General features: G+C 41.5%; 2 protein-coding genes across 6 annotated transcripts; both read right to left on the minus strand.

The window, feature by feature from the left end:
- Positions 1 to 3,167: 3,167 nt before the first annotated feature.
- On the minus strand, positions 3,168 to 11,527 carry ING2 (inhibitor of growth family member 2). Its single transcript, XM_039250697.1, has 2 exons — positions 10,943 to 11,527; positions 3,168 to 5,914 (listed from the first exon to the last, which is right to left on the minus strand). The coding sequence occupies exons 1-2, from the start codon at positions 11,112 to 11,114 to the stop codon at positions 5,244 to 5,246; spliced, it is 843 nt and encodes a 280-aa protein (XP_039106628.1). The 5' UTR covers positions 11,115 to 11,527; the 3' UTR covers positions 3,168 to 5,243.
- A 10,600-nt stretch (positions 11,528 to 22,127) lies between these two features.
- On the minus strand, positions 22,128 to 58,439 carry LOC120244288 (CDKN2A interacting protein). Of its 5 annotated transcripts, XM_039250699.1 has the most exons (5): positions 57,885 to 58,439; positions 57,298 to 57,428; positions 56,742 to 56,870; positions 50,689 to 50,833; positions 22,128 to 22,330 (listed from the first exon to the last, which is right to left on the minus strand). In XM_039250699.1, the coding sequence occupies exons 1-4, from the start codon at positions 58,157 to 58,159 to the stop codon at positions 50,733 to 50,735; spliced, it is 636 nt and encodes a 211-aa protein (XP_039106630.1). In that variant the 5' UTR covers positions 58,160 to 58,439; the 3' UTR covers positions 22,128 to 22,330; positions 50,689 to 50,732. The 5 variants fall into 5 exon arrangements, with proteins under 5 accessions (XP_039106630.1, XP_039106631.1, XP_039106629.1 ...); XM_039250700.1 differs by lacking the exons at positions 22,128 to 22,330; positions 50,689 to 50,833 and adding an exon at positions 53,980 to 54,375 and having other exon boundaries at positions 57,885 to 58,433; XM_039250701.1 differs by lacking the exons at positions 22,128 to 22,330; positions 50,689 to 50,833 and adding an exon at positions 56,445 to 56,515 and having other exon boundaries at positions 57,885 to 58,433.
- Between the last annotated feature and the right edge of the window lie 13,193 nt (positions 58,440 to 71,632).

A 71,632-nucleotide genomic window follows, 5' to 3' on the forward strand; every position in this document is an offset into this window, starting at 1 on the left:
AGGGTGCTGCCCTCGCATGTAGGACATGATGTGAAGCTTTGGTCTCTACGTGATGCATATATAGAGTTCAGGCAACACAGTGAGGTAATTCCAAGGTAACTCACACTTTACTTAAAATAGACTTTCAGGGACACCTGGGTGGCTCAGTGGGTTGAGCATCTGACTCCTGGTTTCGGCTCAAGTCATGACCCCAAGGTCGTGGCATGGAGCCCTGCATCGGGTGGGCTCTCTCTCCCTCTTTCTCTCTCTAAAAAAATAATAAATACAAGTATACGTCAAACTATAGGCACTCGCTTCAGGACGGGCTAGAGAGCTGTCTGGCTTGTTCCTACCCTCACTGCTCCTTGAAGACAGACTCCTCTCCAGGCCGGGTGGGGGGAATGAGGAAGGGACCTTCCGAGGAAGCCACCTACTGGGCACATAAAAAGGACAGGAAAGCTGCAATTTCTCCAGCTCGCTGAAGGGGTATTTTGAAATTTCGCTATTTTGTCCATCTCTGTTGTCACGCTTGCATCCAGGCAAGCAGGAGGAGTTATCAGCTCATCTGAAGCTGTGACCCCAGGCTCCAGCTGACCCACGGTTCGGACTGGCCTTGGCGGTCCGATCTCCCACTGTCCGCAGCGATAGCTCACACACCCCTGCAGACTCCTGCACATTTCCGCATCCCTTCCCCGTCTCAGCCCTTCACAGGAAAGTGGAAGCTGTTAGAACAGTCTTATTTTCTCAATACCAAAACCTAGCGAGCTATCTGCATTCACACCTGTTCACTTCCAGAACCTCAGTACCACCAGGTTACACAGATTTCTGTCACCTCAATCGCTGCCGTCTCCGGGACCTAATACAGTGCCTTGTATGTAATAAATGAACAATACAGATTTTAACAAAGGGCTTAGAAAACCTTCTTCCTTTTTGGCACATTAACTGGAGATGTCCCTGTGCCTGTTTGAGATGAACTCGTCATGAGTCCTCGTTCTCACTCACTACTTGCCTGCCTGTTCAGATGTGTTGTTGCAATAACCCACTTGTGACAGCAGGCGTCCACGCCCTTCTAATGGAATATTCCAATCTGCATATGGTCATGCCATAGCATCTCCTTAAGAGTTAAAATCCTCCCGGGGCGCCTGGGTGGCTCAGTCGGTTAAGCTTCCCACTCTTGATTGCGGTTCGGGTCATGATCTGGCACTTAAGGAGATCCAGCCCTGCATGGGGCTCTGTGCTGACAGCGTGGAGCCTGCTTGGGATTCTCTCGCTCCCTCTCTGGCTCTCATGGTCTCTCTCAAAATACATAAACATTAAAACAAAAAACACAAAAGATAAATTAAAACAAAACCACCTGAGTTGTCCTTAATTGCTGATTCTATCTCTGTCCCCTTCTGCTCACAACCCCCTCCAAATGGTTCCTCATCCCCAAACTCGCAGCCTGTTCACGCTGCCATCCCCCCAACCTGGTGGTGAGCTCAGAGTCCTCACCTTATTTGAACAGCACCTCAAGGAGGGACCATTCTCTTCTTCAAACACTTCACTTTTGTCCTGATGTGCCACATTTTTCTGGCTGATCTCACAGAGAGATCTGGAAGTCTCCTTCAGTGGCTCCCCCTTTCAAAGGCTGGAGTGCTACAGGGTCCACCCCTCCCTCTTCTGGATCTACAGTTGCTCCTCAAAATGTGGGTGCCCTGTCCCCCGCTCTGCCAGTAGCATCAGCCTCACTGAGGAAGGAGTTTGTTAGAAATGTTGCATCTCAGGCCCCCATACCAGACCTACTGAATCCAAATCTGCATTCTGAGAAACAGGTGACTCTTACGCACATTAAAATTTGAGAAGCACTTGGGGTGCCTGGGTGGCTCAGTCAGTTAAGCATCCGGACTCTTGATTTCAGGTCAGGTCGTGATCTCAAGGTCACGAGATGGAGCCCCACATTGGGCTTCCAGCTTGAAGGTAGAGCCTGCTTGGGATTCTCTCTTGCCCTCTCAAAATAAAGAAAACATTTAAAAAATTTCTGAGAGGCAATCATGAGTTTACAAGTGATTTTAGTCACATGGCTTCAAATTCTACTCACAGGCTAATTTCCAAATGTTTAGCTCCTGGCCCCTCCCTCAACTCTGTACTGGATCCCACGAGAAGTCTATCAGGAATTTCAAACCCAAATGCAAACATAAATCTTGATCTTTCCCCTCCGCAAGCCAAAAATCTGAGCCACCCTTGTCATCTCTTTGTTTTCCAATCATTGGGCCCAAATCCTTCTGTTGGGAGGATCCTGAAGACCTAAGCAGCATCCTACGACCCTTGTTTAAACCATCAATATTTCTCGTGCAAAGGCTTCTGAGTCTTCTGACTAAGGCTCCCGAGGATATATTCCGAGTGCAGTGTGATCAGAGTGATCTTCAAAGAACTCTTCAATATAAACCTTGCCCCAATTTTCTACCAGGGCTTTCAAGAGTCAGCTGTTTCTAGTCCTTTCTCTGCTGTGTCAAGGGCTCTAGTCAAACTGATGAGCTTGTTTTTACCCCTCTCTCTGCCTCACTTCTTTATTTCCCTCTGGTCTCAGCTCCAACATCACTTCCTTCGGGACCTTCTTTAATCACCATAATTAAGACTCACCTCCCCTTCCATCCGTTTCCTGTTACTCTGCTTTACTTCCCTCTAACAGTTCTCTAACATTACATACATCTGACTCTCCATCAGAACGCTTGGTGTGTGAGCAAGGATTTCTTTTTAAACCACCACTGCTTAGAACAGCACACTAGAAGCACTCGAGTGTGGCGTCTTCAAGGGTTGGTAGACTGTTGGGCGCAAGGGACAACCTCTTGTGCAAGTGTCAGAACTCAGACGTGCTTCAGAGTCCCAGAAATCTGGATGTAGAGAAGACACCCAGTTTCGAATCGGTTCCAATTTTCCTAATATGGCAGCGGTTCTAAAACTTTTCTGTGTATTAGGATCACCTTGGGATTAAAAAAAAAATCTAATGTTTCAGCCACATTCCAAATGAATGAGATCACAATTGTTGGGTGGGGGACAGAGATATCTGTATTTCTTGAAGCTCTTGAAGTAATTCTAATGAGACAAGTTTAGGGGACCCTGGTTCATAGCATGAGTTAATAACCATGATATGAGATAGTATATGCGATCTAGAAATCTAGAAACTTAAAAAAGAAATCCCAGTCAAAATATTATGCAAACTTAAGACTTCTATTTCCTGTGTGGTACAGAAAACAAAAAATTCCTAAAAATAAGACTGCTTCAAACACTGGGTCTTCAAGTGAGCACATTTTACCGGATTCTCCATGTCTGTTTTCCTATCAAGCCTAATCCAAATTTGGGGCTTCTATTATTAAGTTTATTTTGTTTTCCCCAAAAGTTAAGGGAAATTTAACGTATGAAAAAGGGCTGACTTCCATACAGTCACATCTGAAAGCTTTTGGAAACTTTGCACATACCAGTATTTTTAATGGTGTCAGGTACACAGCTCTATCCTGGTAATAAGGATGTCATCACTAAGACAAAATGCTGTTATTTTCAAGAGAGAAAAGAATTTCTTTACAACTCAACTGTGTTACAATAAAATATTCTTCATCATGCTGTCTAATATTTCTCGCTCAGAAGTAATATAACCAACTAGTTCCAGTCATCAAGCAAAATATCCTTAGGACAGAAGTTAATCAAGTATTGTGCATTTACCTGTCTCAAAGATCACCTTTAAATTGTCTTCATATTTCAGGATGAAGGACAAAAGTAACAAAAGAGAAAAACAAGTCATTTGATTATTAAAATCCTTACTAGAGTGCAAAAACTATATGTTTCAAGAGAACCGTGAAAGTAGTGAAGCCAACCTTGTACTAGATGAGTCACTGGACACCCAGATGAGGGGAAATAACATGCCTGAAAGTCACACAGGAGAATCAGAAGAGGAAAAAACAAAAATTTTTTTTTTCCAAACAAGCAGACAGAATTTTTCACACTAATCAAAAAGAATCAAGGTCATCAGATTAGGGAGAAATGAGGAATAAAAAGTTACGTTACACACAGATTTAAAGGACTGGTCAGTCTTCTGCCTCCTCCCCCAAACCAAACAATTCTCCGAAGATATGTTCATATATCCATCAATACGCTTACCCTTAAAGTAGCAGGATCTTGGAAAATTCAATTTACAAATACATTATTCATTGCATTGTTATAAGGAAATTAGTTCATTAAACATGAAAACATCAAACAGCACCAATACCAGAAAGTTAAAGTGAATACACTATTACTTAAAATAATATATAATCACTGATTGGGACAGAAATCATGTATAGCCACTAGCAAAACTATTGAAACTTCTGCTTGACATAAAGGCAATATTTAAAGACTAGTCTATGCCCTTGTCCCCACTGACAGGCCTGTGGCTAGGTGACTCGGCAGTGGGTCATGTGGAAAATGTTCTTAAAGATGATGCTTTTTTTTTTTTACATTGCTCAGCCTTGAACCATGATACTACAGAACCCCAAATTTTCCAATACAAGCCAATGGCACCGTTTTTGGTATCCTAACTACGCTCGCCTGTCCCAATTAAAACCAAACAAAACACAACTCCCTTATTAAGCACTAGATTAAACGTATGTATGATGCAGCAGGAAGGCATTTACAAATGGGCTACTGACAGTGTATCAAAATGCTACTAAGGAAAATACAGCAGCAAATACTCTAATAAGAGCACATTATTCCACATGGAATCCCAAATTATCCTTATCTCTAGCTCCGTAAATTCGTGGAGGACTAGAGATGAACAAGTGTGTGTATAAATGGGGCCAGGGAGAAAGAAGCTCTAAATGTAGTGTTTGTATCTTCAATTACCCAAGATGATCTGAATGCTTACTGTGAACTCCCACTTTATCTAAGTTGTGTAAAGCACAGAGAACTAAAATGCTAGCAAAACTTTGGTGTTTACCCCCCAAAACAGCATTGTAGTTTTCAGTGAAAATGAAATAGGCATGGTTTGTGAAGTTCTAATGCTCACACCACCCTCTCCCTAGTCCCTGCTCCTTTCATCAGGTGATCTGACGACTACCTGGTTTAAAATATTTGGTAATTCAGTGCAGAAAATTAAGGTCACAGACAAAGTACAACAACGTTTAATACACTGTTAATACTAATGATTAAAAATTATTGCATAGTCTTATGCACTTACCCTAAAACATTTTCTGAAAGCAAATTCTGAAAGAATTATATAAAAGACAAATAACCTTTTAAAATGTGGATGGCATTTACTACCTCGATCTTCTATCCTTTTTTGCCTTTTCAGTACTTTTGTCCATTGTTTTCTCATTATCTCCCCTGCACTTCGGGCAATACCATTTCCCCTTTGGTTTATAGGTAAGTGAAACACACGAAAAGTGGAACCATTCAATTGGACACTGTTCATTGTCACATCCGATCATTTCCCCGTAAGACACCTGGTTACATAGACAGTATGTAGGTTCGTTGGGATCTATTGCGAACTCAACAGGTGACGCTTCCCTTTCCTGCTTGGCCTTGGAGCGCTTCTTTTTCTTGGCCGACTTGGATTTCTTCTCCTTGGGAGGCTGATCATCACAGTCTTCAATCCCGTTCGTCATGTGGCATAAATCACGGCTTTCACTGGTTCGCTGTCTGCGGGGTCTTCTTGAAGATCTTTCTGGTTGGCTGGAATCCATCTTTGCCTTATCTGAGGCCCGCTCGCCTTCAGCAGGATCTTGAAAGCACTGTGAATGCAACTCCATTTGCCTTGCCCGATTTTCCACCAGTTCGAGCATCTGCGTGACAATCTGAATTTTTTCATCTCCCAATTCTTGACTATTGATTAGTGCTCTCTGGAGATGCTGCTGTAGGCGTTTTTTCTGGTTTGAATCATCCTCTTTCTTATATTTTTCATAGACATCATCAATTTCCTTTAATGTTTCTAAAAACAGAAGAGAAAAATCAGAACATCATTGTGCATTAGCACACACAATATATTTCAAGTTAGTTAACTTTCACAGAATTGATAAAGTTGAATGAACTCAAATCATAAAACCACTACCATACGTCCTCTATGGTACGTATACTTTAAAAAGATTATTTACCGAAGAAAGAACATACGTTATCCCATACGAAAGTATATTTAAAAATAAACTAATAAGAGGTGCCTGGGTGGCTCAGTCTGTTAAGCGTCCAACTTCGGTCCAGGTCGTGATCTCGTGGGTTCGAGTCCTGCGTCGGGCTCTGTGCTGTTGGCTCAGAGCCTGGAACCTGTTTCAGATTCTGTGTCTAGCCCTCTCTCTGCCCCTCTCCAGCTCATGCTCTTTCTCCCTCTCAAAAATAAAAACATGAGAAACATTTTTTTAAGAAATAAACTAATAAGAAGAATATAAAGCTTTATTTGTTTGTTTATTTACTTATTTATTTTACAAAGCTTTCAGTAATTTATATTAACAAGGATAAGAGGGGTGCCTGGCCGGCGCAGTTGGTAAAGCATGGGACTCTTGATCTTGGGGTCATGAGTTCAAGCCCCACATTGGGCACGGAGCTTACTTAAAAAAAATAAAAAGGATAAGAGATATATACACTAATACATGGGCAAGAACACTGTATGTCACTTTATAGTCTACCTAGTGAAGTCACCTATATTTCATGTGAACCTCAAAACAATAGTGCAGTGAAATTTCCATGCCAGACTTCAACTGTAAACCTTAGGTTCTAAAACTGGCTACAGACTACTGTCCGGTCGTGTTTAAGAGATCTACAATTCAATCAATGACTTGCTACACGATTCCAGAGAGACATCACACCTTTCCTTACATATCATACCACTGGACACTCTTAAACAAAGCAGACACAAGTAACTCTTCCCACCATAGTCGTTTTAAAGGCTCTTTTATTTTGCCATAGGGCAGACTCTGAAAACCAAGCTATTTACAGAGTGGGGTTAGGTTCCCGTTCTGGCATCAACTGACGAAGCTACTAACACAATTACAGTCAAGTCAGCACCGGATCACTCTGCTTTTGTAGATAACTCAGCAGTTGGTTCTAAGCTTTTTTAACTGCTGATTTTGGTATTGTATAGCATGTGGGACACATTTAAATCAATTAAAAATGTCTGAGTCACTAGAAGGCACACAAAAATCTGAAAATAGAGTTCCAGATGTCACCAAAAATTTATGTAAGATTAAATTTCTTTTCTATTCTATTGTTGATTTCTTGTCCCTCTGAGGTAGAATGCCATCTGAGTTCTGTCTTACTAAAGGGAGAGACACAAATTAACTCTAATTGATCACACCACATGGCATATCACTGTTTTATATCCTAATATTGTTACAAGCACATGTACCATCATTTTATCTTCCAGTATTTATTACTTTAACAAGAATAACAGAAATGTTAGATGAGTAAAATGCATACACCAGGGCTGTCTCCAAGTTAACACAAAGCAGGTACTAAACACAACTCTTATCAATTAACTCCTCCCTAGAAATCATAAGTACTCACACGTGCCAGACAACTGCTTAACCCAGGATGCACGACAAAGTGCCACTGTACAGCTGAGGGGACTCATACCTGCACAGCATATTTTATTTAATTAATTAATTTAATTTTTTTCTTATTTATTTTTGAGAGACAGACAGAGTGCAGGCGGGAGAGGGGCAGAGAGAGAGGGAGACACAGAATCCAAAGCGGCTCCAGGCTCTAAGCTGTCAGCACAGAGCCCGATGTGGGGCACAAACACACAAACCATGAGATCATGACCTGAGCTGAAGTCGCACGTTAAACCAGATGAGCCACCCAGGCGCCCCTGCCCAGCATATTTTAAACCAAAGTTCATATCTAGCCCATTTGCCCAGCTAGGTGGCTTTCTTAAGAATGTAATTTTTCTCTAGAAAAAACAAGGAAATTATATATTTTTTCCCTTGGACAAAATGTGAGGATTAAAAAATAAAGGTAAACTTTATTTTAAATATTCTGTACCTAATTATCAGGATTTGAAGCTAACTGTACTGTATCATACAGGCATACTGATATGATACTACACATGAGAAAAATCCACATTTCTAAGACATCTTAATTATGTAGTGAAAGAAGAAAGGAAACTAACACTTACTGAGGCCCTTTAATGTGATAAAGATTTTCTCATTTAATCCTCAGAGCAACTCCATGAGAATGCTATCATTTCTGTATGTGAAGAACACGAAGTTCAAGAAGTAAGAACCCCAGACTTTGAACTCTGCCACATACGTATGTCTGACTCTGCCATTTAAGCATTTTCTACTAAGCTGCATAGACAACTCTTGAAATTAAGTATTCATGTTTAGTTCAATGATTATTTACCCAAGAAATTATGAACAAGAATACTGGAACAAAAATTGAGGTTCTCTAATAACCACATCCTGTAATAAATACTTCATTCAGTTGTGAAATTGTTTTCTTCATTTCTCTATTTTTAAAGTCTTTAAGGTTACTTTTAAGATTCTTCAGTATCTTCAAACACCTATATAGGTAGAAGAAATTTTTTTAACTTCCTGTATAATTCATATCACTAAATACTGCAGTAAGTTTTAAATCCAAAAACAGAAAATGCTTAAGAACTAGCAAAAAAATAAAAAGGCATGTGAAATCTGAACCAAGAACATAGAAGTATATAAAGCTAATTAACATAAAACTGTGGACGCAGAGCTTAGTAAGCACGGGCACAGACTGAAACCTAGATCCTTGTTTCCTATTAATCTTGAAGCTAACCACAATCTTTCTTTTAAAGTTTTTTTTTTTAAGTTTATTTATTTTGTTTTTTTATCTTAAAACATTTTTATTTTTATTTTTTAAAATAGTTTATGGTCAAGTTGGTGTCCATATAACACCCGAAGCTAACCACAATCTTAACAGAGCTGAAAATTTTTATAATCGCTCCATCTTTTAAAGCCTAATCCTGTTTCTCATGTTACCAGAGCTACTTAGGACACTTCTAGATGGTCAAGATGGGAGATTTCCCTGTAACCAATTTTCCTTCCCAAATTAAAATGAAAATAGCATAACTCTTGTGAAAGCAAATATGTGTCTTTGAAGAAATGTAAAAACATGCAAGCTTTATAAATTTCAGTTACTATTTGAAAAACTAAAAAATGTTCAATTCTTAAGCACGTAAGTATCATCCTTAGGCTACAATTCATGTATGTGCTCCATGTATGTAGGAAATACCTTCAGAGAGCCTTATAAAAGTTTGTATAAGATGTTAATAGTTTATAAGCAAGGATGAAGGAGCCAGGCTACTTCCCTACCTAATTCAGTGAACAAGTTAAACTCCTTGTAAATTTTAAGTTATTTGTAAAATAAATTTTTATTTCAGAGAATTATTATGAAATAATGTTCTGGACCTGACACAGCAATGACACACAGTAAGTAATCACTATTTAATTCTCTTGCCCCCTAACAGAGATCGGTCCTCTCATCAGCACCACCATATGGCTTCAGAAGGCAGAAAATAAATTATAGATTCGAAAACACAGAGCCACTTAAATATTCTGATATGCTACAAGTCAGAAAATGTCACCCCATTAGTGGGTTCCTTTGAGACTAAATCGTAAGATTAGTGGCAGGTCTAGAAAAATAGAGGCTGGGGTCCAAAAAGTGATCTTTTTAAAGTCCGTACGGCTGTTTCCACAACATGTCCCAGGTCTGTTCCTTGATCAGGGTTATCAAACGCAAAAACGATCCCCATTTAAACGTCTCCCCTCCTGGCAGCAGACCAAAGTCCACCAATAGTGGATGACAAATGATACTCTATAGGAAAAGTTGATTTCCTGTCTTAGTTTTCTGACCACAAAGGGTGGTTTCTGCCTCATCACTCAAACTTGGCGAGGGAGGGACCCACGGGTTAAGGGACGCCAGGCGGTTGCCTTGTCAACCACCCACTTCCACCTGGGGCCCGGAAGTGACGCAAGGCCCGGAACCTACGGCGTGCTAGGGCCAGCGATGGTCCTAGTTAGCTGAGCGTTTCCTCGTCCTGATTGGAGTGGTTGAGGAAGAGTCGAAAAACCACACAAATATGTCCCAAACCCCAACATCGGCTGTGCTAGGGGCGACTTAACGTCCCGCAAGGTTCCGACTCCTCCCCACCAGCGAGCTCCGCCCAAGCCTTCCGGGCACCAGCCATTTCCGAAGCGGGCGGGAGCGCGCCCGTCTGCGCCCCTCCCACGTCCTACGTCACGCCCTCAGGCCCCGCCCCCAGGGACGGAGGCCCTCCCCGCCACACACACACCCCTCTTCCTTTCCCGGCGGGGACCCCTCCCCTTTTAACCATTTGGCCGACGGCTCAGAGAAAAGGCTGCGGCCCGGAACTTTCCCCGGGGCGGGAGAAGGGAACCGACACAGTTCCCGAGTCGGGACCCGGAGAGCGGAGGGAGGGACCTCTCCGAGTCCGCCTTCGCGGCCCTCTCCCGCCCCCACCCCCCCCGCACGTTCCAATGCATCTGCTCTCGGGGTGGGGGTCGGAGAAGGGGGGGAAGCCAGGCCCGGGAGACCAGCGGGAGCCCGGCTTCGGCCGGCCGCTCACTCCCTACAGTCCCCCCGCCCGGCTGCACGCTCCGTCGCCGGGGCAGGAGGGTCTGCGGCACCGGGCAGGCAGGCGCCGGAACAAATGCAGCTTAAAATGGCTGATTCCTTTCCACACCAGCTGCAGCCGCTGGGTCTGCGGCGGGGGCTGACGAGCGGCCCCCACCCCCACCCGCGATACCCCACAGAGGTCCTCGCCGACCGCAGCGGGGGAAGGGAGGGCCGCGAACGCGATCTCCAGTCCTCTCCCCCGTCCCACACACCAGACGCCCTCTGTGCACTCGGGGAGACTGTCACAGGAGAAATGGAAAGTGGCACTTCCCTGGGCAGGCTCCGAGCGACACTGCCCGGAGGCCAGCGAATCCGGCTGAGGGGGAGGACCCGCGCGGGCAGCCCCGCGGCCCCCTACCTTGATATTTGTTGTCCAGCTCTCGGAGCACAGACACGTTCCTCTGCATGTCGTGGGGCAGCGACTCCACACACTCGAGGTAGTCCTGCACGTAGCAGGTGAGGAGCCGGCTCCGCTCGCCGGTCAGGAGCGCGGCCGACGAGTATAGTTGCTGCTGCTGCTGCCCTAACATCCTGCCGCCGCTGCTGCTCCTCGCCGCCGCCGCCGCCGCCGCCTCCGCATCCAGCGGCCACACATGCAACAGCCACGGCCGCCGCGGCTCCTCTGCTCGGCAGCCCGGCGCCGCGGGGACACCGGCAGCCGCTCGGGAGGGCACAGCCGAGTCCCCCGATCTCCACTCCCCCCAAAAGAAGCCCTCACTCCCCGCCCCCGCGGTAACAAGCCCAGGGGCGGGGCGAGATCAGGGCTCCCTCCTTTTTCTCCTCCCTCCCCAAGACTAGAGCAGCGGGGATCCCCCCGGCGAGGCTGGCGCCGGGGTCCCTGGCGTTGACACTTCCCGTCCCCCTGGGAGTCCCCAGAGGCTACCAATGCCGTCTCGTAGCACGGATCCCCATGACAAGCCCCTCGCTGCCCCCTCCTCTCCCAATCACCCTCCGTGCCCGTAGGAGAGCCTCTCACTGGCTGCCCCCGCCCCTCCGCCTGTGGCCGCCTCTGCGCCTGCGCAGGACCTACTCCTAATAAGGCCGCGGGCCCGCCCCTACCGCCCTACCGAAGGGTTCGCATTCTCCCGCCTTCCCTCCGCCACTCGGGCGATTGGTCTGTCAACTCTCGGCCCGGGGAGGAGGGTGCGGAGGACGGCCAAACGGCAGGCTGCGCCCCGCCCCCTATTAAAGGGGAAGCGCTGTCAAGCCCGCCTCTCTGCTCAGTGTCTGAATGGGACTTGAGCGGGAAGGCGGCTGAGTCCTTTCGTCTTTCCCACAGGGAGTGGGAGCCTTGGTCCCGCTCCCTCAGCCCGGTGTCACCGACATTTCCCCCATCAGGTGGATCTGGCGCGGCAACTCGCGAGGCCTTCAAAGAGCAGCAGGCGGCCGGCCCCTTTTCGCTACAACCTGGAGTAAGGCCTGCGGGAACTACGCGACCCGGCGTGCAGCGGGCGCGGTTCCCGGCATGCTCGGCGGCCGAGTTCCCGCCGAGCCGCCGCGGCTCGCCCAGCCGCCGCCTCAGCGCTGCCCGCGGGCCCCGGCCCACCTCCCGCCGCGGCTGTCGGGCTCACGGAGCGCCGGGGAGGGCCGGTCGCCGAGGTAGACGGAGCTTCCGCGTGCCCCCTGCGTTCTCCTTCTCTTTGCGTCCGCTCGCCTTTAAATCTCCCTCCCGGCCTTAGCGTGCTTCCGCCCTTGCTCCGACGCGGGGGGTGTGCCGCCGCCGAAGTTCCTTGCAGGTTTCCTCCACCTTCAGGAATCTTCTGTTTTGTTGAGGCTGCCTCTCCACCCCAGAAACGTGTTTGTCCAAGCCTCCCCTCCCCCCTCCCGGTGTCAGAACGTTTAGACCTGAAACGTCAGCGAGAAGGCGGGGGGGGGGGGGCGGGCGCACCACCCCCGTTTCATCTCTTTTTATACAGAGACTGAAACCCACGGGGTCGGGAAGAAGCGAAGGGAGAATAAAAGCCTAATATGTCATCAGGCCCACGTCCTTATGTATGCGACCGACTTTCAGGGCTTAATTTTTGTGTAGTGCTAAATGAAACGCCCTGCCGAGGAGCTAATTTTAATTCCAGATGGACTCTCGGAGTGTATTGTAACAGGTGTTTTTTGGGGGGAAAAAAGGCTGTAAATAGAACGGATACGCGGAGGGTTTTAGTGGAACGTCTGTGAAAACAAGTCCTATTCTGAGTAGTACCTTTGAATTAAAAAGGAAACGTAAGTGGGTGTTAAATTTGGATTTCTCTTTCTAAACAGTTGGTTGGCAGGAGGTACACCTGTAAGGTGACCTACTTAGAAAATATCTGTTAGGAGAAGTAACCACTTGACATGCAAAGAGAAATCTAGACTCTTATCTTACTGGAAATACTACCTTTCAAACAAAAATTTCCTCCAGTAAATTCGGAGCCTTGGGACTAACAGATCTTGCTCGGGACTCGGAGATTGTCTCGTGTTACTATACTGTGACAGTTTGTGGCTCTGACTACGCGGATATTAAACCACCCCAGGCAGTGCAGTGTGGTGTGTTTCTGGGAACTCTCTAGGGATTTCATCGTTGTCATTCTTTAAACCTTTTGATTAAGCAGACCGGTCTTGTCAAAAGCCAGTCACTTAAAAATGGAATCTTCTTGCTTCTTCCCTGAACCCTGCTGTTTTTGCTCATTCCTGGATTTGAATCAGAGTCTTTATTGAAGGCCCCAAGTAATGCAAGGTGCCTTGTTTCCCGGTTCAGGTTAGACACCGAATGCACCTATGGGTTTATTCAGCCTGAGAAGTAATCTGCAGGCACATAGGAAACGGAGTTAGAAACCAGAAGTAAGAAAGGCAGTGATTCAGTCCAAGAACCTAGAGCAAGGAGAGAGGAAGGGAGGCTGAGTATGGTCATAGAAATCATTTATATACATTCTTTCATCTTTCCTAACTCGTGTTGAACAGGCTAGGCTGAAAGGAAGCAAAAAACCCAAATGGTGATTTTTTTTTCAGCTTGTGTTGGCCTAAGTGTGTAAAAAACACTCTGAGGGGTGTGTGTGTGTGTGAATTACTTCAGATGTGCTTTTTTGTCTCAATTAATACAAGCTAATCAAAGGCTTATTCCTGCCATACCTGTGAGAGCACACCATGTGGAGAGAGTACTAAGTTGAAAAATAAAAGAAAGAAATCGCTGTATTCCCTACACTCAATTCTTGACCTTTGGTTATTTATGATGTAATCTCAGTAATCACTTACCTGGACATTTGGGGGTTTTTACATTGGGTTCCCTTCAACTAAATGCAAAATCTAAAAGTCCCCCAGTCCTTTGCAATGAAGAAATTAATTGGTAGTATCAGATCCTCTGATAAAGCAAAAAGGCATTTTACTTGCCCTTCCAAGTATTTTCTACCATTAAGTAACCCTAAAAAAGATAAGTAACTGACTCCCGCAAATTAGTACAAGTGTCTGGGATTACCTGTAATTTTGAAACCCGTTTCTTTTAACAGGTCCCTGGTGGGAAATGTTTATGCCTCTAAACCTTTGTCTTAAAGCCTTGATTTATATTGTGAGAGGGGAGGGCAACAGCTTCAAACTCTCATTGAAAACAAATTAGAAGGAGGCGGTGCCCGGGTGGCTCAGTCAGTGAAGCCTCTGACTTTGGCTCAGGTCATGGTGAGTTCCAGCCCTGCATCAGATCCTCTGTCCACCTTTCTCTCTGCCCCTCCCCAGCTTGCATTCTCGCTCTCTCAAAAATAAATAAACATTAAAAAAATGCAAAACTTGAAAAAAAAATTAGCAGATAGTTCTGAAGGATTCCTAAAGATCCCTCATGAAAAAATTTCAGCTGTTGCTTCAGTAAGGCCAATTAAATTTGAAATGCTTTCCTTCTTCCTACTTCCTAATGTTTTTAAAATTTTGTATTATGGAAAATTTCAAACATACACAAAAATTGAGGTAATAATACAATAAATCCTAATGCACTATTCACCCAACTTGAATATTTCTCAATCTATGGCCAATATTATTTCATCTGTAGCCTTCTACCCTTGCTAGCTCCCTCTGGACAGTCCATTTGATCTGTAAATATTTTAAATATGGAGGGGTAAGAGATAATTATTTTAAAAACATACTCACTGAAGCGTCTGGGTGACTCAGTCTGTTAAGCCTCTGACTCTGGCTCAGGTCATGATCTCATGGCTCATGGGTTCGAGACCTATGTTAGGCTCTGTGCTGCCGGCATAGAGCCTGGAGCCTGCTTCGGATTCTGTGTCTCCCTCTCTGCCCCTCCCTCGCTCATGCTCTCTCTCTCCTTCAAAAATAAATAAACATTAAAAAATAAAAACATACAATTCCATTATACCATCAAAACTATTGTCTATCATTTAATATCCAGACAAAGTGTCCAAATTTCCCCATTGTCCAATTAATATCTTTTCACAGGTTTAACAAGAGCCAGACAAGTTCCATGCCTTGTATTTGGTTAGATTTTTTTCTAAACCAGTAAGAGGCAGTTAATTTTGTATTTAATTCAGTGAAGCAAACAGCAGTGTTTTTCAAAGGAGGGTATTTGGGTAGGCGGAAAGCATTATTAAAAGTATAAGGAAATTCAAGAAAATCACTTTAGGGCTCCTGTATGGCTCAGTCGGTTAAGCTTCCTACCTGTGATTTCAGCTCAGATCATGATCTCCTGTTTCGTCTGATTGAGCCCCCACCCCACTCCTCTTTGGGTGGGCTCTGCAATGTCAGCTGACAAGCACAGAGCCTGCTTGGGATTCTCGCCCTCTCTCTCTGTCCTTTTCCCACATATGTACATGCTATCTCTCAACATAAATAAAATTCAAAAAAAAAATCACTTTAGGGGTCCCCGGGTGGCTCAGTTGGTTAAGTCTTCAACTCTTGATTTTGGCTTAGGTGATGATCTCAGAGTTTGTGAGGTTGAGCCCCACATCGGGCTCTACGCTAACAGCACAGAGCCAACTTAGGTTTGTCTTTCTCTTTCTCTCTCCCGCCTCCCACTCGTGCTGTCTCTCAAAATAAATAAATAAATATAAAATCACTTTAAATAAAAATCCTCATATTAAAAGGTCACCAACTGATAGCCCACTGAAGAAATGAAATTGTATCTGATGCAAATAAATAAATCATTACAAACCTAAGAGTTCGTATTAATTTAATTTGTCCAAGAAGGTCCAGTGATGCATTTTAAATTGTATTAAAAAAGCCTAAAACTTTAAATCAATTCATTAATACAATAGGCAACCAAAAAACAAAGGTCTGTTTCCATTGAGCTCAGTTTTAAAGTATTTTTAATTGCTTTATTGCATAAGTGGTACACACTGTATTAAAAAAATAGAGCTAAAGAGAAGATACATAAAAATCACTACAAACTGGAGCTAACTCTCTTGGAATCTAAGTATACAATTCCATTAGTTTTCTGCTTTATGGAAGTGCTTTGGCTAGGACTAAAGGATAAAGTTAAGAAAATACCAGATTCTCGAGCTGAAACAGAAACCTGAGCAGATTTCTGGTCTGTACATTTAGTTTATGAGGTACAGACCAGATTTAAAATTGGGTGTATGCAGTCCATCCCACTATGGATTATGACTATGTCAGTAGACAGCAGAAGACGATCACAGCAAAAAATGAAGAGACTATGAATGACTGAGACTGTAGTAAAGAGAAAATTCAATATCATGAACTATCATTCCCATGGCCAAGAAGAAAAGCAGACACATATTATCTACTTTGGTTATCCCAGACAGAAAAAAATAACACATATGGTATACTTTGCATATCACTGACCAGAAAAACATTCAGTTTTCCCTAGGTGGTTTCCATAGTTACATGAGCTGTTTATAACATCAAGAGGAGGAACTAGGTCACAGCATTGAAGGAGTTTGAATTATGCAATTATGCTTCCTAAAAACGAGAAGGCGTCTAAAATTTAGGGAAGAGAGATTTATACTATATGTTCGAAGTCAAAATTCTGGTCTAATTTTGCCAGTGAAACTTAAAATTGTGTCCAAAAATAAATAGTTGATACTATAGGTATAAACTGTTCTATTCAAATGTTGTAATAGCTAGATTCCTAAGTGTGGTAAAAGTTGCCAATGCATTCCTTGAAGATACCTCTTAGTGAGCCATCTTATCTTAAAATGTTTCTGCAGGTAATCCGTAAACTCAACAATAGCCTAGAATCTTGGAGTAGCCAAATCAGATGTACGCTGAAGCTTTCATTTCTTACCTTCTTTGAAAGCTTGGCTTAATGCCTGTCAGATGCTACTTTTAATTTGTCATAAAGATTTTCCTATTAATATCATCAATGGATAGAGAAAAGTGGAGGGAGGGAATGCTTTGAAAGTAGTAGTAGCGAAACACCTGCCTAGCTCAGTCAGTAGAGCAAGCAACTCTTGATCTCCAGGCCCACGTTGAGCAGGGAGCCTGCTTTAAAAACCCAAAACAAAAAACTTGAAAGCTGTGGTAGCACAGACTAAACCCTATCTTTAAATTAAATGTATATATTATATATGTATATATAATTTATATATTATATGTAATATACATTTTTTTACTAAGAACCTCACAAAATGATGATTTTATTCAGGAACCATGTCTGTTGTTATCAAAGCGCTACACAGTGCTCGATATATAGAAGTTAGATGCAGGAAAAGAAAATTAAAAAATGCATCTCAAGGTTGCATGATTGCAGATGGTTATTTTTAATCTCATGATCAGTCTAGACTCCGAGACTTTTTATAGCAAAAAGTAATCTTAGATTAGTGATTTTCCATCCCAGGAAAAGAGAACAGGCAACAACACGGTCTCACTGAATAGCTGAGTAAGCCTCTGCTACTCACAGGAATTTGTCATGACCGTCATGGCTGTAGTGACGGGGACGGGGTTGATGATCCCTGTCAATGGGTCACCTTCAGACCAACATTTTTTACAGATGATGATAGAAGCACCCAGAGGAGTTAATTTGCCCAGGGTCACATGGCAATTTATGAAACAAGTGTACACTTAGAATTTTAGAGCTCCTGGCCTCCAACTTCTGCTCAGGTCACGATCTCATGGCTTATGAGTTCAAGGTCTACTTGGGGGCTCCCTGCTGTCAGTGCTGAGCCTGCTTTGGATCTCTGGCCCCTATCTCTTTACCTCTCCTGCTTGCTCTCTCTCTCTAAAAAATAAATAATTATTTAAAGAAAGATCATGACCTGAGCTGAAGTCAGATGCTTAATTGACTGAGCCAGCCAGGTGCCCCGGAATGCTCTACTCTTTTGTGAATATAACTAATACTACTGGCCAGGAGATTTTCGCTGAAGTCTTTGTTCCTTTTAAATTATTCTAACTGATTGAGTTTTCTCTTTTTTTTAGGGGAATGGAATATATTTTATTTAACAGGGCTTTAACTTTATTAATTCAAATTATTTTTTTCACTGTTATTTCCCTTTTTTTTTTTAATTGAGGTATGCATACACTGTGATATTAGTTTCAGGTGTACAGCATAGTGGTTCCAGAGTAGTATGAAGCACTTAGGCAGTCCGTAACATGAAAAGTGTAGTTACTGCCTCACTATACAAAGTTATTACATTACTATTGGTTATATTCCCTCTGTTGTACTTTTTATCCCTGTGACTTACTGCTAATTGATTATTTTATGAGGCTTTATTGGAGCTGTTGTTACATTAATCACTCTTGTCATTGTTAATTTAATCCAGCTTTTTAGTAACTACTGATTTCTGAGGGTGACAGTTTTTTAAAAATCGCTTATCCCGTTTTATTTCCATAAAGTAAGGTTCTCTGACTCTTCTTGGGGGGGCGGTGGGCATTTTATCTTATTTTTTAGAGAAGTATAATTAACATCCAGTGTTATATTATTTCAGATGTACATCAGTGATTCAACAATCCTATAAGTTACGCAGTGATCACCACAATAAGGATAGTCACCTTCCATCATCGAATGTTATTACAATATTTTTTTACTAAATTCTCTATGCTGTACTTTTCATGTTTGTGATTTATTTATTTTATAATGAAGTTCTTTTTTTAAATTTTTTAATGTTTTATTATTTATTTTTGAGAGAGAAAGAGCGTGAGAAGGGCAGGGGTAGAGAGAGAAAGGGAGACACAGAATCCGAAGCAGGCTCCAGGCTCTGAGCCCGATGTGGGGCTCGAACACATGAACTGTGAGATCATGACCTGAGCCGAGGTTGGACGCTCAACAGATGGAGCCACCCACGTGCCCCTATAACTGAAGTTCGCACCTTTCGATCTCCTCTATCTATGTTACTCATACCCCCCCACTCTCTGACTCTTAAATATGGAAGCCAGTATAGATCTCACTTTATACAATGTATGTGTTTCTGGAAAATTTGGCTTGAACCTTATTTTGCCGTAAGTAATTTGCAGTGTGCCAGTTCTACAAAATAAGTGATCCACATTTTGAAAATATTTAATACAAAAAACTTCTCTGATTTTCTTTCATGTGCAAGAATGGCCTCAAGTGTCTTGCTCTGCTTGAGAAAACAGCTCGTGCTCCTCCTCATCAAGTGGAGCCTAGCTGTACTCTCTTTTGCTTGTTCTAACTGTGGCGTACATTCCAGATGCTTTAGCGTGATATCCTGTGGTCGTAGAAATGCCATCATCAGACAGAAAACTCTGAAGAAATTCCCACAAGTGACAGTAGAAATGTTTTCTTCTGGTATCTGGCCTAAGTAAGCACTAGAATTAGAGGCATAAAAAGTCAAAGATATAAAAGATGAAGGGAAAATTTGAGTAGAAAACATTAGAAGCTAAAAAGCTTTCTGGGAGCACCTGAGTGGCTCAGCCAGTTGAGCATCTGATTCTTGATTTTGGCTCAGGTCTTCATCTCACGGTTCATTAGACTGAGCCCCACATTGAGCTCTTTGCTGAAAGCATGGAACCTGCTTGGGATTCTCTTTGAGAGCCCTTCCCCAGCTCTCTCTCTCTCTCTCAAAATAAATAAGTAAACTTAAAAAATATATATTTTAAAAAGTTTTCTGTTACAGGCAAGTAGACGAATCAAAGAAAGGAATGATTATTTAAGTCATTAATGGTGGAAGTACATTAAAATTAAAATTTAGGGACCATTATATGTAAAGTATATCTATGGAAACTAGTTGTAATTCTTTTATGTGTAATGAAAAACACAATTGTAATACAGGGTTGGGCTAATAGTCTCTCTAACTTAATCTCTGAAAATTGGCATGTTGATTCCAAAATAATTTAAAAGGAGCCCAATGACTTCCTTATATGGTATTATCTTTAGAATACCCCCAACTTTTTATATCCAGGTAAATATCTATGGAAGGGCTGTCCAGCAATATTTACTGATAATAATTACCCCTAATTTAGGGCCTGGGGATCTGGAGTTAGAGAGACACTTAGTTTTCACAAATACCATTTTGCATGTTTAAGTAAGTTTTATTAGAATATAATGGACACAATGTCATATAAGTTTCAGATATGCAGTGTAGGGCCTCAGAGAAGTTCATGCATTATGCGATGCATTTAATTTTTTTGATACATGTCTTACTTTAATAAAGTCTAAACTTTATTTTATTTTTAAACTTTGTTTATTTTAAATGTAAAAGAAGCAAAAAAACCCCACCCTTTCTGTACATTCTGGAATAACAAAATGCACGTAATCTAAATATTTCATTTTAGTTCACTTTTTTGAGAATGTTTCTATCACCACGGCTAGTATTGTCTGCATTTGGCATACTAGCATTATAATTACACATGTCATTATGTAAATTAAAGCCAAGAAATACAATTGGTAAATCTGAAGCTTTTAAAGACTTCCCACTTTAGAAACTAATCCAGGCAGTTTTGCATCAGAAGCCTATTTTTTGTGAAGGTTTTTTTTTTAGCAGATTAAGAGATGTTCCATGTAACCTTTTTCCTCATTCAGTATAGCCCTCAACTTCTTAAGAGCTTTTTAAAACTTCTGTATGATGTCCCTTGAGTACCTTATGTTAAGGTGGGATAAAAGGTTTTTATCATTTTTATGAATTGAATGTTTGAAAATTCATATTCAGGTTGATGTTATATATTAATGCCTTCTGTAACTTCTGCCTTTGACCTCAGAAGGATCCTGTGAAATATATCTACCCAAAAAGAGTCCTTCCCTTGAGTTGTGGTCTTCTCTATGGGATTGGAATGTAACAGAAGCATCTAATGAGAAGACTCTGAACATAGCAGATGAGAAAGGAAGAAGATTGGGAGAAGAGTCCAGATGTCATAAAGCTAAGAGAGGATGTGCTCACTTTGGCAGCACATGTACTAAAAAAAAAAAAAAAAAAGCAGAGAGAGGATGATGTACTGGAAGCAGCTCTGATTTGTTCTGTTGCATGGCTCAGAGAACTCCCAAGAAATGAACTCCATCCCACCAGGCATATTTTCCAATTTAAGATATAAATTATTTTTTTCCAATAAAATAGATATTGGTAGATATGTAACGTACAGGAAAACAATTGAGCATAGTGACCTGAGTGGTTACAGTACCTTACAGAAGAGATCTTCTTCAGAAAGTTATTCTTCAGTGTATAGCATGTTGCTTTCTAGAAAAGAATTGGAGGGACAGCCCTGCTGTAATGAATAATGGCCTATAGGGAAAGGAAAGGGGAAACATGAAAGGAGCAATTAACAGGGAAATGAGGTCATACGGAAAGAATGAAATAGATTCAGGAAACTTCTAGAAGGTATTATCACCTGAGTTTAGTGACTGTATTTAGGGGATGGGAGAAAAGTTATCTAGAATTTTGGCTTGGGCCATAAGTAGATCCTGGCAATATTATGTGAAGTAGAAATCTAGGAGACAATGCAGGTTCGTGGGGGAAAGATACAAATTTAAATCATACCAGGATATAATTGTAGTTTTTACATCTTGGGTCTCTATAGACCTTAGGCCTCCTCTTCCAAAAAGCATAAACTATTGCTTCCTATAAATAGCTTGACTGTTTGTAAAGAACAGCCAGCTATAGAAACTGGAGGCTGGGAATGTGTTGGGAAGGGTAGAGAGACTAGAGGAAGTGATTTAGAGATACAGTGGTCTTAAAACTATCTTCCCATATGCCAGGACTGAGCTTCGTATTATTTCTATTAGTAAGACAGGAATGGATAATAGGTGATAGCAAGGATATACAGACCCCTGTGAGGACAAAGTCAATGCAGCAGGTATTTGCTTATTCCTTACGTATCTCCAAGGGAACCATGATTGACCCTCGGCCAACCCTGGGAATTTGGCCTTGGCATGTTTTTGTGTTAATGATGGTGGTTTTGTTACATATACCTGGAGCAGTGGATCATGCCATAGTGGCTTGTCAGGTTGCTTTGCATAAACATGTGCACTTGGTTTCATTGTTGTGGTCCTGAGTATGGCTGATTGTATAGCAGAATATATGTATATTAACAAGCCCCCATAAAAGCTTTGGACCCGGAAACTCAAATGGGTTTCCATGGGCAGAGACATTCCACAGATGCCTTTAATTTCCAGAGAGAGAGAGAGAGGGAGAGAGAGAGAGAGAATTCTTGTATAGTTTCAGATAAAGTACTTTGGAAGTTTATGCTGAACCTCTCTGGACTTCACCACTAGAGCTTCTTCCTGTTGCTTTTGATCTCTGCCATTTGCTGTAATAAATTTCAGTCATGTGTGTAACATGCTCTTAGTCTTGTGAGTCCTTCTGGGAGCACAAATACACAAAGTGCTGAGGAAATTTAAAACCCAATTTGTCCATCCAAGTCTTGATAGGATTTACTGAAAAAAAAAAAATTAACAGATGTAAGGTTGTATCTGTGTGTGTGGATTTAAACTAAATCAAGTCTTTGGCTAATGTCCAGGAGACATTTATAGTCTCTATAGGGATATAGGACACAGATAGAGTCTTGGTGAAATACGTACAAGCATAAATATAAATAAAAGTAAATTAGAGATAAGTGTAGAAGGAAGGCAGATTAAAACAATTAACATTGGTTAGAGTCAGTCAAGATTTATGGAAGATGGTGCATATTTAAGAAGAAATATGGGACCAATTTGTCAAATAGTAGCTTTTGTCTTTTCCCCCATGCATACTTCAGCAGTACATAAAAAATGTAAAATAAAAACATTTTTTCTGGGTTTTACCTGGTAAGTTCTGAGTCCAACTCAAGTTTGACTGAACTTTTGTGTGGAATAAAAATTTTTACTAAATTAAAATATTTTATGTAGCGATTGTTTGAGTTCTGCAGTTTTTTCACCTATGAATTATATAGTATCATTCCAAACTCCACACTAATTCCTGTTTTCATCAGTAAACAAAGCTGGTAATTCCTTTAGCCATTTACTTAGACTGCTTATATCCAAAGATTAAGAATGAATTTTAAGAGCTCTGCTTCTGTGATGGCCAAATACCTCCTATCAGGTGAATTATTAGTATTACTCAGCCATCAAAAAGAATGAAATCTTGCCATTTGCAATGACATGGATGGAGCTAGAGTGTACTATGCTAAGTGAAATAAGTCAGAGAAAGGCAAATATCATATGATTTCACTCACCTGTGGAATTTAAAAAACAAAGCATATAAACATATGGGGACGGGGTGGGGGGAGATGGAATCAAACCATGAGAGACTCTTAAAGATAGAGAACAAACTAAGGGCTGATGGAGGGAAGTGGGTGGGAGATGGGCTAGACAAGCGATGGGTATTCAGGAGGTCACTTGTTATGATGAGCACTGGGTGTTGCATGTAAGTGATGAATCACTGAATTCTACTCCTAAAATCAATATGGCACTGTATGTTAACTAACTAGAATTTAAATAAAAAATTGAAAGAAAAAAAATAAATAAAAGAGCTTTTAGAACTATGCTCAAGGACTTAAGATAAAACATACTCAAAATGAATGAAAAGATAGGAAATCTCAGAAGAGGAAATAAATTCACAAAGAACCAAAAGGTAATTCTGGAATAAAAAAAGTGTATCTGAAATAAAAACTTCACTCAATAACCTTACGATCGGGGTGGATATAGTAATAAAGCTCTGCGAACTTGAAGGGAAATCAATAGAAATATTCAATCTGAAGATCAGAGGAAAAAAATACTGTAAAATAATGAATAGTAATTCAGGGACCTATAAGATAATACCACAAGATCTAACATGTAAAGTTCCAGAAGGAAAAGAGAGAGAGAATGAGCCATAAAACTTTTTTGAAGAAGTGTGGCTGAAATTTCCCCAAGTTTGGTGTAAGAAATAACATCAGGTTCAAGAAACTCACTGAAGCACAAGCAGGCTATAATGAAAATCACATCAGGTACAGGAAAGTCAAACTGCTGAAAAGCATAAGCAAGGAGAAAACTGAAAATAGCCAGAGACAATATTACATGAGGGGAACAAAAATTTGAACTGCTACTGACTTCTCATCAGAATCAAGACAAATGGAATCTTTAAAGTGCTAAAAGAAAAAGGCAACCCAGAATTCTCTCTCTGAAAATATTCTTCAAGATGAAATGAAATGAAAATATCCTTCAAGAATGAGGACAAATCAAAGATGTTTTTATTTAAAAGAAAACTAAGAGAATTTGTCACCAGCAGACCTGTACTACAAAGAATGTTAAATGAAGTTCTTTAGACGGGAAGGAAATAATACTGAATGGAAACCCAAATGTTCAGGAAGGAATGAAAAGCACCAGAAAAATAAATATAAAAGGCTTTTTTTTGGTCATAATTTCTGTAAGACATATGACTTTAAAGCAAAAAATATATTGGGGTGCCTGGGTGGCTCAGTCATCCCAGTGGCTGACTTCGGCTCAGGTCATGATCTCACGGTTGTGGGTTCGAGCCCCAAAAAGGAAAAAAAAAAACAGCTCAGAGCCTAGAGCCTGCTTCAGATTCTGTGTCTCCCTCTCTCTGCCCCTTCCCCGCTCGTGCTCTGTCTCTCTCTGTCTCTCAAAAAATAAATAAATGTAAAAAAATAAATAAATAAGAAATAAAGCAAAAAATATGACCCCATAATGGAGTTTATATATGTAGATATACAAAGGACAACTAAAGTTGTAGGTGGGGTGCAAGTTTCTTGTATTTTATGTGAAGAGGTACAATATTAACTTTGAAAACACTGAAAAGTTAAGGATTTGTAAAATCAACCATTAAAAAAACAGGTTTTGCTAAAATTAATAAATTAAAATGGAATTCTAAAATGTATTCAATTAACACCTAAGAAATCAAGAAAGGAATAACGTGGGAGCAAAAAACAAAACAAAACAAAAACAAAAACCCCAGATGGAATAGACAAAACAAATAATAAAATCATAGTCCTAATTCCATCCATATCAATAACTACATTAAATGTAAATAGGCTAAACACTCTAAAGGCAAGGATTGTCAGGATGCATTAAAAAGTAAGAATCAATTTTATGCTGGGGCACCTATGTTAGTTAAGATGGTTAAGCATCCAACTGTTGATGTCAGTCAGGTCTTGATCTCAGAGTTGTGAGTTCAAGCCCCATATTGGGTGTAGAGATTACTAAAAAAAATAATAATAATAAACTTAAAAAATAAAATAAAATCCTGTCCAAAATGAACAATGGAGCTCCAAAAGTAAAAGTCCCTGGGGGTGCCCAGGTGGCTCAGTCAGCTTTGGCTCAGGTCATGACCTCACGATTGGTGGGTTCGAGCCTGCCTCTGGCTCTGTGCTGACAGCTAGTTCAGAGCCTGGAGCCTGTTTCACATTCTGTGTCTCCCTCTCTCTCTAACCCTCCCCTGCTCACGCTGTTTCTGTCTCTCAGAAATAAATAAAACATTAAAAAATTTTAAAAAAAAAGAAAGAAAAAGAAAAAGTCCCTGTGTAGTGGACCATGGAAGAAAAATACATTGCCTGAGTAGTGGGAAATACAGTCACATATTCCTAGCAGTCATCTTGGAAGGACAAAATCACCTGAAAGAAAGAGTTTTTGGTTTTTGTTGGGTTTTGTTTGTTTGTCTGTTGTTTGAGAGAGAGAGAGAGAGAGAATGCTCACCGAGGGAAGAGGGGCAGAGGGAGACAGAGAGAATCTCAAGCCCCAAGAAAGAAACAGTTTCAAATTTTTTCCAGGCTCAGGGAATGATAAGTCATCTGATGTAGTTGTCAGGCTTAAATCTCTTATGACCAAACATATGAATCTGGTCCTGTTCAAAATCAAATGTTCTTTAATAGTCATATCAAGGTCTTTTCTGGTAATGTGGAGTTGTCCTCAAGGTCTAAGCCAGGATTCTCTTCAGTTGAGGGTTTGTTTTTGTTTTTTGTTTTTGTTTGTTTGGCTCAAGTCCATCTAAATCTTCTACTGAAGGGGTATTTACTCTCTTTTGCAGGCCTTCTCCATGTGGAGTCAGAGGAGGCCCTCTCCCACTGGATGAAGGACAAATCTCGGGCTCTTTAACTGACATACAGAAATTTTCATCTTGCCACCTACAGATCTGAAACCTGAAGTGATTAGATCTCCTTATAATCTATAACAAAGAATGCCTTCCCTACAGGTATTTTCCATGTATATAGGTTTTGAATAATTTTTGTTGTGGTAGTGGTGGGGTTTTTTTAAGAGGGGAGAGGTTATAAAAATGATGGCCGGTTGAGCATCTCACTCTTAATTTCAGCTCAGGTCATGATCCTAGGGTTGTGGGATAGAGCCTGGTGTTGGGCTCTGTGCTGAACATGGAGCCTGCTGAAGATCCTTTCTCTCTGCACCCCCCCCCCACTCATTCTCTCTCCCCACCCCCAAAAAGACATTGGTTAAGGGTAAAAATAGGCAGCACTGAAAAGAAAGTTGAAATCTTACATTTACAGTCTACCACTCAAAGTTACATACTTATAATACTGTTTTCTTCCAGTTTTTTTAATATATGTAGTTTTTAAATATATAATTGAGCTTATAAAGTATATATTTCTTTGCATTGTTTCTAATGGCTAAATAATATTTTATCATATAAAAATACTGTAATTGCTTTATAATTTTTGCTCATTCAGGTTGTTTTTAGTTTTTCTGTCTCATAAGATTGAGATGATACTCTGTGTTTAAGTATTTTTATGTATTTTGAATTATTATTATTATTTCCTTAATAGAGACCTCTTTAAGCAGAATTATTAGGTAAAAGCTCTTGCCATATATTGATAATCAGGCAGATACTCTCTTTCCCTTTTTTCTCCCTTCCGTCTTTTGAATCATTCAGCGATATCCACAGCAGTAGGTGCTTCCCTTCTGTGCTTTTGGATCTTGGATTTTTCTCAAATCCCTCTTTTAGTTACAAAGTCCCTTGCACAAGACTGTCAGCTAACACACTGGGACACCTAGGCATTTTAATGGCAGCCCCAGCTAGAGAAAGAGAGAGAAGCTCAAGATTCAAGTTCTATCCATCCTTCTTCCTAGCCTCTTATCTCTTTCCAACAGTCTCTAGTTTAATAACAGAGAGACACATCAAAATTTAGAGAAAATAAGTGTTATCAAGACTCTACTACTTTGTGCTAGCTATTTTTCATATTATATCTTATTTAACCCTTACAACAATTACATTAGGTTACCTAAACTGAGGTACAGAGTTTAGATAACTTGCCCAAGGTTGTACAGTTTTGTAGACAAGATTTCAATCCAGGCTAGTCTAGCTTCAAAGTTCTTTCTACTATACGACTGTTCATTCCTAGTCAAAGGAAAAACTGAGTGAACAAATGCCTAGTGCATTAAGTTCTTAAGTAATTATGTAGGGGAGGAAAAACTTTCCTCTACACTCATAGGTTCATGTCTGGAGCGTGAGAAGTAGACTGAAAAAGATTCACAAGAGAAAAGGCATATAAACTTTGTTTGATGTAGATATTTCAGTTTTTTTAATGTGCATGGTGGCCTTCATATAAAGTGAAGCTCCAAAGAAGTAGTTAATCTCAGCGGACTTAACACCATCCTAACCAAGGTCATGACTTGTGGAGAAGTGGCAAAACAAAGTAAAAGGGGTTTGTGGGAAAGTAAATATATAGGGGAAACTACTGGAAGATGGGGTTATTTAGTATGGTTTTGAAATTTTTTCAACATTTGTTTACTTTTGAGAGAGAGAGAGAGAGAGAGACAGAGCACAAGCTGGGGAGGGACAGAGAGAGGGGAAGGCATAGAATCCCAAGCAGGCTCCAGGCTCTGAGCTGTCAGTAAAGAGCTCAATGTGGGGCTCGAACTCACAAACCATGAGATCATGACCTGGGCTGAAGTCAGACACTTAACTGACTGCGCCCCCAAGCGCCCCTAGTATGGTTTTGTTTATGCAGACTCATCTCAGTGCTGTCTCCATCTCCTGTGATAAAGGTTTCTCCCTTTCTGGTACAAGAGAAGAAGACACCATCATAAAGGAAAATTTATGCCTTGCTTTCAGGCAGAAAGTCTCCATTGCTATCAGTTCAAAATAATCCTGATCCCAAAGGGGCATATTTTGGGGCAGCCTATTCTGATCCTCTTCACTTTACCATGGCTGTTTAACATGATTATGTAAGTAACTAAAATCCAGCTTCCCTTTAGTCTTTATTTTCCTCTGTTACATTTTTCTCATGTTTAGGCCACTCATTTTTTCAGTTTTTCCTTTTGCCTTGGCTACATCACTGTGAAATTGAAATTTTAATTAGGTAGCAGAAAATGATTTTCTAAGAAGATGGCTGTTAATTAATAAAAAGCATTGCTGATTTAGGTACGGTTTTTAAATTAAGAAAATCGAGCCAAATTGCATTCATTTCTGCCGTAACAATAAACATAGTCAGATACAAAAGAACTTATGAATATTACCAAAACAGATAATATGTTCTCATTCATATTGTAAATTGCTCAGGCCAATCTCATCCTGATTTACCAAGATTGTTGTTCTGGAAACCAATAAAGTAATCAAAATTTCCAAAGCCCATGAAAACTAATGATACTCACACATGAGACCCATATACAATCATGTCTAAACATGTGGGGAAAATGTCTATCATTCAAAGTAGAGGATTGAAAGGGAGAGAATGCCAGATTATGGTACCTTTATCTGGTCAATGCCTGAAAAATTTTTGCCTAAGGGACTACTAAAAGACATAAATGTTAAGTGGCAAAACCATCTAGCAAATGAGCCCTAATATTAGAAACAGGGTATTTAGGCAGTCTTGGATGCCCTCCAACAGAATTATCTCCAGCATTTATTAGAAATTCATGTTTCTGGGCACTGGGGTGGTTCAGTCGGTTGAGTGTCCGACTCTTATTTCAGTTCAGGTCATGATCTCACGGTTCGTGGGTTCTGCGATGACAGTGCAGAGCCTGCTTGGGCTTCTCTCTCTCCCTCTCTCTCTCTGCTCCCCCTCCCCCCGCCCCTGCTCGTGTATGCACTCTCTCTCTCTCAAAATAAATAAATAAACACTTAAAAACAAAGACAAAAAAAGAAATACATGTTTCCAGATCTCTGCCCAGTCCTACTAGATCAGAAATCTACAAAAGCAGGGCCCTGGAATCTGCTTTTTAACCAAGCTCTTTGTGATTCTTCTACTCATGGAAGTAGAGAACCATGGACTTTGTGTTCAGGTGCCTGCTCAGGTGCCGGTCACCTGAAGAAGCACACTTACCTTGTAGCCCAACATTTTTAATTTTTGGCTGTGGCTGAATATTGGCAAATATTTTCCTTCAGGGTTGACATTCTTGAAATAATCAGACATTTATAAATCTTTTTAAAATACTCAATTGAAAAGTTGTTTTATGAAGGAATGCTTTCCACCAAAATTTGTATGACAAACTTATTACAGACATGTATCTGATACCACCATAAACAAATTCAGCCAAAAAGTATCTTCCTATTAAAATATTAAGAAATCAAAACCCTTTTCTTTATGTTTTAGGGAAATACTTGAAATATTTATAGACAAAATGATTTGCTTCACAATGATATAGGGAGTAGGATAGTAGCTGAAGTTATAGATGGAATATGATCGGCAGTGAGCTGGTAGTTCTCAAGATGAGTGATGATTATATGGGAGTTCACTGTATTATTTTGTTTACTTATATGTATGTGTGATAAAATCCATAATAAAAAAATTTTGAAAGAAAGAAGAAGCTGCCCCCCCTAATGCTTTCTAATGGCTGTCTTATAAAATTTCTGGGGTTTGCTGCTGATTATTCTCTTGGTTTTGCTAGTGGGAATTTTAGATATAGAATTAAGCATATACTAACTGTACATTAACTGTAATTGTAAAGGTCAGTTAAGCTTAATTTAAAAGACCCAGGGAAAGTGTACTGTTGCTAAGATTATTTTTAAATTAATAATTTCCTAGAGTGTTCATTAGTGGATGAGTGGATAAACAAGATGTGGAATGTACATACAAAGGAATATAATTTGGTCTTAAAAAGGAAGGAAAGTCGGACACATCCTACACTCTGGATAAACCTTGAAGACATTATGCTAAGTGAAATAAGCCAGTTGTAAAAGACACACTGTATGATTCCATTTATTCATGCTGCCTGGAGTGGTCAAATTCGTAGAGAAAGAAAGTAAAATGGTGGCTGCTAGGGGCTGGTAGTAGACAGACAGGAATGACAAAGTTCTGGAGATAAACAGCAGTGAAAGTTGCACAACAATGTGAACGTACTTAATGCCATTGAATAAAACACTTCAAAATGGCAAATTTCATGTTATATGTATTTTAGAACAATGATAAAATTATTAAGTGCCTACTATGTGCCAGCCATTAATGAACAAGGCAGTTAGGTGACTGATCTCATGAAGCTTCCATTCCAGTGAAGGAATCAGACAATGACTAAGCAACAGATAAATAATTAGGAAGGAAATAAAGCGGGTGATTTTGTGATTAAGAATAACTGGGAGAAGGGAATAGTCACTCTAGTAAGTGATATTTGAGATAAGAACTAAAAAATGAGAATGAACCTTTAAAGGCATTTTAGGGAAAGGGTGCAGCAAATGTGAAAGTCCTAAAGAAGGGAAGGAAAAGAGGTCATGGTAAGTGAAGAAGTAGACAGAAGCTAGATTGTACATGGTCTGGAATCTCTTCTTCTTCTTCTTCTTCTTTTTTTAATGTTTTATATATTTCTGAGAGAGAGAGACAGTGTGAGCAGGGGAGGGTCAGAGAGAGAGGGAGACATAGAATCCAAAACAGGCTCCCGGCTCTGAGCTAGCTGTCAGCACAGAGCCCGACGTGGGGATCAAACCCACGAGCTGCAGAGATCATGACCTGAGCCGAAGCCAGACGCTTAATCAACTGAGCCACCCAGGCACCCCTGGAATCTTTTGACTTTGTACAAGGAAGAGATAATAGTGGGTTAGATCAAGGGTTGGCAAACTTTTTCTGTATAGGACCAGATGATAAATAATGTAGGGTTTCTGGGTGGTTCGGTCAGTTAAGTGTCAGACTTTGGCTCAGGTCATGATCTCACAATTTCAGGGGTTCAAGCCCCGTGTCGGGCTCTGTGCTGACAGCTCAGAGCCTGGAGCCTGCTTCAGATTCTGTGTCTCCCTCTCTCTCTGCCCCTCCCTGCTCATGCTCTGTCTCTCTCTCTGTCAAAAATAAATAAACATCAAAAAGAATGTAGGCTTTGTAGGCCTAGAGGGAAAAAAATATATAAATAAATTCCTACAATGCCATTGGTGGGAGAAAAGTCTATAATGATGCATATAATTTTAAGAAAGGAGAAACCGAAGTGACACTCTCTTTGTCCACTTAGAAATGATCATAGCTTTACCTGAACTATCATCCTTTCAAAAGTAGGACTAATAACATAAAAATGGACTCAAAGTGAGAAGTAAGAGAAAAACACAGTATTTGTTAAAAGGCTGACATGGGAAGAGATATGCTATTGACCTAAACTGTAGGCAAAATTGGATGTGGGCAACTTTGCTTTTGATACCTGTTAACACCATTTCATTCTGCAGTAAATGTAGACTCCTTAGGTGTTTGGCACGTAGGATGCCGAACACATATTTGTTGAATAAGTGGTTTATCTGCCTTTTCTGTCTTTTGATTTAGTCCCTAAGAAATCACTGCCCTAATGCTGCCCCCTGGTGGCTCAAGGGTCTTGTCACTGGACATTTCACGGAGCCTAACCTTCCCAAACAATGTTACTGGCCTAGCACCCAGCTTCTGAGTTTGACCCGTAGTTTTCCTCGCCCAGAAGAGATATTAAGGATGTTACAGGATAACAGTAGTGTAATACAAGTTGGCCTACAACCCTTGTTAAAATTCTCTGCTACCTAAGAGGGTAATAAGATATAGTATATGCTGTATAATATGGCTACGTGCAACAGTGGTCCCTACCCATTTTAAAACTAAAAATTACTTTTTAGCCAAATGTTCTTTTAAAAAACAGTTTAATTTAGCTTTCCTTTCTTAAGATAAATCATTCTTTCTTTTTCACAAATGTTTAAAAGTCATAAAGCAAACACAGTAAAATAAATAACTGGTTTAAGCCCAAATTGGGATTTAATTTTTTTAAAGGAAGTCTCAGTAGATTGACTTTAACTTAAAGTTATAAATGAATTTTAATTAATGTTACTTAGCATGAAAATGTATTGACCATGTTGAATAGCAAAGCTATGAAAACCAGAAGTCAAAACAGTATTAATAAAAATAGATTCCAGAACACAATTTTATAGAAGACTTTGTAAAAGACATTTTCTTATTGAGTGAAATGATTGCATCAGCACGACAGTTTGCAAAATTATTGTTGGCGTGTGTTGGTCTCTTAATTTCTTATAGGCTTCTTTGTGCGTTAAAAATATTTTTGAAACTAAAAGTAAAGACTAAAATTTCCTTGTTTAAAAGAAACCAGTGCTTATTTTTGTTTATGCCAATACTTGTTCCTGGAGTGAATGTGAAATATGTACCCACAGATTTCACTTTCATTTGAAGTGGGACCATATCTGTCTGTCCTTGTCCTTGATGCTTGTTAAGCTACAAAAAACTTGCTCATAAAAGAAAGAAGTCGAACATTGCAGCAAAATTTTCATTGCTTGCCTTTGAGGGGCAGGACACTTTTGTATTGCAGAAATCCAGAACGTGTCTAGGAAAAGGTCAGAGATTTCATCCAGAGTGTACTCCTCAGGCTAGAGTTGGCAAAATTCTTTCTCTTCTCTCAAAGTCAAGTGCTCAAGCTGAGCAGAAAAGACTCAGAGAAAGGATCCCTGGTGTTCGGTGGCAGTGAAAGGGAGGGAAAGCACTGTTGCACTTGTTTTGCAGTGGGTTCTTCTGGGTGGCTTTCAGGAAAATTTGAGACTGAGTGATCTCTTTCCTCACTCTTAAAGCCAAACAGCAGTGGAAACGTTTCAAGGTTTTTCTTATCAGTGTGATTGTTGCAAAAATTCAGTTTCTTTTTAAACCCAAGAATGTGGGCCGCCTGGGTGGCTCAGTCGGTTAAGTGTCCAATTTAGGCTCAGGTCATGATCTCACAGTTCATGAGTTTGAACCCCTCATAGGGCTCTGGAGCCTGCTTCAGACTCCGTGTCTCCCTCTTTCTCTTCCCCTCCCACACTCACCCTCTGTCTCTCTCTCTCTCTCTCTTCTCTCAAAAATGAATGTTCAAAAATTTAAAAAAAAACAACCCCAAGAGTCTTGTTACTTGAAGTTGAGACATTTTCTCCAGGGCCTGGTAGATCCTTGTTCAGCTAGCTCATGTGAAGAAATATTTGCTGACATTCTCTATCTTCAAAGCACTCAGAAAATCTGTCTTACTATTTTCTCAAAACTCCTCTTGGAAGTCCCCTTTTAGTTCAGACGACCAGGTTGAGAATTCTCCTTCTGCGAAGCAACCCGATTTCTCTGTGTACCAGATTTATAGGTGCCTTTGTCCTAATTTTCAGTTCTGAGAACATACTCAAGTGAACTGGGCTCTGTTTTTTTTTTTTAATATTTTTATTTATTTCTAGGAGAGAGAGAGAGAGCGCGCGTGAGCAGGGGAGGGTCAGAGAGAGAGGGAGACACAGACTCTGAAATAGGCTCCAGGCTCTGAGCTGGCAGTCAGCACAGAGCCCGAAGCGGGGCTCGAACCCACGAACCGCGAGATCGTGACCTAAGCAAAAGTCGAACGCTCAACCGACTAAGCCACCCAGGCGCCCCAACTGGGCTCTGTTTAAAGGCAGTTTACTCTTCTTGGAAAATCACTCCGAACCCTTATCATTTCATTTCCACGCATTTTTTCACTTCGGCACTTCTCTGTGAAGAAAGCAGTGTGTTGTGACATTGTCAGTGCCTTTCAAACAGCGGTGATTTGTAGTTGAGTTCTATTCCTTTTTTTTTTTTTTGGAGCCACTGCTGTATTTTTAAGTTGTTTGACCACATACACAGAGCCATCTTGGACTGTCAGCCCCTTTACTAAGGGGCTAAAACCCATTACTAAGTTACTTTCATTTTTCCTTTTTTGTGTATTCTTCATTCCACTAGTGTGGTGAAATGGCTCAGAAAGTTGTACTAAGCCTTATTTATAATTGTCCATTGGCGTAAACCGATGTTCTTCAATCTCATGTATTTTCCAAAACCAAATTGCTACATTAGGCTGTCACACAAAAAGCACACAAATATAAAAGAGGAGGGCATAATAAAAAACTAAACAAAGAGAATCACAAGCACAGAAAATTAACGTAGGGCAGGACCTATGTTTTGGAGCATTTCTATCAGCAAAGCAGCAGGGGTGGGTAGCTGAGCCACAGCGCATCAAACCATTCCTTCTTTAGAAAGGGCATTTCACTGAAGTGTTCTTTTTTTTTATGTTTATTTTTGAGAGAGAGACAAAGCAGGAGCGGGGGAGGGGCAGAGAGAAAGGGAGACACAGAATATGAAAAAGGCTCCAGGCTCCGAGCTGTCAGCACAGAGCCGGACCTGGGGCTCAAACCCACAAACCATGAGATCATGATCTGAGCAGACGTCTGACGCTTAACCAACTGAGCCACACAGGTGCCCCTTCACTGCAATATTCTAACTGGTAGGCTCATTTGCTACTGTCAGTTGGCCTCATGTAAGGGGAGATTGGGGAGCTGATGTCAGCAGCCTCCGGTCTTCCCCTCACCTCACTGCCCCCCTGCAATAGTGCCTACCGATTATCAGATTATCAGTGTCTGATAATCTGCCCCATTAGCAGTGTCAAAAACCGAGAATGGACTCAACGAAATGAGCACTGTCCGACTGTGCCCTGCTGTAAGGGGCTGCGAGGCTGCTGGACAAATTAATAGGACAACTGATCAGTGGAAGTGCTAAGGTTTACGGCAGCAAAGTTCGAACAAATATTTTGTTCCGGCCACCGGCGCTGTAGAATCCCTAGTGACATCTCACAGGACCCAATACCCCCACCCCCACCCCCGCCGCATTCCAGCTGAGAAACGATTCAAAGACTACAGGGTTGCGAGGGAACTACTTTACAGATGACTTGGCGGAGCCTAGGCCTCTCTGAGGAGGCGCCTTATGAATTGAGATCCGCAGGTACGAGCTAGCAGGCCTTTGACCGATCGGAATACCCCAACGTCAATCTTAGACACTCCAGTTCCTTTCCGAGTTTGCTTTTATTTATTCCCTTCAGTGTTCTGTGATATTAGAAAACATTGAAGTGTGGATGGAAATGAATTCAAAACTGCTTTGGATATATACAAGATAGTGTTTACTCTTTGAATGCTGTGGGGTTTCTGTCCAAAGACCTAGGAAAGCTCTAGCGTTTGGGAGAAACTGAAGAGGTTTTTGTGCTTGTTTGTATGTTTGTTTGGTTTTTTTTGCAGGTGCTTTTTTATGTGTGTGGGGTGTTTGTTGGAGTACAGCAATCCAGCAGTGAGGCCAGAGGCTGTGATCAGCCTGGAAATGGATAGGGGGATGTTACAGAATTGCTAACAGACCAGAAAATCTTCCTATATGCAGAAGAAGAAAAAAAGTTAGGACGGAGTTTTGTATTTTGCTGTCCCTGGTAAAAACCATCGAAGAGTTACTTTTAGGATAAAAAAAAGAAAATCCTCAATATCACCATATCAGTAGTTCAATACCAATGTAGTTAGTTATACATGCATGGATATGTGGATGGGTGATATTAGTCAAGTTGTTTATAAGCAAGGCAAACAATTGCTAAAACCATTCCAAGTCAGCTTAATACATGATATATTTATCTGAATTCCTGTCTTAGAAAAAGATTAATCATTTTCCTGTCTTTCCGTTCCGGAATAAGTCACCAGACAAGGTTTAATGAATGTCTTTCCTTTTGAGCAGGGCCATTCCTGAGCACACCTGCATTCCTGTCCGATAACATCTCAACTCCTGTTCTGTTGGGAAGTTTATTTTTTGTCATTTTAGTAGTACTTTCTCTGTGCAAAGTGATGTAAGTACCCTACAAAGCACCCCATTTAATATTTTTACTTTTATGGATACAATTTTGCTTATCCCTTTATTTTTAAACTTTCTGCATAATTCTGTTTTAATCATGTCTCCTAAGTGCCCCCATAGAATTGTATTTTGCTTCGTGATTCAGTCTGAAAAATGTTTTCTTCAAAAGGTAAATTTATAGGGGCGCCTGGTGGGGGGGCGCTCCATCAGTTAAGCTTCAGACTCTTGATTTTGGCTCAGGTCATGATCTCCTAGTTTATGGGATCGAGCCCCAAGTCAGGCTCTGCACTGACAGCACAGAGCCTGCCTGGGATTCTGTCTCCCTCGCCCTCTGCCCCTCCCCCACTCAAGAGCCCGCGTGAACATGCACATGTACTCGCTCTCTCAAAATAAATAAACATCTATTTTTAAAAAGGTAAATTTATTCATTTACATTTTTTTGATAAGACATATTTGGTGTTGGCTCTGTCCCATTTATTTTGTACTTTCTCTTTTTAAATTTTTCAAGATGATGCACATGATCTATTTTCTATTTTGTGTGTATGTGTTTCCTGTGATAGGAAATAAGATTTGAGTTTCTTCTCAGAGTTTGGCTTTCTAACTTCACAGTATGCTCTTAATCTCCAACTGCTGTAGGCAGTATTTTTTAATTCCCTACAATTATATATACACTTGTACTAGTGGGGGTTCTCCAGAGAAGCAGAGCCAGTCGCAGATGCATAGAGAACCAATAGCAATATATATATACGTTATAAAGAGATTCATTGTAAGGAATCGGCTCACATGGTTTTGGAGGCTGGGAAGTCCCAAGATCTGCAGTCAGCAAGCTGGAAACCCCGGAGAGCCAGTGAGGCAGTTCTAGTCCTTAGTCTGGAGACCTGAGAACCCGCAGAACTGGTGGTATGAGCTCCAATCCACATTGGATTCTGAAGGCAGGAGAAGATTGATGTCCTGGTTCCCAGATAGGCAGAAACAGCAAATTTTCTCTTCCTCTACCTTTTTGTTCTATTCAGGACTTCGGTGGCTTGGATGAGGCCCAGCCAGAGTGGGGAAAACAATCTCCTTTCTCAGTCTACCAATTCGGATGTTCATCTCATCCAGAAACACCCTCACAGACACACCCAGGACAATGTTTAACCAAATACCTGGGCACACCCTGGCCCAGGCAAGTTCACACATAAAATTAAGCATCACACTATTGTATATACTATTCCCAAATTTAGTTGATACCATTCCCAAATTTCATTGAGTATCTTTCTCAGCGTTTACCTTTGAACACTTGAAAAAAAAATCCATGATTTGATTTGCCAACTTTGAATGGTGACCTTTGATCCCATCTATTAAAGATGAGGAAATGTGTATACCTATTACCTCCTAACTTCTTTCTCAGCCTCTGGCCCAACTTTTATTAATTATATCATTTCTATGTTATCAAAAAAATGTAATATTTACTTTCTTTTCTGTCACTTTAATCTTCAAGTTTGCTTTAATCTTTGTTATACTGCTAAACAGAGTCAACGATCACTACCAATACCTATGCCCTAGCTTTCCTGGTTATCTCTTGCTGGTTAAATTTTCCTCTAGTATATTACTTATGAAGGGCTCATAGGGACAATATTCCTTGAGTTCTTGAATGTTAAAAATTGTTTGTCTTTTTCTTTTATATCAGAATCACTGTTTACCTGGATATAAAATTCTTTTCTCTTCTTTTTTTTTTTTTTTTTTAGAGAGAGAGCGTGGGCAGGGGAGAGGGGCAGAGGGAGAGGAAGAGAGAATCTTAAGCAGTCTCCACACTCAGCATGGAGCCCGACGTGGGGCTCAATCCCATGACCCCAGGATCATGACCTGAGCCAAAATAAGAGTCAGACACTCAACCAACTGAGCCATTCAGGTGCCCCTGGATAAAAAATTCTTGGGTCACATTTCCTGCCTAATGTCTTGTAAGTGTTGATTTGCTATGAAGAAGTCTGAGGTCATTCTAAATATTTTCTTATAAATGACTCAGTTGTTTTGGTTGGTCACCCAGAGGATTCTTTTCTAAACCTTTCAAGTCCAGTAAGTTTACTAGGATGTATCTAAATATTTACTACTAGAGATCAATTTTCCCTGGAAAGCAGTGTACGCTTCTGATATATTGAGTCCAGTTTTCTTTTATTTCATAAATGTCTTCTTGAAACGTTATTATTTGTCCTGTTCAACTATTTGGACTTTCATTTCCAGACAATGCAGTTACAAATATGGTGAATCTCCTTTCTCTGTTCTCCCCATTTATCATTTTCTCTCTCTAACCCTTTCTAACCTTTGTTTTCACTTCCTTCCACCCACTTTTATGCTCTCTACTCTCTGTGCTCCTGTGTCAGCCGCCACATCTAATCTCTCTGCACACTACCAGTTTTCTTTCATTCCTATGACGGCTATACTGTTTTCTTCTACTTGTTCCCTGAGTTCGCCTAGCTTCTGTCTTCTGTTTTCCTGTTCCTCATTCTTTCTTCTTTGAATTATTGCATCTCTGCTTTGCGCTCTTGCTTCATAGGACGAATTGCTTTTTGAAGTTGTTGCTTTAGGGGCACCTGGGTGGCTCTGTCATTTGAGCATCCTACTTGGGCTTAGGTCATGATCTAGTGGTTCATGAGTTCAAGCCCCACATCGAGCTCACTGCTGTCAGCACAGAGCCTGCTTCAGATCCTCTGTCTGCCTCTCTCTCTGCCCCTCTCCTGCTTGCATTCTCTCAAAAATAAATGAAACATTAAAAAAATAATAAAGTTGTTGCTTTTAACCCATGAAGTAATGCCATGGTCCAAATTTTTATCTATTCTATGGAAACATTTTTTCTTCTGCAGTTGACTACTGCTTTTTTTTTTGTTTGTTTCTCCTCCTCACCTTTTAAATTTTTTTCCTGAGGTATACTTTTATAGATCCTGTATGGTTTCTTTTTTTGCTTACTCATCTCTGAAACAGACTAATTATTCCTGGAGCACTATTTGTAGGAAGTTCTGTTGGGGAAAATCCCAAACTGTGTTGCCGCCTGGCTGGGATTTTTCTTACAACCTACAGTTTTGTTTGTAGGTTGGGATGGCTTGTTTGTTTGTTTCTATGATGCCATATCTCTTTTCTCCTGTTGCTACAGAGACAGACTGCTTCCTCCATGAGAACTTATCCCATTGGTGCACATACACTGTTCCCACTGTCGCAAAGGATTTAAGTTTTGTGCTTCATGATGTATCCTCACTTTGATAAATATAATTTGCTGGTTTTACGACACTGTAGCTGTTTCCGCTATATCCTTCCACACTCATTCCTGATTGATCCCCCCTGCTTTTCACAGTCCCTCTACTATTTTGTGATCTGACATTTCTGCTGTCTCCTAATTTCTCTCTCACTCTCTCTCTCTTACACATACATACCCATTTTTGTTTTTTGCTCATTTTCTCTTATGGTTTTGGATTGTTTCCCGGAAAATAAGTGCAACATGCCAACTTCACACCACCAACTTTTCAAACTCTGGAATTTGGTCTGTATTATAACAAAACTTTACAAACACATAATGCATAACTCATATTTGTTCCCAAATTATACACATTAAGTTTAAGTGCCAATTTTATTTAAATTTTTACCTTGGACGGCTTTATATTTATTCCATCTGTGCTGCTATTGAGCCACACTTATCTATAGCTCTTCTTTGTGCATTCTTTGCTGGTTAACAACTTTACATTTGCGGTCTTTTTCATGGCTTCATCGCATTTTCATTTTCCTACACAAAATTAGTATTATTATGCTGCTAGATTTTTTAGCGAATGCAAAAATGCCTAGGGTTGACCTTGTTGGCTCATAATGTGACCCACTGGGTCTAATATGCCTGCTGTATACCTCAGGGTTCCTTGGGCTGCTACGTGTCAGGTACAACAATCCCTTTGAGGAGGATTAAGTATATTGGACTACATGGGTGACTATGCCTGATGTTAGGATGCGCGCTAAAGAAACAACTCACCCTGCGCCCAGTTAGGATGTGCTGCGTGTCCTGTGCCTCACCAACATTCACAAGCTGCCTGCTAAGTACCCTCACCAGCTCCTGAAGACAGGGTCTTGTGTGGAACAGAGACTTTCCCAGGGCAGGTGGGAAGCACTAAGTTGCCAGGCTGGTATTGGACTCTTGAGACGACGTGCTTGGCCTAAAACAGCGTAACCCTCTGGGGCTGGCTCTCTCCTCTCCCGAGGGAGCAGCCCCGTCTGTTAGTGTGCCAGCCTTCCACTGTGACATTTGTCACAAGCACCTTTTACTGATAAAGCAAGGAAGGCTGAATACTTAATTCTTTCTTACAGATTGTATCAGATTTAAGAGCACTCACTGTGTTTGTGGTTACCAGCTCTTAACTGTTGGACTGGAAGAAAACGTTGGAGATTATTTTAGTGAGACAGCTTCTCTGGGAAATCAGTGATGACCAATATATGAGGGTAGCAGCAAAGAGCACCTTCCACTAGATGTGACACTAGCTCGAAATCCAGGAGAAGGGAAACCACGGTAACCGTGGTGAGAAAAATCCATCGTGGGAGAGCCCCGCACCGTGTTATTCTGATCAGGTTTTAGAGGGTGAGTTTCTGAGGCAAATCTCTTGCCTATTTTTGTCTGGGGAATAATTGCTTGGGCTACTTTTAGGGAAAAAAGACTCTGAGAATGGGGAGAGAGTGTGCACCAGGATCCAGGTGCCTGGCTGAGGACAGCCTCTTTAACTGGTCCAGGGGCTACAGTCCTGGGGACACATAAGTAACTGACTTTGTTCCAGTCCTACAGCATTGAATTCAAGTGTGTTCTTGGCTCAAGCCGTAGTATCTTGGGAAAGTTAAGAGCCACAGATTAAGTTTTTTCCAGGCCTAAAAGTGCCATCTATTGAACCCTAGAAATCATAGTATGCAGAGTGTAATTCTACCATCGGATGTGTTTGGTTCGGATACGGCGGCCTTATTAGACAGCCTGCATTGTAGACCTCTAGCCTCTGCAGCATAAATGTGGGCCTGAGGGAGGCAGCGGAGCCTTTAGAAAGTCTGATGTGACCCTCACCAACTCCAAACATTATCTCTTGAGGGTCTGGATCCAGAAGTTTCAACTTTTCTTTGTCTTTGGAAACTATTGTTGATTTCTCTGCAGAGTTTCCTGACTGTGCTAACTTCATTCTATATCCTTTAAAAAGGTAAACTTTGAGGGGCGTCCAGTTGGCACAGTCAGTTAAGCATCTGACTCTTGATCTCGGCTCAGGTCATGGTCTCACAGTTCAGGAGTTTGAGCCCCACAATGGGCTGTGCGCTGATGGCACAGAGCCTGCTTGGGATTCTGTCTCTGTTTCTGCCCCTTCCCTGCTTGTTCTCTCTCTCTCTCTCTCTCTCAAAATAAATAAATTGTAAAAAAATAAACTTTGATATATGCAGGTGGTATCTGTGTCTGGGCCTTCATGGAGCTAAGTCTACTGTTGACATTGGTCAATAAATTATTTGTGCACCCCCACCCCCACCCCATGGGACAGACAGGTAACCTAAGCTTAGTAACTTGGATTCTCTTTCCTGAGAATATAAAGCTCAGTGCCCCAGAACTGAATTGTTTTGATGACAGGACCTTGATGAAATTGTTTGTCTCTGGGGCATCTGGCTGGCTCAGTTGGTGGAGCATGTGACTCTTGATCTTGGGGTCATGAGTTCAAGCCCCAATTCAGGAGTAGAGTTTACTTTAAAAAGAGAGAGAGAGAGAGGGAGGGAGGAGGGAAGGAAGAAAGAAAGAAATGGTCTCTACTGCTTAGATTCTCCCTTCTTTTTTCAGCATAATGTCGTTTTTTAAAGGTTTTTGTTTTAATTTCAATTAGTTAACATACAGTGTTATATTAGTTTCAGGTGTACAATATAGTGATTCAACACTTCCATACGTCACCCTGTGCTCATTATGATAAGTGCACTCCTTAGTCTGCATCACTTATTTAACCACTTCCCAGCCACCTCCCCTCTGATAACTATCAGTTTGTTCTCTTTAACTAAGACATTGTTTCTTTTCTTTAAAAAAAAAAAAAAAAGGCTCCATGTCCAATGTGGGGCTCAAACTCATGACCTTGAGATCAAGAGTTGTATGCTCTACCAACTGAGCCAACCAGATACCCATGGGACTGTTTCTTGACTTGTCTCTCTCTCTCTCTCTTTTTAAAATTAATTTATTTACTTTTTAGAGAGTGAGTGAGTGAGAGGGAGAGAGGGGCAGAGGGAGAAAGAGAAAGAATCTCAAGCAAGTTCCAGGTTCTCACAGAGCTCAATGTGGGACTCGATCCCACAACCCCAGGATTTTGATCTAAGCCAAAATCAAGAGTCAGATAACCAACCAAACCACCCAGGTGCCCTCTCTCTCTTTTTCCCTTTGCTTGTTTTGTTTCTTAAACTCCACATAACAGTGAAATCATATGGTATTTTGTCTTTCTCTGATTTATTTCACTTAGTATAATACATCTCTAGCTCCATCCATGTCATTGCAAATGGCAAGATTTCATTCTTTTTTTTATAGCTGAATAGTATCCCATTGTGTGTGTCATACATACCTCATCTTCCTTACCCATTCATCAATTGATGGACACTTGGACTGCTTCCATAACCTTTGAGTTAGTGTTCTTCTATTCTTTGGGTAAATACCCAGTAGTGAGATTGCTGCATCATAAGGTAGTTCTTATTTTTAACTTTTTGATGAAGCCCCAAACTCTTTTCCACAGTAGCTGCACCAGTTTGCATTCCCACCAGTAATGGACGAGGTTCCTTTTTCTTCACATCCTGGCCAACACCTGTTGTTTCTTGTGTTGTTGATTTTAGCCATTCTGACAGATGTGAGATGATAGCTCACGGTAGTTTTGCATTTCCCTGATGATAAGTGATGGTGAGCATCTTTTCATGTGTCTGTTGGCTATCTGGATGTCTTCTTTGGATATCTCCGAAGATAGATATCCATGTCTTCTATTCATGTCTTCTGCCCATTTTTTAAATTGGATTAATTGGTTTCTGGGTGTTGAGTTTTATAAGTTCTTTATATATTTTGGATTCTAACCCTTTATCAGATATGTCATTTGCAAATATCTTCTTCCATTCTGAAGGTTGCCTTTTAGTTTTATTAGTTGTTTTCTTCGCTGTGTGTAGAAGCTTTTTACTTTGACATAGTCCCAATAGTTTATGCTTTTGTTTCCCTTGCCTCAGGTGACATATCTAGAAAGAAGCTGCTACAGCCAATATCAAAGAAGTTACTGCTTGTGCTCTTTTCTAGGATTTTTATGGTTTCAGGTCTCACAGACCTTTAATCTGTTTTGAATTTATTTTTGTCTATGGTGTAAGAAAGTGGTCCAGTTTCATTTTATTGTATGTTGCTGTCCAGTTTTCCCAACACCATTTGCCAAAAAGAGACTATCTTTTACCATTTCATAGTCTTTTCTGCTTTCTCAAAGGTGAATTGACCATATAATTGTGGGTTTATGTCTGGATTTTCTATTCTGTTCTACTGATCTATGTGTCTATTTTTGTGCCAGTACTGTACTAGTCTTTTTTTTATTCATTTATTTTGAGAGAGAGAGAGAGAGCATGACGAGTTGGAGAGGGACAGAGAGAGGGAGAGAGAGAATCCCAAGCAGACTCTGCACCATCAGCGCAGAGCCCAACACAGGGCTTGAACTCATGAACGGTGAAACCATGACGTGAGCCAAAATCAAGAGCCAATCGCTTTGGGTTGCCTGGGTGATTCAGTCAGTTAAGCGTCCAACTTTGGCTCAAGTCATGATCTTAAGGTTCATGGGTTTCAGCCCTGCATCAGGCTCTGTGCTGACAGCACAGAGCCTGGAGCCTGCTTCAGATTCTGTGTCTCCTGGTCTCTCTGCCTCTGCCCTGCTCACACTCTGTCTCTGTCTCAAAAATAATAAACATTAAAAAACAAAAACAAAAACAGAGTCGATTGCTTAACTGACTGAGCCACCAAGGTGCCCCATGGTTTGATTACTACACCTTTGTGATATAACTTGAAGTCCAAATTGTGATGCTTCCAGCTTTGTTTTTCTTTTTCAAGATTGCATTGGTTATTCAAGGTCTTTTGTGGTTCCATACAAATTTTAAGATTGCTCTAGCTCTGTGAAAAATGCTGTTGGTATTTTGATAGGGAGTGCATTAAGTGTGTAGTTTGCTGTGGGTAGTATAGGCATTTTAACAATGCTTGTTGTTCTAACACATGAGCACGGAATGTCTTCCCATTTCTTTGTGCCATCTTCAATTTCTTTCTTCAGTGTTTTAGTTTTCAGAGTACAAGTCTTTCACCTCTGGGTAGGTTTAATCCTAGGTATCTTATTGTACGGTTGTAAATGAGATTGTTAATTCTTCTTTCTGCTCCTTCATTATTGTATAGAAATTCAGATTTCTGCACATTGATTTGATATCCTGTGACTTTACTGAATTCATTTGTCAGTTCTAGCAGTTTTTTGGTGGAGTCTTTCAGGTTTTCTACATATAGTATGTCATCTGCAAATAGTGAAGGTTTTACTTTTTCCTTACTGACTTGGATGTCTTTTATTTCTTTTTATTTTAATGTTTGTTTGTTTGAGAACATGAGTGGGGGAGGGGAAGAGAGAGAGAGAAAGGGAGAGGGAGAGGGAGAGAGAGAATCCCAAGCAAACTCTACACTCAGCGTGGAGCCCAACACAGGGCTCAATCCCACAACCAAAGATCATGACCTGAGCCAAAATCAAGAGTTGGGTGCTTAACTAACTAAGCCATCCAGGAGCCCCTATTTCTTTGTGTTCTGATTTCTGTGGTTAGGACTTCCAGAACTATGTTGAATAAAAGTGAGGAGAGCAGACGACCTTGTCTTAGTACTGATCTTAGGGGAAAAGCTCTCAGTTTTCCCTCATTAAGGATGATGGTAGCTGTGGATTTTTCATACATGGCATTTATTATATTGAGGTATGTTTTCTCTAAACCTACTTTGTTGAAGGTTTTTATCATGAATGGATATACTTTCTCTGCACCTATTGAAATGATCATATGGTTCTTGTCCTTTCTATTTGATGTAATGTATCACATTGATTGATTTGTGAATATTGAATCACTGTTGCATCTTGGGAATAAATTCCAGTTGATTGTGGTAAGTGATTTTTTAAATGTATCATTGAATTTGGTTTGCTAGTATTCTGTTAAGAATTTTTGCATCTATGTTCACCATGGATATTGGCCTGTAGTTCTTCTTCTCAGTTGTGTCTTTATCTGGTTTTGGTATCAGGGTAATAATGTCGGCCTCATAGATTGAATTTGGAAGTCTGCCTTCCTTTTCTATTTTTGGAATAGTTTAAGAGCAATAGGTATTAATTCTTTAAATGTTTGGTAGGATTCACCTATAAAGCCATCTGTCCCGGAGTTTTATTTGTTGGGAGTTTTTGGATTACAGACTCAACTTCTTTGCTGGTTATCAGCTGGTTATTCTCTTATTTGTAATTTTATTTGAGTTCTCTTTTATTCTTGATAAAATAAAATTTTATTGATTTTTTTCCCCCAAAGAAACAGCTCTTGATTTCATTGATCTGTTCCATTGATATTTTAGTTCCAATATCATTCATTTCTGCTCTGATCTTTATTGTTTCCTTCCTTCTGCTAGTTTTAGGATTTGTTTATTCTTTTTCTAGTTCCTTTAGGTGTAGTTAGGCTGTTTGAGATTTTTCTTGCTTCTTGTGACAGGCTTGTATTGCTATAAACTTCCCTCTTAGAGCTGCCTTTGCTGCATCCCAGAAGTTTGACTATTGTGTTTTTGTTTTCACTTGTTTCCATGTACTTTTTTATTTCCTCTTTGATTTCCTTGTTGACCCATTCGTTCTTTAGTAGCATGTTGTTTAATCTCCCTGTATTTGTGGTCTTTCAAGATTTTTTCTTGTAGTTGACTTCTAGTTTCATAGCATTGTGGTCAGAAAAGATGCATGGTATGATGTCAGTTTTCCTGAATTTGTTGAGACTTGTATTGTGGCCTAACATGTGATCTCTTCTGGAGAATATTTTGTGTGCACTTGAAAAGAATGTGTGTTCTGGTGTTTTAGGATGGAATGTTCTGAATTTATGTTAAATCTATCTGTTCCAGTGGATTCATTCAAAGCCATTGTTTTCTTGTGGATGTTCAGCTTAGATGATGTGTCCATTGATATAAGTGGGATGTTAAAGTCCCCTACTGTTATTGTGTTATCAGTTAATTCCTTTATGTTTGTTATTAACTGTTTTATGTATCTGGGTGTTCATGTTGGGTGCATAACCATTACAGTTGTTGTATCTTCTTGTTGGATTGTTCCCTCTATTAATATAAAGTGTTCTTCTTTGTCTCTCATTAGTTTTTGTTTTCAAGTCTATTTTGTCCAAAATAAGTATTACTAACCTGGCTTCCTTTCGACATCCATTTGCATGAGAGATGTTTCTCCATCCCCTCACTTTCAATCGTCATGTGTCTCTAGGTCTAAAACGAGTCTCTTACAGGCATCTTCTCCCTAGATTCTTGAGGTCTGGTAGTTTAACTTGTCCTTTGATTCAATGAGTAACCTTTTAATAATTTTTGTTTTGCCATTTTGAAGTTAATTTCTATAGCCTGAAACGAAAGAATCCTAACTGCTACAGGCACTTGAGAAATGGTAAGATTGAACAACTTTCCTGTTAAGCCAGTTGACAAATGACACAAGAGCCCTTAAGTGGGAACTTGTGAGTCATCAAAACTGATGAGTTAATTTGAGGCCCCATTTGATAAGTGCATTTCATACTCAAGTAAAAGTAAAAAATCAAATCAATCCACAAAATACAAACATTTTCTACCACTGAATCACTGAGGCAATTCCAAAGAATATGCTTCTGGAACAAAAGTCTCTTCCAAAAAAGGTGGCCTAAAATTTTTTTGAAAGTGGTAGAATAATGAAATAAAAGTATGCTTTACAAATAAAGATGTTCTTTCTTTGAAGCACAGAAAACTTGTGTTTTATAAATTTGCTGTTTAAAAAACATAACTCTGAATTTAAAAGTATATATATTATGTTGAGCACAACATGTGCTGTCATGTTCCTCATGAATACTTCCCTTTTACATCTTCAGAATGCTTACAATGAAATGTGAGACATTTGAAGTCAGTCAATATGATTTTTTAAATGCCTAGGATGTAATTAACCATTATGGCTCTAAAGAATGTCCAATCACGTGTTTTAATAATTACATATGCCTTTTGGCTATTTGTCCAGCTATACTTGAGAGCTATAAATGTAAGATGTATTGCGGGTGCCTGGCTGGAGTCAGTGGAGTGTGTGAATCTTGATCTTGGGTTGTGAGTTGAAGCCCCATATTGGGTGTATAGATTACTTAAAAATAAAATCTTTTAAAAAATGTAAGATGTATCTTTCTCTGGTGAGACCAAACTGAGGGTTGCTGGAGGGGAGGTGGGGGGATAGGCTAAAAGGGTGACAGGCATTAAGGAGGGCACTTATTGTGATGAGCACTGGGTATTGTATGTGTGATGAATCATTGGGTTCTATGCCTGAAACTGATACTACACTGTTAAATGAATTTTTTTAAAAAAGATGTATATTTCTCAGCAACAAGAAGTTGGCATTTAACATTTGTGACATCAGAGTCAGGCGATATGTAAATGAAATTAGGTGTGGAGCACTTATTTTATAGCTCCTACCATACCCACCAGCCTCATTATGGCGAAGATACAATTCTGGTCTGTCTACTAGCCTCAAAAGAAGTCTCAAAAAACTGTCGACAATTTGCTTGCCATTGTAGCAGTTATTTTACTTCCATTATTTGACCCTTAAGAGAAAGTCATTCTTATTTAAGGATCTTTGAAGTAGCAAAAGGCTCCGTAATTAGACTTTAAGTGGCAGAGAACTACTTGTGATCAGACATTATTTAAAATAAGTATATCCATCTTAATTGCATCAATTCATCAAGCTGCACTCATTTTTAAGCTGTACCACTTTCCATTCTGCATCTTGCTCAGCAGCAAGGTAGACAACACTTTTGACTCCCGAAGTTAGAAAGCCAACATTCCTAAGATAAATGGTGGTGGCAGCAGTGGTGAATTAAAATCTCTATATGGTAGGTAAAACACTGGACCCCAAGGGTAATCATGTCTTGGTGCCTGGAACTTGTCAATATGTTACATTACATGGTGAAGGAGAATGAAGGTTGTAAATGGAATTACTAAAATTGATCATCTGATCAGATAATCAGATGATCTTAAAATAGAGCAGTTATTGGGGTGCGTGGGTGGCTCAGTTGGTTAAGTGTCCAACTTCAGCTCAGGTCATGATCTTGCAGCTCACGAGTTCAAGCCCAGCCATAGGCTCTGTGCTGACAGCTCAGAGCCTGAAGCCTGCCTCAGAGCCTGTCTCCCTCTCTCTCTGACCCTCCCTCACTCATGCTCTCTCTCTCTCAAAAGTAAATTAGAAACATGTAAATTCTTTTTAAAAATAGGGAGGTTATCTGTGTGAAACTAATAGAATCACAGGGGTCCCTATGAGTGGGAGAGAAAGGCAGAAAGGAGTAGGTGGAGATGCCAGAGGCAGAAAAGAAGACGGGACAGCAGAAGTAGGGTGAGGATGATGCCATTTGAGGACACAACCCACCATTTCTAGCTTTGTAGGTGGAGGAAGGGGGTCAGGAGCAAGAAATATAAGCAGTCCCTGGAAGCTGGAAAAGTCAAGCAAACGGATTCTTTCTCAGAACCTCCAGAAGGGACCTCAGGACTGCCAACAACTTGAGTTGAGCCCTCAGAGACCTGCAGTGGACCTCTAACCTACAGATTTGTATTGTTTAAGCCACCAAAGTTGTTGTAATTTGTTACAGCAGGAATAGAAAATCAATATGCTGTTAATGTTATTTTAGTTTGTCTGTTGTAGGTCAAGACTCAGTGGGAAAGCTTTGCTTTGATATATGATGGCATGGATTTCCTTACAATAAGGGGTAGAATTTTAATTCTAAAAAACCACCAAAGTCTACACAAAATTCATAGATCCATTTCACAGGGAACAGAATTGATTGAGCCGACCTTATATTATTTTCTATGTACCAGTCTCTCCCCTCTGGCTTTATACTGACAGAGATCAAAAGGAGTCAGCAATTTTCTTTCACTGTTCTCCCAGAGCCAATATCACACTGAAATTTATGGGATGTCTGACTTCGGAAGTGCGTACTATCTTCCATGGTTTTAGAAAGTAAAACTCCTGTGATCTTTGATTTGTGTTAGCTCAAAGGTAACAAGTGAGAGAGAATTAATGGAGCAGAGACACAGATCAAACGGAAACTGAGAAAGGGATGGTGGGTTTAAACTGAGTGTACAGAAGCAAACTCGATAATTAAGGGGCTTTATCTATCTGCAGGAGAGAACACTGAGCACACTCTGTGTTATTCCAGAGCTGAACTGACATAATTCTTCAACCACCTAGTTCCTGAAAGTTTCCCCCAAGGTTTGTGAATAGAGGAAAACAAATCCTTTACGTAAGCCAAGTAGCGTTGCTTCATCTGATCATATGATTTTAGGCTCTTCTCTTAAAATAATTCTTCCTATAGAAGAAAGTGTTGGGCAAAATAACTCACGACCAAGTATGTATAAATAGTGTCCCCAGTATGGTCAACATAGCTTAAACATATGCTCTTTAACAACAACAGTTAGAATTTATATGCTATCCATGCTTCATAGAACCACTAAAATGTTTCCAAATTACTTTCTTAAAGTCAGATTTTAAAAATAAGTTTACTCATACAACAACTTCAGGGATTCCCTTAGGTCCACCTTGTTCCACAACTCCAAGGGACATGGCTCACTGTATTAAATGACATCCATTGTATTCTGTGGGAATGACGCCCCCTGGTGTTGTACGATTCATTGGCTCTGGAGTTAAGGTCCTGATGCCTTCAGAATTTCGTATTCAAGCCCTCTTTGTTTGGATCTCTTGGACCCTGCTAAGGACTGATGCATTCTTTGATGACAGTTGGGATAAACAAGGCATCCTCACTAAATGAAAACTGTCATTACTCCCGCCTTATTACTGACAGTTGAAGTTCATGCTATCAACCAGATCAGGACCCACATGAATCAGATGCCTGCTTTCGTTCTTTATCCTTCTTCTCAAAATCTACTAAGGCTGGAATGAGTGGATTTTAACTTCCTTGGTATCCCTGGTATGGACTTTCCTCAAGTCATATTATCGTCTCCTTTCCTATAGGAGCTATAATAGCAGAATAACTGCTAGAGAATGTAAATTACAAAGGAAAAGGAACAAATATTTTCAAAATAGTATCCTTATTTTACATATATCGTATTTCTCTTGATTGCATTGAATATTTTGAAGTGAAAAACAAGGACAGAAGGCACACATACTTTACCCCATAATGGTTTCCCAAATGCAGATTACTGAGTGTATTTGAGAATCCCCACATTGAGTATGGTTCACTATCTGTGCATACAGGTAAGATAAACTAGAAATGCTTCCATAGACCTCTATTCTTATCCTGTGAGAACCATTTTTCTTTAGCTAGTGTACAAAAAAATAATATACACATGGTGAAGAGAATGAGACAGGATTCATAATTTGCTTCAACCATTGATTACATCACTGATTACACCATTGCCTCTGTATTGTCCCTTTGAATTCTACAAATAGAATGTCTAGGAAATATTTTCCGATGATTATTTCAGATACATACTTGAGCAGTTTCCTTTAATGTTTACTTCTTTAGAAGCTTCCTAGTTTAAATGGTCAACTAAAATTTCTCAAATTTTCCTCAAAGTGGGATTACACTTACTATTTTCTGGAACATAGGAAATAAATGTCATGGGACAGCTTATCTCATTGGTATTCACATTCACTGCTCCAAATTGGAACCAAGTCATGGTTTAGTCTTCTGTAAGAACCCTGGACTTGAGTCCTTGCTTCAACATATACTAGCTCTGTGATTTGAGAGAAACAATACAAAATGGTCACCAGTTTTCTCATTTGTAACATAGGATCAATACCAACCCACCTCCTCAGAGGGTTCAGGGAGACTCAGAAAAACACAGACAGGGGCACCTAGCTGGTTCAGTCAGTATAGCAGGTGACTCTTGATCTTGGGTCTGGAGTTCAAGGCCCTCGTTGGGTATAGAGCTTACTTAAAAAAAAAAACAAAACGTTAACCAACAACATATTGTAGGCACCAAATAAATGGCAGCTATTCACATGGGAGTTCTTGCAGTGGGGATATAGTTTTATTTTTTGAGCTAGGTAATGTTATGTGAGCATTCAATTAATGATTATTGGACTTTACGGTCTTCTGCAATTATATTTCATAATAAAAAAGGAAGAAATAAATGGTAGCTATTTTTAGTGTTGCTTAAAAGTTCATTTATGTGATGGTCCCTTAAGCCTTACATGAGTCCCTACTAACTATAAATTCTATACGGTAGATTACTTAAAAACAGGTTAAGTTCCACTTTGTAGTAAACTGGTGGCTTTCTAATACCTGTTGCAGAAGGAAGCTTATCTATACTGGGTCCCATGGTTTTTAAACCCCTTCTGCTCATGGTTCAAAGAGGTTCTGCAGGAATTAAGGAAGAAGGGACTCAATGGTGGCCACTCTCCTTTAACTATAGTCCTGCTCCTGTCTTCTATACCCAGGGCTCCCATTTCACTTTGAGGATATATGGCTAAAGTTTGAAAACCACTAATTACATATTCAGAACTAGAGTTTTTCATTTCAGAGTGTCCGAGCCCTGCTAAACTGATTTACGTGACAACAATCATAAGGAAAAACACTAGGTGATTCTTACCATTTGGCAGGTCTTTATAGTCCTTTTCAAATTACATACATTCCATTTCTATAGGAATTTTATTGTTCGGTGTATTTACTGTTTATGTTGTGGTAGTTTGGTTGCTTCCTAATGACTGCCAAGGATTCTGATTCTACTCATAAAAATTTCTAAATCACAGAAGGCATTTGATTGCTTCCTATTAAGTACTAGTATATGTAATCTCTAGTTTTTATTATTTAAAAAAAATTTTTAATGTTTATTTTTATGAGAGAGCGAGTGACCAGGAGAGGGGCAGAGAGAGAGGAAGACACAGAAACCAATAAAGGCTCCACACTCTTGAGTTGTGAGCACAAAGCCTGACACAGGGCTTGAACTCACCAACCGTGAGATCATGACCTGAGCCAAAGTCAGACAATTAACCAAGTGAGCCATCCAGGCACCCCTATAATCTCTAGTTTTTAAAAGAATGTCCTGTAATTCTTCCTTTTCATTATTACTTTTTTTTCCCCCCTTTCCAAGTTAGTTAACTAACTTATTTTTGGAACTTTGCCCACTAACTACTCATTTTTTTCCTCCATAAATAGGAAGGGAACAGACAGAAATAAAAATTAATGTTCATTTGCAGATAATAATCCTCCTTCAGTCTTTTTGTTGTTGTTTAAATGATAAAAAGCTACAGAGAACATTTCTATTCCTCAACTACATTATTCTTCAAAAGTCATGGCTAAAATTGATACCAAGAGATTTGCCACTGAAGTGAGTCAATGGAGGACTTTAGCACAGTTTTTGAGGAAAAAGCCGACAAACTTCCCCTTAAACTGCAAAAACAACACATTTGTAGGACTGATGTGGTTCCCAATTGATGCTGGCTTTGGTTACCTTCTCACTGCCATTCCTCAGGGACCTAAACAGCAAGGAGAAATCTGTACCAAAAAAAATCTATACTTGGTAGGAAAAATGCTCTTTCTTTCATACATAATTTAAGTCGGAGCAGGCTTTTTATATATACGCATACAAATGTATATAAATATGTACATAATACCTATAAAAAGCCTTGGAAATTACACATATCCTCATGACAATTACCCAAGCCAATGGAAGCAGTGGCAGGCCCCAAGAATTTGGGTTAAAAATTCACAACACTATTCTTCAAAGTCAACCAATTTTACTGCTAAAAAAAAAAAAAAAATCTCAATTTTAGTACCATTAAGAAAAATCAGTTTTAGAACATGATCTCACCAGTGATCTAAAAATGAAATTCAGTATTTCCCATCATGATAACTAGATTGCAAATTATTTAAAGGAGTTGAGAATATTCAAGACATGTTAAGTACTAAGGAGAAGGATTAATAAGCAGAAGGACTACTGATGTGACTCATTCCAAGGAAATGAGGCTTTGGAAAGATGTTCTGTCACTTAATAAAACCGGTAGAAACCTACAATCTGGGAGTCTCAGAAAGGTTAGCATTTAAAAACAGGAGAAAGACAACGTAGTAAGAGCTGTGTTCTGCAGACAACCAGATACAGGCTTGAATTCATCCTTTGACCAAATTACTTTATCTGAAATATGGGCCAAATAAGAATAGTTACTCGTAAGATTATGAAGGAGCATACGTACATAAGCACTTAATATAGTATAGTGCACTTTAAGTGTATGATCGCCTTTAATCCTCATAGTTCTTTCAGACAGCCATTTGTCTTAGTTTACAGATGAAGTTAAAAGATTGAATTCCCAAAGGGAGCCAAGACTCTACCTCAAGAATAACAGATTCCTGCCAAAGCTTGTTTTCTTCTGCATTACACTGTCTTGAACTATTGTAAAATCTGCATTTCTCTTCTGAGATCCCTTACATCTGACTATGAGCATTTTATAAGCTTTTTTTTTTTTTAAATTTTTTTTATGTTTTATTTATTTCTAGGAGAGAGAGAGAGAGAGAGAGCGTGAGCAGGGGAGGGTCAGAGAGAGAGGGAGACACAGACTGAAACAGGCTCCAGGCTCAGAGCTGGCAGTCAGCACAGAGCCCGACGCGGGGCTCGAACCCACGAACCGAGAGATCATGACCAAAGCGAAAGTCGGACGCTTAACCAACTAAGCCACCCAGGCGCCCATTATAAGCTCTTAAAAAACCTACAGCAAATGTTTATAAACAATGCTTTTACACTAAGCAACTTCCTCCAAGTCTACCATGTCAAAAGGTTACTATAATTTAAAATATTTTTAATAATCTATATTAACTTGAAACAAGCCAATTTAGGAAATTACCAAATCACCTAATTAGATACATTTTACAGAAATGTATTTATCCTTTGTAACGTTTGGCTTCTGGCAATCACTGTCCCACAAAATACACACTGCAAGACAGAGAAAAGTCAAGTAGTTAGAAGTGGTTTCATAACACTCATGTTATTGCTTCTCACAACATATAAGGCAACCCATTTATAGTATATGGACTTTGATATCCAGTATCTAACTTTATATCCTCAAAACAATCATTTTTAAAGATTATCTGGTAAAGTGAAAGGTGATCATTTCAAGTGTGTAAGTATCCTTGTCTACTTCTAGAATATAAAACAGAACTTCTTCATACTTAAAATGATGCTACTGAGGTTCAATTTTCCTCTTCCAACGTAACTGGCATTTAAAAGGTCATTTCTTGATTTTTCTCTGTACATTATTGCCACCACCGCTCAACATGCAGCAGCTGGAAAGAAGGCCAGAAAGAGAATCCTGGGCCAGAGTTTGAAGAAAAATGAGAGAACATACAATAGAGTAATACAATCAGAATCATGTCAGACACAGGATTCCATTTCATTACTAACAAATGTAACTCAACTGAACAAGCTCAGTAGAGCTCAGCATGGCTCTCCACTGTTCCCAGTATTCTTTTGAGATTTGTAAATAAAGAAACCATCTCGTTCTAGATTAGCAAACTGTAACTTCTCTATCCATAAAAAGTTGGGTATTAGCTATGAAAAATTAACTGACTGTAATTTACAATGACCAGTAGTGAGAAGCCCATATGCAGGAATTGGTTCTGACTTAGAGGAGGGGAAAAAAAACACAACTTCTTGAAAAGGTAAAATAGCTTAAAGCATTTAATATCTAAACAAATCAATCTGTTAATAGTAGTCACAAAATATGCTTAATATAGAAACCCACATTTATGTCTTTAAGAAAAAGTGTAAATTGTATTTTACCTCAAACATAAATTAACCCACGTAAAGAATCTGCAGCGGTCAAAATCATAGTGAATTTTAAACAACTTCAGAATAAAATAACCTTAAGTACTTTATACTGCTTTTATCTAAAAAATGCTTACAACTTCTCATAAAAATAGTCTGAGGCAACTATTTTTTCTTTTATTCTTTAACAGACATGTTCAGTATCATGGGCAACATTCTTAAAACCTTAAGCTTCACAGACTTTCAGACATTCAAATACTATGGTCCCCTTTTCTTTGATGTGGAGGTTTATTCAGCTAGGGGGAAAAAAAAGCATGGTAGACAACTTAATACATTTTCACCAAATTGAAAGTAGTACAAAAGTTTTAAGATTCTACAGAACTACACGTCGTACCTAACGGATCATTAAAAATAGAAGACAGTATTTTCTTCAGCAAATAAAACAGCATCCTGGTATGCTGCTAATGCATATTTTTTAATATGTACTGTCATTCATAAATTATTTACAACCTCTACTGTGTGAAGAGAACTAGAATGTAAATTTTCTGCAAAACTGGAAAAAAGCAATACAAAATTTGTGAAAGCCTGTGTTTCATATTATACAAAAGTAAGCCAGTTTTTCTCTTCCAATACCAAACATCATATGCAGTGGTATTCTGGACAAATTATAGTAATTCTTGAGGATGTTTTAATGCTGGGGGTAAGTTTACAGGCCTTGCCTCTTCATCAAGGAGGACGAGGTCTTCTATTTCACTGCCTCTGTATTTCCTTTTACAGATCTTTACCACTACTTTCTTCTTGAGAAACAACTTCAGGGCTTCCCTTGATGCAACAGCTTTTGCATTCTCTTTGCTTTTTCCACAGCCCGTGCCCAAATACACAGACTTGCATCTCAATTCACAGACGATACTTTCTTGAGAGCTTTTATTCTGAGGCAGATCTGCCAATTCTTTTAGCGGAACAAAAAACACATCCAGAGTGGCCTTCAGGGCCTCAATAGCCGCGTTCAGGAGCTCTCCATGATTCACATTGGGACTAAAGCCGCCAACAGCCACCAGCTTCCACGCCACCGTTTTGTACAGTCTATTGAAAAAAGGCTGTTTCTGCTTCACATCTTCATTGGTTAACTTGCAACAAGAAAATTTAACCGAACTCTCACTTGACTGTGAAGTACTTTTGGAAGGCAACTGGGATGTGCTCGTCTGAGAACTACTCTTAGAGGCCAGCTGGGACACACCTGCTAAGGAAGTGCTTTTGGAAACTAGAGATCCGCTGGTTTGGGAGCTGCTCTTGGAAGCTAACAGGGATGCAGCCACCTGTGAAGTGCTTTTGGAAGTCAGCAGTGCTGCGGGTGTCGATGTGCCGCTCTTGGGAGTTAGCAAGGATATGCCTGATGTGGAACTATTTTTAGAAGCAGACGCGGAAACGCTCAACTCTGAACTAGTTTTGGAAGTTAACCCACCTGTAGCTGTCTCTGAACTTGGCTTAGAAGACAACAGCGGCAACTCTCCTTCTGCGCTTCCGGAGCAGCCCAACAAGGGCACCTCGATCTCTGAGATGCTTTGAGAGGCTGAGACTGAAGAGCCTTCCACAGCACTCTTTTTAGGTGATCCACTCTGTTGTCTGGAATCGGCAGACTGGGTCACATGACTATTCACACCGGATTTTAACAACGAAGAAACAAATGATACCGAACCATGCTTATCTGGAGCTTCTGACCCAGAAGCTTTTCCAGACGCTGCCGCTGTTACCTGAGAGGACACGCTGCTACTACTTTGGCTGGAAAGAGACCGATCTCCTTCACTTGCAGAGCTATTCTGACCCGAGGTGCCAGAGCTCCGAGTGGAGTTTCCACTACTCTCTGATTTAGTGGATGACCCTGTACCTGTCGAGGTGTTTTCCTGCTGACCTGACGCACGTTCTGTTTTGGCAGAAATTTTCGCATGATCTTGCTCAACCGTTGAATTGGTTTTCCCTTCGAGGACTCGCTTTTTCGCTGGCTCTTCTACCCCTTCTAAAAAAAAAAAGGGAAAACAGATGTGACTAAGTCTAGCCCATAGAGATAGGCTGACAATTTACAAGACAGGTATTTGTTCAAAAAAAGGTGTAAGGCAAAGATATTTCAGGACTTGCAGTTTCTTTAAAAAGTGGGGACTAACTTCATTAATTTCTCAAAACAGTGTTGAGTAGCATCATTAATTTCTACCATTAAAAAACCAACAGCACAGACAACACAGACACTTGAAAATCTAAAGCAGTCGAAGGAAACTATCAAAACGGGGGCCTAAAACACACACACACAGGTTTAACGTTCCAACTTGATTAATAAGTGTATAAATTCTAGCTCGTTAAAAAATGAGTAATAAAAGTAATTCCTAATTACATCAAACTTATGTTCTAAACTCCTATGTATGTTATGTTCACATCTATGATCTGCTAACCATTGCTACTCGATATCCCTCTTTTCTTCACCTTGGCAACCAGTTCGTCTCTTGTGGTATGGATTGGAGCACCTGTCACTTTGATGCCTTCAGCCATACTAAGTATTTTATCCATAACTTTTTGTGGGTACCTGAAAAAAGAAAAAGACACTTTTAAAAAGTGCTTCCTCCCAGCTACTCCGGCTGCTGTGCAAAAACAAGCCACAGGAACGGCATTTCCTGGTCGTAGTCAACAAAGTGTACCAACCGCCGGGAACTTTCGGTTTCCTGGAACCCCAGAAACAAACGCCCGGGAGTCTGGGAGGCGGGGTCCTCGCTCCCCATCCCTGAAATTCAGGGTCTGTCCACGAAAGCGATGTCAACCAACGACCCCACCGACAGACCCCCGCCCGCCGGGAGCGGGGAAGGGGGGGCAGGCTGTTAATCACGTCGGCTTCTGGCTGAGACGCCCTTCTTCTCCTCGGAGGGCAGCCAGTCCCGCAAATTCCCGCGCTTCGCAACTTCCCCTCCCCGCCGAGGCTCCGGGCCGCAGCCCGGGGGCGGTAAACAAAACGCGGAGAGCCGGTGGGGGACGCTTGCTCACTCACCGGCACCCGAGGAAGACGTGGTTCGCCCAGGCCATGGAGAAGGAGATGAGCTGCTGCAACTGCCGATTGCGGCTCCCGCTCTCGGCGTCCGCAGCTTCCTCCGCGCCGGCGGCGGCTGCAACGCCGCCAGTCGGGGCCAGGTCCCCGGCGTTGCGGAGCAGAAACTCCCGGCGGTGGCGCCAGTGTTTGTCAGTCTCGCCGTCGCAGCGCAGCGCCTCCACCCAGGCGGCCACCCTCGGGTTCTGGCTCAGGTACTCCGACACCTCCTGCGCCATGTTGGGCCTGCGGGTCGCCGAGGCCGCGCGCGGACGCTGCACCGGGGAAGAGGCGGGGTGCGCGGCGGCGAGCGGCCCTGTCACTGCGGCCTGCACTGGCGGCCCTCCGGAGAACGCCCCTCGGGAGGCCCAGACGCCAAACAACAGCGCCTGGAGTCACTGAACCGCCCACTTCCGCCCGCCGCCGGCTCCTTCCCTTTTATAACCTCGCCGCCGCCGAGCGCCTGCGCGTCCTTCCGGCGCGAGCCGGCTCTCCCAGGACGCTTTGCGGCGCCCGAGCGTCGGCCCGGGCCGGAGGCGGAGGGGAACCCGCGGGGGCGGGGCGGGAGGCGAGCGCTCACGCCTCCCGCCCCGCGAGGGCGGGCCGCAAGTGGCCTCGCGCGGGGCGCCCCGGCCTCCGGCGCCAACGCTCGCGTCCCCGCTCGGCTTTGTGACGCCGCGCGCGCTCCCGCCGCCTCCCTCCCTCCGCCCCGCCCCGGCTCCGGCCGCGGAGGCGGGGAAGGCCGGGCGAGGTCCTCGCGTGCCGCCGCGTCCTCGCCGACCCGGAGCCGCCGGTCGCGTGCGCGGTGTGCGCGTCTCCGCCGGAAGACGCCCGTGTGGAGAGGGGCCGCAGTGAACAAAAGCTCGCCTCCATCTTTTTGATCTTGTCAGAGAACAGCTCCTGGGCGCTTTGTTGAATGTTAGACGAGCGAAGCATTCGCGGGCCGTGCCGGACGCGGGGCATTTAGGAACGTTAAATAGTCAACGTGTTCAATAGTCATGATGCTGATAGTGAGGTCAGAGGATTAATCCAGTTCGCTGTTGCACCCGGAGTCTTCGAAACTCGCCCTTGCCCCGCGGGGTTAGGTTGGTATCCGCCGCGCAGTCCAGGCGACGCCGGCTTCCTCTCACCGGCGTTGGGGTTTGGTCCGTAACTGCGCCGAGGACGATCGTGGTGTTTCCTCAGAGGCACAAACCGTAACCCCCAACTGGACCAATAGCCCGGAGGCGGCCGGGTGAAGTGCCCGTTTCTCTGTATCGCCCCGAAGCTCTCCCCTTGAGCCTTTCCCGCTCTGGCATTTTTTTCCCCTACTTTATACTGTCCAACTTCACAATGTTACCTCCGACTTGCTTATTGTTAACGCTTCCAACTTCAGGTATATGTGCCTTCAAGATGAATATGCTTTAGTACGTTAAAATAAGTGCTATGTAAGAATGATAAATTACGAAGTAAAAAGATTGCCTTTCACTAAATGTGGACTTTGGTTCAGAAATGCTTGAATCAGAAAAACCAAGCCCAAAAAGTAGATAAGATTTTTTTTCTCTTAAGTTTTATTTATCTCTTCACCCAGGGTGGGGCTTGAACTCATGGCTCTGGAGATCAAGAGTTGCATGCTCTTCTGGCTGAGCCAGCCAGGCGCCCCTAGGTAAGATTTTTTTTTTTTTAAAGAAAACGTTTATATACATACTGAAACAATCAACATCCAACTCTTGGACGAAAATAATACTGCCCTCTGTCCCGCCCGCCACACCAAATGAAAACCGGAAAAGCATAGACACAAAGGAGTTTCGAAGCCTCAATGCTTCTAATTTTGCTCTTCTTTTCTCCTTTTCACTGCAAATTTCTGAAACTTGAGAGAGATGAAAGGCTGCAGAAATTTGGCAGTTTAGAAGAGGAGAAATTTTATGCGCTTTGCTTTCATGAATCACTTGGCATGGAGAACATAGCAAGTAAAAGAATCTGTGATTACCTAGATCATATGTGTGCATTCTAAGCCAAGAATTTCCCCACTAATTTTCTTGTTGCCGGGTGGCCCTCTACCTATCAGTTTCCTTGCCTTGAGAGGAGAACAAACAGTGCCTGAATTCCACAATGATTTTTTTTTTTTAAGTTAAAATAAAAGCAGTATGGTCTGAAAGCCACTTTTCAAGAGCCTGGTGCTTGGCAGAAAAGCTACATGTATTTTTCTTTTTCATTTTTAAAAAGTTGACTTTGCTTATAAAGATTCAGGGCATAGACCATGGACCACAAAGTTAAGAAGAATGGTATAAATTTTTTAAAAAAATAAAAAGTCTTTTCACCCTGTGGAGACAAATTCCTTTCTGGGCTATGGTAACGATTCAAGGAAAAAAGGTAGGAAGAGAATTTAGGAAAATCGGTGTGAGTGAAGGAGAAGGGGAGGAGGGAAGTATCAGGCCTGCCGGCACCTCTGGGAGAAGACAGCCCATATGGTGCCCCGAGCCACCTGGATTGGCCTTTAGAAGAGCAGAAATGAGCACAAAGAGGCCCTTTTATTGTTCTGATAATCAACTATTCAGCTCCCTTCCTTCCTCCCGACACATATACACATGCTTATCTCTCCCAGGTCCAGAAGGAGGAATCTGGAATCCAAAAAGTTCCAGAGAGAGGGGTACCTGGGTGGCTCAGTCGGTTAAGCCCCAGCTCTTGATTATGGCTCAGGTCATGATCTCACAGTTCGTGAGCCTGGCGTCAGGCTCTGTGCTGTGAGTGTGGAGTCTGCTTGGGATTCTCTCTCCCTCTCTCTGCCCCTCCCCACTTTGCATGTGTCTCCCTCTCTCTCCTCCTCCCCTGCTTGCACTCTTGTCTCTCTCCCTCTCAAAAATAAACATTACAAAAAAAAAAATATATATATATATATATATGGCCCAGAGAAAGACATGCTGAGTACCTCCAGGCACCATCATCCTAAAGAGGCTAGACATTTGGATGGCCCAGGTTGCAAAGCATTGCTTGAATTGGAAGATCAGAAAGTTCGCTGTCAGTAAATCCTACAGGGAAGAGAGCGAAGACAGAAAGAAGCATGGAGACAATGCTAGGATGATACCCAAGCCTCTCCCCCGACCACGACCCCCCACTAGAAACCTGATCAGAGGAGGACAGGAGGAGAATCCTAATAAACAAAGAAATACCTACCACCCCCCCCCCAATTGAGTCTTGAGCCACAAGTGGCTGAATTCTCTTAATTTCGTGAGATTAAGTTTTCCACTACAAGCAGAAGCACATTCATTCAAACTGCAGCTATGTTGTGTCTCTGAAGAAATTCGGTAAAAACTCCAGTGGCAAGATGGCCGCCCCATGCAGCGACCTGATGGCCCTCTGGACGCCTGCTCCTGAGGGCGACTGCGGAAAAAAGCAGAGGACTAAGGAAGCATTCAACGTGAAGGTGTGTGTTTGGAGTGCGGGGGTCTCTGTCAAGCAAATGCTCCAGCCAATGTACCTGCCGAGATTATGGCTTGACTTGAGAAACATTCCACTGTGAAGGGAAAACTTTTACCCAACACAAGTGTATGAGGTCACAAGTTAGTCAAATCACAGTGATAAGAGAGGTGTCCTGAAAAACCGAAGAAGAGAGTGGTCCCCTGCACCAGGAGCTGGGGAGAAATCAAGGAAGAGGAATACTGCTGTTGAACAGTGGGATTAGAGGCTGGAACCATTGATGAACTTATTAAAAGCAGTTTGGGTGCAGTGATGGGGACATTGGAGTGAGTTCAGGAGTGGGGAAAGGAGATGTTTGGCTGTGAAAGAGAGGAGAACAAAGAAGCTGGAAAGGGACATGGGGTCCAGGCAGCTTTTATTAAGATGGGAGTAGCTTGAGCATGTGTGTCTATGACTGAAAGGAGCTAAGAGAGGGATACATTTTTTTAATGTTTATTTTTGGCAGAGAGATACAGAGTGTGAGCAGGGGAGGGGCAGAGAGAGAGGGAGACACAGCATCTGAAGCAGGCTCCAGGCTCTGAGCTGTCAGAGCCCAACGTGGGGCTTGAACTCCTGGACCAGGAGATCATGACCTAAGCCAAAGTTGGACACTTAACCGACTGAGCTCCCCAGGTGCCCTGAACAATGCATTTAATAATACATTTTAAAATACATTTTATAATGCATTAAACTATTATAGTTAGTCTTTAATTTCAGTCTCCCAATTGTAGACAATTAACTCTTTTAATTCCCAGGTCATGTAAGAAAACTCTGAAAAAGAGACGTAGGCAGATATTTGGGCATTCAAAAAGTCTGGCTTTGGGGTGCCTGGGTGGCTCAGTTGGTTGAGCATTTAACTCTTGATTTTGGCTCAGGTCATGATCTGATGGTTCATAGGTTCGAGCCCTGTGTCAGGCCCCATGCTGGTCACGTGCATCCTGTTTGGGATTATCTGCCTCTCTCTCTTCACTCCTCTCCCTCTCTCATTCTTTCTCTCAAAATAAATAAAATAAACTTTTTTTTTAAACAGTCTTGGCTTTAAGAGAAAATGCAATCACTGGTGGTAACTTGGCAGCAGGTGGAAAATTCTAGAGTTCTACTTACCTCCAGGGTTTCTGCCTTTTGTATATTCATCCTTAACATAAATAAGTGTCAATCAATTTGTTTGCTGCTTCGAGAATTAAATAAGATTGTGATATTACATCTTTCATGGGGTTAGTTTCTAAAATCAACATGTAAATGAAAGTCAGATATGATATGATATGATTCCACTTTACTTTTCCTGTGGCAAAGCAATTATCTCAATTTTAGAAAACCCTTAGGCATCTGCTGATGTGAAGAAGTAGAGAATTATGGACTTTCTCTCCAGGCTCACAAATTCTAGTTTGATTGATTTCCATTGCAAGTGACAAAAAAAAAAAAAAAAAAAAATTTACAATGGCTTCTACTTAAATACAAAGGGGGTTTATTGGCTGTGTTTTTGACAGACTAGGGAGTAGACCATGGGGTCCAGGTACTCAAATAATATAATCCGGAAGCCTGTTACTTTTCATTTCTAGACTTTGCTTTCTCTGTGTCACCTTCAGTCTCAGGCAAGCTCTTCCTGCATGGTGGCAAGATGGTTTTGAGGAGCTCACAGCATGTACCTCCTCTCTAGCTTAGCAACCCAAGAATATCTCTTTCTGGATAGTTCTTGATGATGTCCTGAGGTTCTGTTGGGAATCCATGTATCCTTTAAATAAACACTCCAACCACTTGTATGAAATATTCCAATTGCGTTGGTCTAAGTCCTGTGTCCACCTTGAGAACAATAAAACATTTGAGCAGGGTCGGTATCATGCAAGGGAAATAAACCAGATAAATCAGAGAACTTACACTCAAGGAAATGGAGATAACAGCCGTTTGAGAAAGATCACCAAATACCAGAAAATATTTTTAAAGGATGGTAGTAAGCAGTTTCAGAGGACACAAAACAATTTGCCTGTGTGAGATCTTGTTACCAGGGTGATGTCTTTCCTCCACATCATAGTCAAAGTGATAAAATCTTTTTACAGCAGTTCTTATATTTCTTTATATAGTGTTATATAGAGTCTTCCTAAAAACAATTTCATCTCTGGTCTTCATGTTTCTCCTAATGGTAACAAGACAAGGTATTATTATGTGTAATTTTCCATCCCTTTGTGAAACATTACCTGTGCCTCATCCCAGAAAGTAGGAGATTTAAATCTAGAACTGAGATACAGATTTAGATCAGAGAATAGTTAGTATTTGGAGAAGTACAGTTCAATTTCCCATAAAATAATAAACTGGATCTCCACTCTTCAGAATCACGGAAAGTCAGAGCTGGAAGGAGACCTTAAGATTGTATTTATTTTGTAGATGAAGAAATTGAGGGTAAGAGTAGTTAAGTGATTGCCCAGATCAAACAATTGATTAATGAAAGAGCGAGAATGAGAAACCAAGGAACATAGTCTATTGACTTCTGGTCTAGCACTCTGGTCCCCTGTCACATTTTGTTCCTTGGTGAAGTTTAATTAATCAGCAATTTTAAAAATATAATTTATTGTCAAATTGGCTTCCTTCCATATGACACCCAGTGCTCATCCCAACAGGTGCCCTCCATCACCCACTTCCTCTCTCTCCCACCCCCGATCAACCCTCAGTTTGTTCTCATTAATCAGCAATTTTGATTAACTCACAAGGTGTAGTGGCTGCAAAAGTGAGCTGAAACTTGTTAAATCCGGGCACCAAAATTATGGCAGCAAGCCCCTTAGTTACTAGGCAATTTGGTAACCAGGAGCAGGAAGGATATGAACTTTGTGCTTCTTTGTACCCAGGGCTGGGGTACATGAATGTGTGATTGCCTTGAAGCTAGAAACACCAGGGGCAGTAGAAAGGGATGTTTCTGGAGAGATCTGTGAAGCCAAGCAAGGGGAGAGTAAGTAGCCTAACCAGTGGTTCAGAATATTGATTTAGGAGTCAGACATGCCCGGGTTTGAATTCTGTCTCCATTATGTATCACCTGTGGTCTTGGGCAAATTATTTAACTTCTCTCGTGTCTGGTTGGCTTGGTTGCTAGAGCTTGTAACTCTTGATCTTGGGGTCAGAAGTTCAAGCCCCACACTGGGTGTCAAGTTTACTTTAAAAAGTTATTTAACTTCTCTAAATCTTTGTTTCCTTAAACACGAAGTGGGGGTACCTGCCCCTGTGAATTGTAAGGAATAAATGAGATCATGTATGTAAAGAGAAGAGGCCAGACCTGGTACATAGTCAACAGTCAATAAATGCCCTTTAGAAACATGTCTTTAAGTTTTATTTGGTCATGGTGCCATTGTAATCACTGGGTTTTTTTTGGTTTATGCAAATAACATCTTTGCAGATGAACCGAGTTCGTTCAGCAGGTACAAATCTCAATCCACAAACTCAAGGTGCACAAAGAAATGTAACTGTTTTTCTATGATCCAATTCACTTTGTATGTTAAGATCCCATTTCACCCAGCACCGGAAGCTACATTCCAGTCCATTCCGGGTTTTGAGTATCCTTCCCAGGGAGCTTACGCTGTGTGCAGGCACAGGGGCTGAAGGTGGGGGCCAAGGTGAGTGGTTCCCCGGCGTCCCCTAAAACGTTCATCTTTCTATCAGTTTTTTGTCCTTGTAGGTCCTTGTAGGCTCCCAGAGGGAGGCCTCTGCTCCGTCTCTCTCACGCCTGTGGCAGTCGGAGGCCTCTCCTGGCTGTACTCACACCTCGCCCAGGCATGGGGAGCATCCCGTTGCTTAGGGTGCCATGTTCTCGGTGACGCTGGCCCAGAGACCATAGACCCGTCCATGCGTTCTGAGAGGAGGGTGCTCTGGGTGTCTTCTGGCTCCCCTGGCTTCTTGAGGCCTGGGTCACTTGGTGCAAGGACCCCCAGGCCTCCTGTGTCTTCCAGCATCTGCTCCCTCTTCTCCCTCCCTCTGCAGTTCAGCCAAGGGGGCTGGGGGCCAGGCACGCGGGTTCCTCGGGGAAACATGCCGGGAATCTCATTCTCTTGGTTCCGACCCTCCGTTCAAGTTCTCCTTTCCTGTGCAGAATTTCTTATTGGATCAGAGGTAGCCTGACTCCCTATCTAATGTTCTTCTGCCCTTATTGCTATTATCTTCTACCTAGACTTTTGATCTGTACAAGTCAGGACTTTGCTTCTTTGCTTTCTATGTTCTGCTGCGTCTTGCAAAAGGCAGTGGCCACGGAATACCTCACATCCCAAGTACTAGCTAGAGGGGTAGAGCCATTTCTGGAATTCCCGAGAAAATGAGCATCTTTAGCCATATCTGCCAAAGCCCCCTCCTATTTTAATACTAGAGACTAATATTAATTTTTATGAAGCAGTTTCTTTTCTTTAATTTTTTAAATGTTTTATTTATTTTTGAGAGAGACAGAGTATGAGTGGGAAGGGGCAGAGAGAGAGAGAGAGAAAGAGAGAGAAAGAGAGAGAGAGAGAGAGAGAGAGAGAATCCAAAGCAGGCTCTAGGCTCGGAGTTGTCAGCCCAGAGAGCCCAATGCGGGGCTTGAACCCATGAACCATGAGATCATGACCTGAGCTGAGTGGACACTTAACCGACTGAGCCACCCAGGCTCCCCAAAGCAGTTTCTTTTAACACCATCGGGGACGAAGAGGTTGGTAGAAAATTTGTAAGCTGGTAAGGAGTATCTGGGTCGATGGAGTCATTCCTTCATTTTAGCAAGTACCTATGAATTTATCCCTACCAAGGGCCACCCTGACAACCGGTGTTATAAAATCTAATGGGGGATAGTAAAGCAGGGGAGCAGAGGAAAGTCCAGCCAATGATCTCGGCAGCAAGAACTGAAAACTTTTGATGAAAACCAAGGGCAACACTTCAAAAATCCCATCTCCTCTTCTTCCCCTTCTGTGCAACTGTTGGTTGAATAAGGATGAGTTTTTAAAAACCTCAATTAATTTTGAGGAAGGAAACAAAGTAAGTGTTTTTCTTCTCACCAGGGAAGGCAATTTTGATGTTAAACACCTCATTGATAGTGGTAATACTATGCAGTTAATTTTAAAGATGGGAACAAAAGAAGTGTTTTCATTCTCACTAGGGAAGGCAGTTTTAAACACCTCATTGAGGGTAGTACTGGCAGGCTCATTTGGGACTTGATAATGGCTCCTCTTGACAAGACAATGCCGAAAACACAGGGTGAAACCCACCGGCACGGTTTCACCCCCACCTACTAGCAAAGGCACATTTTCTCTGTTTCCTCAAAGAAGCGTTAGTCTGCGGTGCAATCCAATTATTTTTACAATGCCAAGTCCATGGAAATGAATTCAGGAGCTTACCTCATTGATTTCAGTGGGACTTGGTGTGGTAAAATTGACTCCACAGGGCTTTGACAGAGTGAAGAGAGGGGGAGATTTTTTGGTTCATATTTATTTTTCCAAGCTAAAGCTTAAGAGGATCAGAATGCTCATTTTACTGCTGTCGAACGAAACCAGAACTAGTAAACAGGAAGGGAAAAGCACAGTTACATTACATCCATGGCCATGAGTCTGCTTGTTATTGTGGGGGAAGTCTCACTGCACTTTTCAGGGAACACAGAAGTGGGATCAGACTCTAGTTGGAGGCTTCAGCTAAGACTTACAATAGGAGCTTGAAGTCCTGGGACCATCCTGTTGCCCAAGGTGGACACTGTCATTGCCTCAGCGGCCTTGGGTCGTGGGATTCTGGACCTAGTGTTACTTTTGGTTGTCCTGGAAGACAGAGACCGCAATGTCCGAGCTGTTGGTTCAGAGAGAGAGGGGATGTAATATAGTCACTTAAAAAAAAACATTGGAGGGGCACCTGGCTGGCTCAGTCGACAGAGCACGTGACTCTTGATCTCAGGGCTCATGAGTTCGGGCCCCTCATTGGCTGAAGAGCTTACTTTAAAAAAATTAAAAATTAAATTTAAAAAATTAGACAATTATTCCCATTCTAAATAACATCAATTGTCTCATGACATATAGATACGTGGAATTCTATTCCTGGTAGGCAGGCTCCTCAGAGATGGATCATTGAGGCTGTTTCCTCATTTTTAGGGAATTTAGGACCGATCAGGAAACTGAGGCTTGGAGAGCCCCTTGAGCAGTGCCTGACATTTGATTTCCAGGCCAGCCTTTCTTCCACCAGACCCGGCTTCAAGAAGAGAAGAGGTTAGCATCTAGCCGCTTGGATTCCCCAAATCAGACACAAAGAAACCGTCACTTCCTGGTGCAAGCTGACTTATAGTTAACCTCATCTGGGGGATTCACGGTGCCTGAAAAGGCAAGGAGAAAATGGAGCACAAACTCACATGTACCACAATGCAGGGAACCTTGGGAACCACAAAGCAGTACTGTCCTTAGGAGGCGACAGCGGTCACCCGGTGTGTAATTAATTCCCTTCCCTGGGCCTTGAACAGTCTGGCACGGAGAACCCCCACTGCCCTGAGATTCCAAAATGCACCCCTCCCCCCCACCAAGAGCCCAGTGGGGACAGAGGAGTGCTGCCTGGGAACTCTGTCACGTAGTCTCTTCCCGATGGGGGACTTTTACATTTAGAAACCTAACTGCATTCTTACCAAGGCGTCCTTGAGTGCTTCTGTCGCCAGTGAGAAGTAGGCTTTGACTCTATTAAGGGAAATTCGTATAACGGAAACACGGTAGAGGAATCAGATGGTGTTGGCCGAGTGCCCTGGCATTGAAATCTTCAAAACACAAAAGCATTCTCGAAATATAAAAGAAATTATTCTATTTATTTTATTCCAGGATAATATGTGCGATATTACACTGGCTTCTACCATATTAGGGTACATTTTTTCCCGATGCAGCACACTCTCTCTCCCAACACAGCTGAGAATGAGCTTCGGTAGCTCCAGAGTTTAATAGAATTTTTCTATGAACTCTTGTCACATGACTGCCTGTAAGGATCCAGTCCGGGATGTTTCTGTTTCCCTCTGGGTTTGCAAGAGGTTTTGGCCTGGCCCTCAGGAACCCCAGGCTTTAGTTCTTTATTAGCTCAATCTGCCTAACACTCCATGTCCCTGCCTCCTTTGAAGACGTGTGACTTCTGGCCTGGTGGGAGTGTCAGGACCCCAACAGCGTGGAGAGCCCCCAAAGCAGGAGTGCACAGGAAAGCACCCCAGCGGAAGCCGCCCTCTGCAGCAAGGACACGGGTTCGTGCCAGCTCTGCCGGCCTCCCTCACCGTTCTAGACTCAGCCCCAGGAGAGACGCAGTGGGGAAGAGCCCTGTGTTCTTAAGGGATGGCTCTCAAGTCTGCCCACCAGGTCCTGAGCCCCCCTCAGCAGTCAGTAAAGCCTCAAGCCTGTTCCTGGGGGCTGAGAGAGCTCCCCTTCTGGAGCAGACCCCCATTGGGCCTAGGACCCCAGGACCGGAGGATCCCTTCTCCCAGCGCCTCCCACCCCACAGCCCAGCCCTGCCTGATGCAGAAAGGCTGCCAAGACAGAGGCATCTTATCTCTCTGCTCCTCGTGGAAACCCAGGGGCGGGCTTCACTTCCAAAGTGAAGCACAGGGGCTAAGAAAGCTTTCTTCTTGCTTCCCAGGGGCATTCCTGTATGTCGGCTACCAGTATCCTTCTAAGTGTCGTCGAGACCATCATCGTGGGGCTGCGGTGACGGTGCACAAGGGAAGGCTTTATTGAAAGGGACACCTCTTCCTCCTCCTCTTCCTCTTTGTCTTTCTCCTCCTTCTCCTCCCCTCCTCCTTCTTTTTTTTGCCATAGCTGGAAATTAGAGCCAACATTTGCTATGGGTAGAAAATAGGATCAGAAGCGGGAGTATAATTATAGAATTCTGTTAATCCATACTATTGAGAAGAACGAGGGAGTTATTTATGTATTGATAGGGAAGGATGTCCGTGAAAAAGAATCAAGTTGCAAAATCAAATGCATAGCATGAGTCCATTTTTGTAAAAACATCTAAAAAATTTCTTCCCAGGAGTAATATGAGCAATGGATATGGAAAGGCAGTTTATAGAAGAGGAACAGAAAATGGGCAGCAAATATGTAGTCATGTAAATGCAAATGAAAACACCGGTGGATGGATTCTTCTGCTCCTAGATCATCACTCTTTAAAAGTCTTTCCCACATCCATGGTGGTGAGTAGGGAAATGGATTCTCTCATACACCGTTGGAGGGATTCAATGACTAAAACCCTTCTGAAAAGTATTTGTCACTATTTATTAAAACTGTTTAAATGCACGTACTTTCCAATATGTCAGTTTTACTTCTAGAAACTTATCTGATGGAAATTAAAGGTAGTTGCTCCCTAATAGCCAACCATCCTGTCTTCCTCAGTTACAGAGGCTGAGCTGGACACGTGGCCCCGGAATCATGGCTACATTTCTCGTCACCCTTGCTGTGAGCTGTGGCTGTGCACTCCAGTCCAGGTGATAATGTATAAGCAGAAGCAGTAATTTCTAGGAAATTTCCTCAAAGGAAGGAATAATACTCCCAAGGCTCTGCTTTTTTCTTCTCTCTGGAATGTTGACTGCTGGCTGGAGTTCTGGCAACAAGCTTCGATCTTGAGGTGTCCTTGGGAATGAGATCAGAGCCAGCAAGATAGAAGGAGCCTGGGCCCCCTCCAGGGAGCACCCCATCAGCCTCGACCTGGCCATGAACACCTTCTTAAACATAAGAGAGGAAATGAAATACCTTTCTTAGTTCAGTCACAATCTTTGGAGTTTTATTTTATTTTCCAAACTCAATCCTAACTAGTTCAAACACATAAAGATATATCTACAGGGATGTTTATTGAAGCATTGTTTAGGACATTAAGAAATAATAATCTGGCTGTTGATAAGACAATGGTTGAACGTATTATATGGTCCACTTGCTTATTCATTCAGCAGACATTTTTGAGCATCCCCTCGGTGTCTGACACGATTGTAGTCACTGGTCTCACAGCAGTGGACAAAAGGGACAAAACAGTCCCTTTACAGGGGCACCTGAGTGGCTCAGTTGAGTAAGCATCTGACTCTTGATTTCAGCCCAGGTCACGACCTTACAGTTTGTGAGTTCCAGCCCCATGCTGGGCTCTGTGCTGACAGTATAGAGCCTTCTTGGGATTCTCTCTCTCCCTCTCCCTCTGCCCTTCCCCCACTCATACTCTCACTCTCTTTCTCTCAAAATAAATAAACATCTAAAAAATATATATATGTGTAGAGGGTGATCTCATTTTATCTTTAAAAATCTATAAATGCACATGTATTTGTATATGTTTTCAAAAAAGTGAAAATTTATGGACCGACATACAAAAATTGCTAACAGTAATTACATCAAAGAGGTAAGGATGGGACGCGTCTGGGTGGCTCAGTCAGTTGAGTGTCCAACTTCGACTCCAGTCATGATCTCGCAGTCCGTGAGTTTGAGCCCTGTGTCGGGCTCTGTGCTGACAGCTCAGAGCCTGTAGCCTACTTCAGATTCTGTGTCTCCCTCTCTCTCTGCCCCACCCCTGTTCATGCTCTGTCTCTCAAAAATAAATAAACGTTAAAAATTTTAAGAAAAAAAAAGAGGTAAGGAGGTGCATTCCAGCCACTGGAGGATGACAGGCAAAGAACTATTCATTTGTCTTCAGGCATTTCATTCTTAATTGAATTTTACAAGGAGCATGTGTTTCTTTTGTAAGAAAAAATATGTTTGTATATTTTTCATTTCATTAGTCTACCCGCCTCTCACTTCCTTCCTCTTGTCACATTGAACTCTGCACATCTGGAGCATCTTGGAATTCTGCCAGGCAGCCCAGCTGTCACCTGGGTGACAGCATCTCCAACGGCAGCTCTCCCCATGCTGCCTCATACCCTCTCCAGCTTCTATAAACCCATCGAAGTCTCTAGTCTGCTGAATGTTCCCTTCTATACCTTTGAAAAGCGCTCAAATTAGTGCTTTTTTAATTGCTGGTAATAATTTTCATGGGATCAGTGGGAGGAAACAAATATAGAATCACAGAAGCTTGGAGATCTCGTTGGGCAGGAAGTCTCTGAATAAGTGCGGAGAATCCAGTCTCTTGTAAAACATCTGTGAGTGTGCGTAGCTATGGAATGGCAGCCACAGTCACACAGGGTGGAGAGGAATAGACCTTGCCCTTGATGGAGACCCTCTCAGCAAGGCGGTCAGACCCTGGGAAAACTGTGAATCTGCACGTGTAGGGTGCTTGCAGGCTGAATGCAAACGGAATACTTGGAACCCGTCCGGCTGACAAATGGCACATAGTGACTTAGTCTGTTTCTGCTGCTATAACAAAAGTAC

The sequence above is a fragment of the Hyaena hyaena genome, unplaced genomic scaffold, assembly GCF_003009895.1.
Source record: "Hyaena hyaena isolate Hyena2069 unplaced genomic scaffold, ASM300989v1 scaffold_377, whole genome shotgun sequence".
Classification (NCBI taxonomy): domain Eukaryota; kingdom Metazoa; phylum Chordata; class Mammalia; order Carnivora; family Hyaenidae; genus Hyaena; species Hyaena hyaena.

Bases quoted from the DNA above. Each gene is read 5' to 3' on its own strand.
- ING2 (XM_039250697.1), bottom strand. From the start codon at position 11,114: ATGTTAGGGCAGCAGCAGCAGCAACTATACTCGTCGGCCGCGCTCCTG. The intron at 5,915-10,942 runs GTAGGGGGCCGC...TTCTGTTTTTAG, and splicing joins GCTGGACAACAAATATCAAG to AAACATTAAAGGAAATTGAT.
- LOC120244288 (XM_039250698.1), bottom strand. From the start codon at position 58,159: ATGGCGCAGGAGGTGTCGGAGTACCTGAGCCAGAACCCGAGGGTGGCC. The intron at 57,429-57,884 runs GTGAGTGAGCAA...TTCTTTTTTCAG, and splicing joins CACGTCTTCCTCGGGTGCCG to GTACCCACAAAAAGTTATGG. The intron at 56,871-57,297 runs GTTAGCAGATCA...TTTTTTTTTTAG, and splicing joins AGGGATATCGAGTAGCAATG to AAGGGGTAGAAGAGCCAGCG.